The 72,089-nt window shown below is 34.1% G+C and overlaps 3 protein-coding genes across 3 annotated transcripts; 2 read left to right on the top strand and 1 right to left on the bottom strand.

The window, feature by feature from the left end:
* Positions 1–54,099: 54,099 nt before the first annotated feature.
* On the top strand, positions 54,100–56,483 carry LOC139872769 (adenylylsulfatase HINT3). The gene is made up of 7 exons (XM_071860691.1): positions 54,100–54,543; positions 55,058–55,113; positions 55,442–55,499; positions 55,623–55,689; positions 55,874–55,929; positions 56,025–56,078; positions 56,199–56,483. Exons 1-7 carry the CDS (start codon positions 54,340–54,342, stop codon positions 56,328–56,330), a joined length of 627 nt encoding a protein of 208 aa, XP_071716792.1. The 5' UTR covers positions 54,100–54,339; the 3' UTR covers positions 56,331–56,483.
* Positions 56,484–59,899: 3,416 nt separating this feature from the next.
* On the top strand, positions 59,900–63,994 carry LOC139872701 (E3 ubiquitin-protein ligase CHIP-like). The gene is made up of 8 exons (XM_071860626.1): positions 59,900–60,143; positions 60,281–60,348; positions 60,619–60,682; positions 61,696–61,767; positions 61,843–61,976; positions 62,104–62,257; positions 62,339–62,449; positions 63,493–63,994. Exons 1-8 carry the CDS (start codon positions 60,033–60,035, stop codon positions 63,616–63,618), a joined length of 840 nt encoding a protein of 279 aa, XP_071716727.1. The 5' UTR covers positions 59,900–60,032; the 3' UTR covers positions 63,619–63,994.
* A 3,639-nt stretch (positions 63,995–67,633) lies between these two features.
* On the bottom strand, positions 67,634–69,859 carry LOC139872976 (U-box domain-containing protein 9-like). The gene is made up of 2 exons (XM_071860906.1): positions 69,428–69,859; positions 67,634–68,879 (listed from the first exon to the last, which is right to left on the bottom strand). The coding sequence occupies exons 1-2, from the start codon at positions 69,797–69,799 to the stop codon at positions 67,794–67,796; spliced, it is 1,458 nt and encodes a 485-aa protein (XP_071717007.1). The 5' UTR covers positions 69,800–69,859; the 3' UTR covers positions 67,634–67,793.
* Positions 69,860–72,089: the final 2,230 nt, after the last annotated feature.

Raw genomic sequence — 72,089 nt, 5'->3', positions numbered from 1 at the left:
TATGGCGCGATTGAACCGAATGACGGAACAAGAAATCCAGGAACTCATCAATCAGCGAGTGAACGACAGAATGTTATGGGTCGAGGCTGCAAGAGGTGCTGCAGTTAACCCAAATCCTCGTGTGGGGTGCACTTACAAAACTTTTCAAGCTTGCAAGCCCTCATCATTCAGTGGAACAGAAGGACCGATCGGTTTAACTCGGTGGATAGAAAAGATGGAGACTGTGTTTAAAATCAGTGGTTGTGTTGAAAAGGACATGACCAAGTATGCATCGTGCACTTTACAAGATAGTGCACTCACGTGGTGGAAAAATTATGTGAAGGCTGTAGGAGGAGATGTAGCTTATGATACTCCATGGGAAGAATTCAAAACAATGTTAATCAACGAATATTGTCCAAGGAACGAGGTTAGGAAGTTGGAAGATGAATTACGAAGTCTGAAGGTTATTGGTACTGAAATCACCAACTACAATCAGCGATTCATGGAATTAGTTTTGCTATGTCCTGAATTGGTTCCAACCGAAGAACGGAAGATTGAAATGTACAAAGATGGTTTGCCCAAAAAGGTCAAAGCAAATGTTACAGCATCGAAACCTAAGACAATTCATGAAGCTATAACCATGGCAAACGAGCTAATGGATCAGGTCATCATGGATAAGAAAGTATTCAATACTGATGTGAAGGTATCAGGTAACAAAAGAAAGTGGAATGGAAATTATGATCGAGGTAACCAACAACAATCTTTTAAGAAACAAGAAATCACGCAAGGTGCGGGTAGTGATTTAAGCTTTGGTTATAAAGGAAAAAATCCTTTATGCAACCGATGCCACAAACATCACTCTGGTTACTGTAATGTGGTATGCAACAAATGTAATCAAAAGGGTCATCTTACTGAAGATTGTAGGGCTCTCGTTACAAATACAAATGGTACCAAGACTCCTGCCACCAATGCAAATAGAACTGCTTTGGCTACCATTACTTGTTTTGGGTGTGGAAAACAAGGTCACTATAAGAGCCAGTGCCCGAATCCAGAGAAGAATATCGGACCTGCACGTGGGAGAGCATTTGTTATTAATGCTAGAGAGGCATGTGAAGACCCGGAGCATGTTACGGGTACGTTTACCATTAATAACTTATCCGCATCTATTATATTTGATACTGGTGCTGATAGAAGTTACGTGTGTAGAGACTTTCACGCTAAATTGAATTGTTCATCATTACCTCTAGATGCTAAGTACATGATTGAGTTAGCTAATGGTAAACTAATTAAAGCCGATAAAATTTGCCGTGATTGTAAAATAAATTTAGCCGGAGAAACATTTAAGATTGATTTGATACCCGTAGAATTAGGAAGTTTTGATGTAATAATCGGCATGGACTGGATGTCCAAAATAGGAGCTAAAGTTGTGTGCGCCAAGAAGGCAATTCGCATTCCTCGTAAGGATAAAACGCCAGTAATGATTTATGGAGAGAAGGGTAACTCAAAGCTAAAACTCATTAGTTATTTGAAAGCTCAAAAGTGCTTGAAGAAAGGGTGCTATGCTATCTTAGCACATGTTAATAAAGTCGAAAATAAAGAAAAAGAGAAGTGCATCAATGACATGCCTGTGGCAAGAGATTTTCCTGAAGTATTTCCGGAAGAGTTGCCGGGATTACCTCCATTTAGATCTGTAGAATTTCAAATAGATCTTGTACCAGGAGCTGCACCGGTTGCCCGTGCTCCATATAGACTTGCACCGTCCGAGTTAAAAGAACTTCAGAGTCAGTTAAAAGAATTACTGGATCGTGGATTCATACGACCAAGTACTTCACCGTGGGGAGCTCCAATTTTATTCGTCAAGAAGAAAGACGGATCTTTCCGAATGTGTATAGATTATCGTGAATTAAATAAGTTAACTATCAAGAATCGGTATCCACTACCGAGAATTGATGACTTATTTGATCAACTCCAAGGATCATGTGTGTACTCAAAAATTGACCTAAGATCGGGCTATCATCAATTACGTGTCAAAGAAGAAGATATACCGAAAACTGCTTTTCGGACACGCTACGGTCATTACGAATTTTTGGTCATGCCGTTTGGATTGACGAATGCGCCAGCTGTATTCATGGACCTCATGAATCGAGTTTGTAGTCCGTATTTAGATAAGTTTGTTATCGTTTTCATTGATGATATTCTTATCTATTCCAAGAATGAGCAAGAGCATGAGCAGCATTTAAGGTTGATATTAGAGTTGTTAAGAAAAGAACAGCTATATGCTAAATTTTCTAAATGTGCTTTTTGGTTGAAAGAAGTGCAATTTCTTGGCCACGTTGTTAGTAGCAAAGGAATTCAGGTTGATCCAGCAAAAATTGAAGCCATTGAAAAATGGGAGACTCCTAAGACACCAATGCAGATACGCCAATTTTTGGGTTTAGCCGGTTATTATAGAAGGTTTATTCAAGATTTTTCCCGAATAGCTAAGCCGTTGACAGCGTTAACGCAAAAAGGGAAGAAATATGAATGGACTTCTGAGCAGGAGAGTGCATTTCAATTACTGAAAAAGAAGTTAACTACGGCGCCTATCTTATCGTTACCTGAAGGGAACGATGATTTTGAAATATATTGTGATGCTTCGCGACAAGGTTTTGGTTGTGTTCTTATGCAACGAAAGAAAGTTATTGCATACGCATCCAAACAATTAAAGATTCACGAGCGGAATTATACGACGAATGATCTAGAACTGGGAGCAGTCGTGTTTGCATTGAAGATATGGAGACACTACTTGTATGGGGTTAAATGCACTGTGTTTACTGATCATAAAAGCCTTCAACATATTTTTGATCAGAAACAGCTGAACATGAGGCAACGTAGGTGGGTCGAGTTAATAAACGACTATGACTGTGAAATTCGTTATCATCCCGGGAAAGCGAATGTGGTGGCTGACGCTTTAAGCAGAAAGGAACGAGAACCAATTCGAGTACGAGCAATGAACATAAAAATTCGCATGAATCTCAACTCACAAATCAAATAGGCTCAACGAGAAGCACTTACTAAAGAAAATATAGGAAATGAAATAATGAAGAAGTATGAGAAGCAACTCGTTATACGGGAAGATGGAACTCGATATTTTGCAAATCGTATTTGGGTACCGAAGTTGGGTGGATTAAGGAAGTTGATATTGAACGAGGCACATAAGACAAGATACTCGATACATCCTGGAGTTGGAAAGATGTATCAAGATCTTAAGACACATTATTGGTGGCCTAATTTAAAGACAGACGTTGCAACATATGTTGGGGAATGTTTAACTTGTTCCAAAGTCAAAGCAGAACACCAGAAGCCGTCAGGGTTACTTCAACAACCAGAAATTCCAGAATGGAAATGGGATGGTATTACCATGGATTTCATCACGAAGTTACCAAAGACTGCCTAGGGATACGACACCATTTGGGTGATTGTTGATCGTCTCACCAAGTCTGCACATTTCTTGCCTATAAAGGAAACGGATAGAATGGAGAAACTATTACGATTGTATATAAAGGAAGTTGTTTCAAGGCATGGAATACCTATTTCCATTATATCCGATCGTGATAGTAGATTTACATCAAAGTTCTGGCAATCACTACAGGAGGCCCTAGGAACTCGTTTGGATATGAGTACCGCGTATCATCCGCAAACCGACGGGCAGAGTGAAAGAACGATTCAGACTCTTAAAGACATGCTCAGGGCATGTGTGATCGATTTTGGAAACGGATGGGATAAATATCTACCATTAGCAGAATTCTCGTATAATAATAGTTATCATGCGAGCATTAAAGCTGCGCCATTCGAAGCATTGTACGGAAGGAAGTGTAGATCTCCTATTTGTTGGAATGAAGTAGGAGATCGACAATTAACTGGTCCCGAGATCATACACGAAACAACTGAGAAGATAGTACAAATCAAGGAGAGATTGAAAACAGCCCGTAGTCGCCAAAAGAGCTACGCTGATGTTCGAAGGAAACCATTAGAGTTTCAGATCGGTGACATGGTTATGTTAAAGGTGTCACCGTGGAAAGGTGTAATACGCTTCGGAAAAAGGGGTAAACTGAACCCAAGATATGTAGGTCCGTTCAAGATTATCGAACGCATTGGACCGGTAGCTTATCGACTCGAGTTACCACAACAACTCGCCGGAGTACATAATACATTTCACGTCTCAAACCTTAAGAAGTGTCTTGCAAAGGAACACCTCACCATTCCTCTTGAAGAAATCCATGTCGACGAGAAACTACAATTCATCGAAGAACCAATCGAAATCATGGATCGTGAAGTTAAACGGCTCAAGCAGAGCAACATACCGATCGTTAAGGTTCGTTGGAATGCTCGAAGGGGTCCCGAGTTTACTTGGGAACGAGAGGATCAAATGAAACAAAAATATTCACACTTGTTTTCCGATGACGCAAAATAGGTACAATTTTAAAATTTCGGGACGAAATTTATTTAACGGGTAGGTACTGTAATGACCCGCACTTTTTCGATCGTTCTATACTTATAAGATTAATATTTATATAAATTAAACCTTACCAACATGATAAGCAATCCAAATTGTTGAGATTTATGTTTCCGAAAAGAGTTTTACACAACGTTTGACCGTCTAGTTTGACCGATGATATCACGAACTATACAATATATGATAATTATACGTTTGTGTATATATACATATTTAACATGATTAATGAATGTTTTAATATCTCATTTTGTATTAATAACAATAAGTTATAAGTATATTTTGAAACTACTAACTTAATTTTTCAAAACGATAACCATACGTAACGTTATTTGACATAAATACTTATAACCTATAATGTTTATACATATATCGTATATGTAATGTATTTAATCACTTTTAAGGACTTAAATACATAAAATCATATAAGTGTATTCACAAAAGATAGCTATATTTGAATCCTCATTCTATTTTTCACAAGATTTCTATACGTATATCTAGAGTATATGTACTCGTATCATACCTAACTTCTATACGTATTTACTATTGGTATATACACATCAAATCACCACCTAACTAGCCCTTGTTACTGCCCTAAGGTAGAGGTAATTGCTTTTGTATGATTGTTTGACAAATACACAAGATTACAAGCTTAAAATTTTGTCCTTGCCCCCCCCCCCCCATATCACGTTTTAAAGGGTCTTCATGGATCCTCATTTTGATTCATTTTAACTTCAATTATCTTAGCTAATACACACACTCTTTCTTAACCTTTAAACTCCATAATCATCCAGCAAGTTACCAAGAAGATCTAGCCATAAAAACCTTACTTAATCACCATAAGAAAACTCTTACAACAACACTTCAAGAAATCCTTCCAAGAACACAAACTTACTTCCAATCTTTCATCCAATTCCATCACCCTTTTGGTTCTAGGTTCTTACTCCTCTTTTACAGCAACCTTGTCCAAGGAACTTGAGGTAGTAACTATGTTCATAACCTTATTCGATTCATATATATATAGCTATCTTATTTTGTGGTATAAAATTTTAACAACAAGAACATAGTTTGAATGTTTTCAAACTTGTTTGCAAACTAAATAGATCCTTCTAACTTAACTTTTAAAATACTTCAAGACCTGTAATATATCTTAAATATATGCTAATTTAACAAGGTTTAACTTGGTTTTTCAAAAAAACACCTTAAAAACTGTTTTTACGACGTCGGAGTGTAACCGGGGGCTGTTTTGGGTTGGATAATTAAAAACCATCTTAAACTTTGAATTGGAGGTTTATTTTCTGGAAAAATGATTTTTACTATGAATATGTTAACGCATAAAAATTTTATGATTTAACTCAAAGTATAAGTATTTTTAGAAAAATAATCATTTAAGGTTGTTTACATGATGGAAAATGATTAACTTCATAAGTTTCACCAAAGTTTGACCTATGACCTGTGATTTCGAATATAAACTAAGGTATTTACAGTTCATATTCTTAAAGAGGGACTCGATCCAAGGAAGTGGCAAGTTGAACCAACGAAAACGGAGTTGTAACGAAGAAACTATGACCAAAACGAAATCGGATATCCAAGACTAGTTTAGCTACGTGATTAATTGGAAAAAAATTAAATAAACCACATCCTTCTAAAATAACATGATATTTTATATATATGTACTCATAATTTAATTTTATATGGTTCAGGATCACCCGTAAACAATACGAGAAGATTAATCATAAGATCCCATGATTGTACGCAACACGTCATTTGACAACACCGGTACTTTATGTACGCAACACGTCATTTGACAACACCGGTACCGTGGGTCAAGATTAATCTCGACCAATACATATACGATGGGGGTTTTATTTATTTCATTGGGGGTTTATTAAACACCTAAAAATGAACCATTAAAATTGAATTACTAACATCGGACTGCTAACTACGGACTAAGGAATTATTAAAAGTATTATAAGTATATATATGTGACGATTGTTTAAAAAGAAAAGGTATTGATATATTATATGGATAGGTTCGTGATATCAATCGGAGACCAAGTCAAAATTTCATATCTTCAAGACGAAAGTGAGTATATAGTCCCACTTTTAAACTCTAAATATTTCGGGATGAGAATACATGTATTTTATGTTTTACGATATGGACACAAGTAACTGAAAAATATATTCTACGTTGAGTTGTACCACTGGCATACTTCCCTGTAGCTTGGTAACTGTTATTTACAGCGGTATTGTAAACGCGAATCCTGTTGATAGATCTATCGGGCCTGACAACCCCAACCGGACTGGACGACCAGTATTCAACGGTTGCACAGTACTTCGTTTCGTGACTACACTTGGTACGGTGTAGTAAGATTTCATAATAAAGGGAATATGCGACGTGATTAAATGTTAAGTATGGTTACCAAGTGCTCAACCACTTAGAATATTTTATTAAAACGTTTATATATGAAATCTTGTGGTCTATATATATATTGCTACCGGCATTAAACCTATATCTCACCAACTTTATGTTGACGTTTTAAACATGTCTATTCTCAGGTGATAATTAGAAGCTTCCGCTGCAACATGTTGAATTTAAACAAGATCTTGAGTATGCATATTTGTGTCAAAAATAAAACTGCATATCGGAGGATTTGTAATGTAAAATATGCTAGAAATCGTATTGTTATCATCACATGTAAAGTTTGTAAGTCTAAGATTATCGCTAAACGATAATCATCTTTTTATTGTCTAAAGCTTGTATTAAAATAAGAGTTATGGTTTGTAATGTAAAATAAATGCAGTTGTTCTTTTAAAAATGTCGCATATAGAGGTCAATACCTCGCAATGAAATCATACGTTATCTAACTCGTTCTTATGGTTAAGGACGGGTTATGACAATATCAATGTCTTTTCATGTAGTGATGTCGCATCCTTGGTAGAATATTTGTACTATTTGATAAGTGTCTAAACCATGTTGCGGACATCCTCTTAACAATTTTCCAAATCTTGTCCATGCCTCATATAGAGTTTCATTTGGTTTTTGTGTGAACGTAACAATTTCTCCTTGAAGTCTTACGGCTTTAGATGCCGGAAAGAATTGTTTAAGAAATTTTTCAACTAAAACATCCCATGTATCAATCGCCCCTTCAGGTAACGATTCTAACCAATCTTTGGCTTCTCCCTTTAAAGTCCAGGGAAATAACATGAGATAGATCTGTTCATCCTCAACTTCTCTTATTTTGAATAAAGTACAGATCTTATTAAAGGTACGATGATGTTCGTTTGGATCTTCCTTCGTCGCACCACTAAATTGGCATTGATTAGTTACCATGTGTAGGATTTGTCCTTTGATTTCATAATCTGGCGCATTAATGTCTGGTTGAGTAATTGCATGACCTTGGCCAGTGCGTTTAGCTCGCATTCGGTCTTCCATACTTAGAGGTTCCAGATTTTTCATGATTGAATTTGTTGAATCTGAATCACTAGAGGATTCTGATTTAATGGTTTGTTCCTCGACAATCTCTGTTTGAATGATTGGTGGTTACGGAGGAATGATTAATGGTTCAGGATCTCTGAATTGTCCCTGAATATCTTCTGGATTCTCAATTGTGAGGTCGGGTTCAAAAAATGGATTATCGGAAATTTGAATTGGAGTACTTGGTCGACTGGATGACGATTCTAAAGAAAAATCAACGACGACAATATTGGCTAGATGTCTTGATCGAGTTACAGATGGTGAACGTATAAAAGGTGGTGAACGTTTTGCTCGGTGCATTCACTGAATATCCTATTAGTTATAAAAATAAAAATTATATAAGTTATCAAATTAATAGACTTTTCTGATTTTGCCCACGTTTCAAATAGCCAATAGATGCAGCAGGTAGCCAGGACCCTTTAAATCGGAAGCCCACAACTCGCCACTAACAAATCCAACTATTACTACGAACCAGAAAATTTTGGATGTCTATCAATTTAACCACTTAAAATAATTTTTCGTCGAAGTTTAAAGAAATTTTAGAGAAGAAATAGAAAATTCTATGTCCTAAAAACTAGAGCGTCGTGAAATAAGATAGAAAAAGAGCGCGTCGAAAAACGTCGAAAGTATTATAAAAAAATTGCGTCTAAAAGTATTGAAGCTTAAAAGGAATTCTATATCCAAAACGACAATAACTTAAAAAGTACCAAAATTTATAAAACGGCGTCGCAAAATTCTAAAGTACTTAAATCTTAGTCTAAAGAAAAAGCACTTAAGGGATTTTACGGAAAATCCTAAAAATCTAGAAATAAAAATAACTATGGCAAATACTAAATTAAAAACTAATTACGAGCGAAAAACATATAAATTACGAATTAAACTAATTAAAAAGATACAAAAATAAAAAGATATAAAAAGTGATAAAATTACAATTTTATAAAAATATTATTTTTATATTATTATTTTATAAAAGTATTAAGTTTATAAATTTAATAAAACTAAATTAAAACTAAAAATACAAAAATAATAAAACTAAAATTAATTAATTAAATAACTAACCCTAATTAGGGTTTTAATTAATAATAATAATAATTAATACTCTGTAATTATTGCTGTACCAGGTTCAGTAGGGCGTGTCAGGTTACCTCATGCGATCGCATGAGGTTTCCTTGTTAATTCCATGCGGTCGCATGGTTCGTGGATCCAGGCCAGAAATTGGGCCGCTACAGTATTGTGGCCCGATTCTTTTACTTATTTTTTTTTCTGTTTTATATTTATATAAAATAATTATATAAATTAAATAAAAACTTATATTTTTACAAACTAAAAATAGAAATAGAAATATTTATAATTTATATATTTTGAACAATTCTTAAAAATATATATATTTTGTTTTTCTTTTTATATTTTTGTATTTTTTTAATATTTAAAACGTATTTTTACAAAAGCATATTTTTACAAAAGTAAACTAAGACTTAATAAAAATCTTTTTTTATAACGTTTCGTTTCCGGCGTTTAGGCAGTCCCCGGCAGCGGCGCCAAAAATACTTGATGTGCGTAGAGGTGTATACGAAATAGTTATATATTTATTACGAAATACTATTAAATACGATACATTTTTACACAAGTTATTTATTTATTTATAGAGTGGATATACCTAAACCTTGCTACAACACTTATAGGCAGTGTACCTAATCGTACAGTAGTGTAGTTTTTAGTAAGTCCGGTTCGTTCCACGGGGAGCTAGCCAAGTTTAACGCTATATTTTTAAAAACTATATTTGTATATAAATATATATATATAAATAAGTAGTTTTATTATTATAAAAGGGGGTTTTTACCGTTTAATGACTGGTTTGTCGATTTTAAAACTTTAGTCGCAGTTAAAACCTAATGTAAAATATTAAAAATAAATATAACTTAATTTAAAGCGTAAATTAAATGACAATAATTAAAGTGCGATAAATAAAATGACAATAAATAAAAGTGCGATAATTAAAAAGTACGATAATTAAAAGTGCAATTAAATACAATAAAAATGCGATGAAATATGAAATAAAGGAATTATGCTTATTTAAACTTCCGTAATCATGATGTTTGACGTGTTGATTTTAGTTTATTGTCATGTGTTAATTGTCCTTTGTCCTGGATTATTCAATATGTCCGTCTGGTTTTAGTCCATAACAGTCCATCAGTCATAAATATAAAGTGCGAGTGTCCTCGTCAAATTATTCTTATATTCGAAGTCAAATATTCCCACTAATTGGGGACTTAAACTATAATTACACCAATTTTCCTTGTATATAATTCACCCCTGTTTTAATAAGTCCATTAACTATTAATACATTCCCGTGTCCGGTTAAATAAACGATTATTAGTACTTATAAATATCCCGCCCATCGTGTCCGATCGAGTGTATATGGTTATTTATAGGTACATCCAATTGTAAATCTTTATATTAAATTAACGAACTATCATTCAATTAAACAAATATAAAGCCCATTAATAGCCCATAGTCTAATTTTCATAAGTGTCGTTCTTTTGTCCAAACCCCAATTATGGTACAAAGCCCAATTACCCAATTTTAATATTTAGCCCAACATCACGATTACTTCAATTTAAATAAGCATAATAATAACTTAGCTATGACACGTTAATTTAAAAAGGTTGAACATAACTTACAATGATTAATAATAGCGTAGCGTTACACGGACAGAATTTCGACTTACACACTTACAACATTCGCTAACATACCCTTATTATTAAAATTAAAATTAAAATTAAAATTATAATATATATATATATATATATATATATATATATATATATATATATATATATATATATATATATATATATATATATATTACGTTGAGAGATAGAGAAGGGAAAAAGATGTGTTTATTTCGTCCGAAAATGCTGAAATTTATAGATGTGGCCAGGTTTCTGCTGCCATGCGATCGCATGGAAATTGGTCTTGCTGGCCATGCGATCGCATGGCCTGGGATTCCAGCTCACATTCGTCTGTTTTCTTGTTTGCCGACGGTTTTATATATAATATAATATATATATATAATTTTAAGAATTAATTATATATTATATTATATTCATGTGCATAGTTGACTTGTAATTTTTAGTCCGTTGCGTCGAGCGTTGAGAGTTGACTCTGGTCCCGGTTCCGGATTTTCGAACGTCCTTGCGTACTATTTAATATCTTGTACTTTGCTTTTTGCGTCTTGTACTCTTGTAATTTTGAGACGTTTCTCATCAATAAAATGAACCACTTTGATTGTACTTTGTACTTTTGAGATTTTTGGTCGTTTGCGTCTTCAATTCGTCGAATCTGTCTTTTGTCTTCACCTTTTATTATTTAAACGAATATCATTTGTAAATAGAACAATTGCAACTAAAAGCTTGTGTTTCTTGAGGGATAATGCTATGAAATATATATTCGTTGTTAGCATTATCACTCACCCTCCATTAATCTCGTTATCTTCCATCACAATTCTCCATCTCAGCTAACGCGTCAAAGTGACCCTGCGTTGCTAAGAGTCTTAAATAAATTATCGTAGTGAGCAACCATTTGTTTCAATCATTACGTAATTTGAGAAACAACCTTATAGTACTCTTGGTTTGAGTGTTAAAGACACCAAACGATATCAAGAGGAAATCAAGGTACAAGTTGTTTGTGTAAACACCAATGTATATGTTGAGAAACAAGTTGCAAGTGTCTCAATAGATTTGCATGGTTTGTACAATACAAAAAAGATGTCTTTCATTCCTACATATGGATGCCGATGAAATATGAAGGTGTGGCTGATATATAAATTTGATTCCTATCTTTCATCGATTTGTGAAAGTATTTGTCGGCAATTTACATACAAAATTGTGGTCCTGTTGCTTTTTAGGGAAAATTTTCCTGTTCATTTTTTCTTTTACCACCGTTTACTTTTACGAAGTTTTTATATGCCTGAATTAAAGGGTAATTAATATCTTATAAATTCTACGGCATGTGAACATAAAAACATATAATGTTGATTTTTTTCATTACATCAACATATAATGTTGATGTGTGAATAAATTAAATATCGTTATATTTTTCATTCACCACTCCCCACGGTCTTTGCTAGGTCAGCGTTTACGGCGTTACATTTACGGTGCATCCTGGACGTTGAATTGGACTCTTTTATCTAATCCTACTATTTTCTTCTTGCTATACATATATTTTTTGGCGACCTAACTCATGGGCTCTAAACTAACTCATGGGTTCTAAACTAGAAAACTGAATGACTATTTCACTAAATCACCGTTAGGGTTCTACATAACCTTGAGTTTAATGGTGGAGCCAAGTTTTAAAAATTAGGGGTTCAGTGTCATGGACTTCTCTCGATAATCTCCTCGCTCGACACTTAGTCGCTACTATGTCAACTTTACTCCGATCATCCAACGATTTAATTAAGCAAACCTCAAATCCGAAACCCCAAACCTAAAACCCTAAACCTTGAATTTAATCATGTTATTAGTGGCAAAAATGTTGTAAAACTACAACTACGATTTTACTTGCTTTCCAAGTGTGTTAGGTTTATGTATATTGTATACAGATTATGAATCTAAATGTTGGTTCTCTCATATGATCATATATATTGTACCTGTAATCGTTAGTTTCGATCGAATTTACTGGCAAAAATTGTTGGTTGAATGTTGGTTAATGAACTAAATGACAAACTTAAGTATGATTAACCAAAGAATATTTTTTGATGATGACACATACATATGTATAAGTAATGACCGACATCTTAACATAAAACATCCAAGGTCACTAATCCATACTTTATCTTGCAAATAACCAAGTCAAACATAGCTTAAAGAATAGAATTAAAGTTCAGCTAAATACACGGTCTTCAAGTTCTAAGTGTTCTTCATAAATTCCAAAAGTTCTAGTTTCATAAAATCAAGAATACTTCTAAGATTGCAAGTTTACTTCCAAGTTTTCTAAATCCATTCCAAGTAATCATCCAAGATCAAGAAACCTTTGTTACTTACAGTAGGTTATCTTTCTAATACAAGGTAATAATCATATTCAAACTTTAATTCAATTTCTATAACTATAACAATCTTATTTCGAGTGGAAATCTTACTTGAAATTGTTTTCGTGTCATGATTCTGCTTCAAGAACTTTCAAGCCATCCAAGGATCCTTTGAAGCTAGATCTATTTTTCTCATTTCCAGTAGGTTTATCCAAGGAACTTGAGGTAGTAATGATGTTCATAACATCATTCAATTCATACATATAAAGCTATCTTATTCGAAGGTTTAAACTTGTAATCACTAGAACATAGTTTAGTTAATTCTAAACTTGTTCGCAAATAAAAGTTAATCCTTCTAACTTGACTTTTAAAATCAACTAAACACATGTTCTATATCTATATGATATGCTAACTTAATGATTTAAAACCTGGAAACACGAAAAACACCGTAAAATCGGATTTACGCCATCGTAGTAACACCGCGGGCTGTTTTGGGTTAGTTAATTAAAAACTATGATAAACTTTGATTTAAAAGTTGTTATTCTGGGAAAATGATTTTTATTATGAACATGAAACTATATCCAAAAATTATGGTTAAACTCAAAGTGGAAGTATGTTTTCTAAAATGGTCATCTAGACGTCGTTCTTTCGACTGAAATGACTACCTTTATAAAAACGACTTGTAACTTATTTTTCCGACTATAAACCTATATTTTTTCTGTTTATATTCATAAAATAGAGTTCAATATGAAACCATAGCAATTTGATTCACTCAAAACGGATTTAAAATGAAGAAGTTATGGGTAAAACAAGATTGGATAATTTTTCTCATTTTAGCTACGTGAAAATTGGTAACAAATCTATTCCAACCATAACTTAATCAACTTGTATTGTATATTATGTAATCTTGAGATACCATAGACACGTATACAATGTTTCGACCTATCATGTCGACACATCTATATATATTTCGGAACAACCATAGACACTCTATATGTGAATGTTGGAGTTAGCTATACAGGGTTGAGGTTGATTCCAAAATATATATAGTTTGAGTTGTGATCAATACTGAGATACGTATACACTGGGTCGTGGATTGATTCAAGATAATATTTATCGATTTATTTCTGTACATCTAACTGTGGACAACTAGTTGTAGGTTACTAACGAGGACAGCTGACTTAATAAACTTAAAACATCAAAATATATTAAAAGTGTTGCAAATATATTTTGAATATACTTTGATATATATGTATATATTGTTATAGGTTCGTGAATCAACCAGTGGCCAAGTCTTACTTCCCGACGAAGTAAAAAATCTGTGAAAGGGAGTTATAGTCCCACTTTTAAAATCTAATATTTTTGGGATGAGAATACATGCAGGTTTTATAAATGATTTACAAAATAGACACAAGTACGTGAAACTACATTCTATGGTTGAATTAAAGAAATCGAATATGCCCCTTTTTATTAAGTCTGGTAATCTAAGAATTAGGGAACAGACACCCTAATTGACGCGAATCCTAAAGATAGATCTATTGGGCCTAACAAACCCCATCCAAAGTACCGGATGCTTTAGTACTTCGAAATTTATATCATATCCGAAGGGTGTCTCGGAATAATGGGGATATTCTTATATATGCATCTTGTTAATGTCGGTTACCAGGTGTTCACCATATGAATGATTTTTATCTCTATGTATGGGATGTGTATTGAAATATGAAATCTTGTGGTCTATTGTTACGATTTGATATATATAGGTTAAACCTATAACTCACCAACATTTTTGTTGACGTTTAAAGCATGTTTATTCTCAGGTGAATACTAAGAGCTTCCGCTGTTGCATACTAAAATAAGGACAAAAATTTGGAGTCCATATTTGTATGATATTGTGTAAAAACTGCATTCAAGAAACTGATTTCGATGTAACATATTTGTATTGTAAACCATTATGTAATGGTCGTGTGTAAACAGGATATTTTAGATTATCATTATTTGATAATCTACGTAAAGCTTTTTAAACCTTTATTTATGAAATAAAGGTTATGGTTTGTTTTAAAAATGAATGCAGTCTTTGAAAAACGTCTCATATAGAGGTCAAAACCTCGCAACGAAATCAATTAATATGGAACGTTTTTAATCAATAAGAACGGGACATTTCAGTTGGTATCCGAGCGTTGGTCTTAGAGAACCAGAAAATTTACATTAGTGTGTCTTATCGAGTTTGTTAGGATGCATTAGTGAGTCTGGACTTCGACCGTGTTTTCTTTAAAAATGATTGCTTAACATTTTTGTTGGAAACTCTATATTATTAACATGTATATATTATGTGATATATTAATCTCTTAACATATTTGATATTGTGTGATAGATGTCTACCTCTAGCACAAATCCCATTGACTCACCTAATAATAACGAAGAGTCGAATATATATTGGACTGATTCACAAGTTCCCGAAGAAGAACCGGAAGAAGAATCAGAACCGGAAGAAGAATCAGAACCGGAAGAAGAATTAGAACTGGAAGAAGAATCAGAACCGGAAGAGGAGGAACTGGAGGAGGAAATAGAACCGGTGGGGGAAATAATAAAACGGTTAAGTAAAAGAAAATCCTCAACCAACCGACCAAGGTTAATTATGGTCAATGGTGTTTCCGCCAAGGAAGCAAAATATTGGGAGGATTACCAATTCTCCGATGAATCGGATTCCGATGATGTTATAGAAATTACCCCAACTGAATTTAAAAAGGCAAAAGAAAATAATAAGGGAAAGGGCATAAAAATAGAGAAATCTAATTCCAACCCCGATGAACTTTATATGTATCGTCAACCCCCGAAGCCCTTAAGTTGTAACAATGACCCGGGAACCTCTAAACCACCAGGTTTTTCTAAACCGTTGTGGAAAACGACAGCTCGTATTAGGGGAACATCATATATCCCTAGAAACTTGGCAAAACGAACCAAAACCGAAGAAGAAGAAGAAGAAACGAGCGAGTCAAAATAAGATAGTTGTATTCGTGTGGTGTAATATATGTAATATAGTGTGCTTATGCTTTATGATATATGTAAAAATTGCTTGTATTAATAAGTATTTTTTTTTATGAATCTAACTCTTGTCTATTTTACAGTATAAAAACACAAAATGGATAGAAAACCTAATATTTGAAGAGACCTACCCGGAGACATGATTGATGAAATCTTGTCTAGAGTCGGTCAGAATTCTTCGGCACAACTATTTACGGCGAAATCAGTTTGTAAGACATTCGAAGAACGTTCCAAGAATGTCTTGGTTTATAAGAGACTTTCGTTTGAAAGATAGGGGATATCACATTGGGAAACCCATAAGTTACGATGTGTTTACTTTGACGCATATTTTGCGGGGAACCCAAATGCTATTTTACGCAACGGGTTAAGAAATTATTTTGACTCAATGTATCCGAATATAGGACTTCATGATTTAGAAAAAGCGGCTAACATGCAACATAAAGAAGCATGCTATGCTTACGGGTTAGTAATGTTCGCTTCTCACCAAAGTGAGAAAAAGAACATCGGGCTACAACTATTAAACAAAACGTTCCCACAAGTGACGGAGTCGGTAATTGGGGTAAGAAATGAGGTTTTTAGGTTATTACGAGACTGTTGGTCATTACGTAACCCTCGTCCCTTTGACAACGTTACAACACGCTGTCTTATCAACGGCCATAACGGTTATGTTCCACAAGACCAAGGATGGGAAGTAGTCCTAGTAACATCAGAATGCATGACTTGTTTCTGGACGTATGAATTACGTGTCTTTATTGCCTTTGTTGAACGACTTGTGTACTAGCTAGAATTATCTTCACAACTATCTTGTATCAAAGTTATTGTGTGCTATATTTCATGCTTTATGTAAAATAAGCGGTATTGTAAGTTTGTAAAATATTGTATAAAAGTTTGAACGCAAAATATTATTATAATCAGTTTTTCATATAGAATTGTAGTAGTTGAATTGTATATTAGCTACTAAGTATGAACTTAACGGGTAGGACCTACCTGAATTTAAACTTATAAAACGCTAATATGAAGAAAAAGCTTTTATAAATGAGTTCATATTATGCTACGAAATACTATTAACTACTCTTAATATTCTGTATGATTAACTTGTTCCATTTGACTATTTTGAAGGAAATGGCACCGACTACTCGACACACTGTGAATATGAATGAAGAGGAATTCCGTACTTTTCTAGCTTCAAACATAGCCGCAGTACAGGCTGCGCTACATACCAACAATAACCTTGGATCTAGCAGTACAGGAAATCGTGCAGGATGCACCTACAAAGAATTCACTGCCTGCAAACCCTTCGAATTTGATGGAACTGAAGGACCGATCGGATTGAAACAGTGGACCGAGAAGGTCGAATCGGTGTTTGCCATAAGTAAGTGTACTGAAGAGGACAAAGTGAAGTACGCTACGCATACCTTCACAGGTTCTGCGTTAACATGGTGGAATACCTATCTAGAGCAAGTGGGACAAGATGATGCGTACGCACTACCGTGGTCAGCATTCAAGCACTTGATGAACAAGAAGTACCGTCCCAGAACCGAGGTCAATAAGCTCAAGACAGAACTTAGAGGGTTACGAACCCAAGGATTTGATATTACCACGTACGAAAGACGATTCACGGAATTGTGCCTATTGTGTCCGGGAGCGTTCGAAGATGAGGAAGAGAAGATCGACGCGTTTGTGAAAGGATTACCGGAAAGAATCCAAGAAGATATAAGTTCACACGAGCCCACCTCCATACAACAGGCATGTAGAATGGCTCACAAACTAGTGAACCAGATTGAGGAAAGAATTAAAGAACAGACGGCTGAAGAAGCCAATGTGAAGCAAGTCAAAAGAAAGTGGGAGGAAAACGGTGATAAGAATCACCAATACAACAACAACAGCAATTACAATAATAATCACAACAATTATCCCAATAATCGCAACATCAATCGCAACTACAACAAACGGCCCAACAACAACAACAACAACAGCAACTACAACAATCATCCCAACAACAATAACAACCGCAACAACAACAACAATCAGAAGCAGCTATGCCAAAGGTGTGAAAAGTATCACTAGGGGTTCTGCACCAAATTTTGCAACAAGTGTAAAAGAAATGGTCATAGCGCGGCAAAGTGTGAGGTCTACGGACCAGGGGTTAACAGAACGAAAGGAACAAATGGTGTCGGAACGAGTAATGGCGGAGCAAGTAGTGTCGGAGCAAGTTATGCCAATGTAGTTTGTTATAAATGTGGAAAACTGAGCCACATTATTAGAAATTGCCCGAACCAGGAGAACACGAATGGACAAGGCCGCGGAAGAGTTTTCAATATTAATGCGGCAGAGACACAGGAAGACCCGGAGCTTGTTACGGGTACGTTTCTTATTGACAATAAATCTGCTTACGTTTTATTTGATTCGAGTGCGGATAGAAGCTATATGAATAGAGATTTTTGTGCTAAATTAATTTGTCCATTGACGCCGTTGGATAGTAAATTTTTACTCGAATTAGGAAACGGTAAATTAATTTCAGCAGATAATATATGCCGGAATCGAGAAATTAAACTGGGTAGCGAAATATTTAAGATTGATTTGATACCAGTAGAGTTAGGGAGTTTTGATGTAATAGTTGGCATGGACTGGCTGAAGAAGGTGAAAGCAGAGATCGTATGTTATAAAAATGCAATTCTCATTGTACGAGAAGAAGGAGAACCCTTAATGGTGTACGGAGAAAAGGGCAACATGAAGCTACATCTTATTAGTAATTTGAAGGCACAAAAACTAATAAGAAAAGGTTGCTATGCTGTTCTAGCACACGTCGAGAAAGTACAAACTGAAGAAAAGAGCATCAATGATGTTCCCGTCGCAAAAGAATTTCCCGATGTATTTCCGAAAGAATTACCGGGACTACCTCCACATCGATCTGTTGAATTTCAAATAGATCTTATACCAGGAGCTGCACCAATAGCTCGTGCTCCTTATAGACTCGCACCTAGTGAGATGAAAGAACTGCAAAGCCAACTGCATGAACTATTAGAACGTGGTTTCATTCGACCAAGCACATCACCATGGGGAGCTCCTGTTTTGTTTGTCAAGAAGAAGGATGGTACATTTAGGTTGTGTATTGACTACAGAGAGTTGAACAAACTTACCATCAAAAACCGTTATCCACTGCCGAGAATTGACGACTTATTTGATCAACTACAAGGCTCGTCGGTTTATTCGAAGATCGATTTACGTTCTGGATATCATCAAATGCGAGTAAAGGAGGATGATATTCCAAAAACTGCTTTTAGGACGCGTTATGGTCATTACGAGTTTATGGTTATGCCGTTTGGATTGACTAACGTACCAGCTGTGTTCATGGACCTTATGAACCGAGTGTGTGGGCCATATCTTGACAAGTTTGTCATTGTTTTCATCGATGACATACTTATTTACTCAAAGAATGATCAAGAACACGAAGAACATTTGAGAAAAGTGCTAGAAGTATTGAGGAAAGAAAAACTGTACGCTAAGTTTTCAAAGTGTGCATTTTGGTTGGAAGAAGTTCAATTCCTCGGTCACATAGTGAACAAAGAAGGTATCCAGGTGGACCCGGTAAAGATCGAAACAGTTGAAAAGTGGGAAAGCCCAAAAACTCCGAAGCATATACGTCAATTTTTAGGATTGGCTGGTTACTACAGAAGATTCATCCAAGATTTCTCCAAAATAGCAAAACCCTTGACTGCATTAACGCATAAAGGGAAGAAATTTGAATGGAATGATGAACAAGAGAAGGCGTTTCAATTATTGAAGAAAAAGCTAACTACGGCACCTATATTGTCATTGCCTGAAGGGAATGATGAATTTGTGATTTATTGTGACGCATCAAAGCAAGGTCTCGATTGTGTATTAATGCAACGGACGAAGGTGATTGCTTATGCGTCTAGACAATTGAAGATTCATGAGCAAAATTATACGACGCATGATTTGGAATTAGGCGCGGTTATTTTTGCACTAATGACTTGGAGGCACTACTTATATGGGGTCAAAAGTATTATATATACCGACCACAAAAGTCTTCAACATATATTTAATCAGAAACAACTGAATATGAGGCAGCGTAGGTGGATTGAATTGTTGAATGATTACGACTTTGAGATTCGTTACCACCCGGGAAAGGCAAATGTGGTAGCCGACACCTTGAGCAGAAAGGACAGAGAACCCATTCGAGTAAAATCTATGAATATAATGATTCACACTAACCTTACTACTCAAATAAAGGAGGCGCAACAAGGAGTTTTAAAAGAGGGAAATTTAAAGGATGAAATACCCAAAGGATCGGAGAAGCATCTTAATATTCGGATAGACGGAACCCGGTATAGGGCTGAAAGAATTTGGGTACCAAAATTTGGAGATATGAGAGAAATGGTACTTAGAGAAGCTCATAAAACCAGATACTCAATACATCCTGGAACGGGGAAGATGTACAAGGATCTTAAGAAACATTTTTGGTGGCCAGGTATGAAAGCCGATATTGCTAAATATGTAGGAGAATGTTTGATGTGTTCTAAGGTCAAAGCTGAACATCAGAAACCATCAGGTCTACTACAACAACCTGAAATCCCGGAATGGAAATGTGAAAACATTACCATGGATTTCATTACTAAATTGCCAAGGACTGCAAGTGGTTATGATACTATTTGGGTAATAGTTGATCGTCTCACCAAGTCAGCACACTTCCTGCCAATAAGAGAAGATGACAAGATGGAGAAGTTAGTACGACTGTATTTGAAGGAAGTCGTCTCCAGACATGGAATACCAATCTCTATTATCTCTGATAGGGATGGCAGATTTATTTCAAGATTCTGGCAGACATTACAGCAAGCATTGGGAACTCGTCTAGATATGAGTACTGCCTATCATCCACAAACTGATGGGCAGAGCGAAAGAACGATACAAATGCTTGAAGAAATGCTACGAGCTTGTGTTATTGATTTCGGAAACAGTTGGGATCGACATCTACCGTTAGCAGAATTTTCCTACAACAACAGCTACCATTCAAGCATTGAGATGGCGCCGTTTGAAGCACTTTATGGTAGAAAGTGCAGGTCTCCGATTTGTTGGAGTGAAGTGGGGGATAGACAGATTACGGGTCCGGAGATAATACAAGAAACTACCGAGAAAATCATCCAAATTCAACAAAGATTGAAAACCGCCCAGAGTCGACAAAAGAGCTACGTGGACAGTAAAAGAAAATATATAGAGTTTGAAATTGGAGAAATGGTCATGCATAAGGTTTCACCTTGGAAAGGCGTTGTTCGATTTGGTAAACGGGGGAAACTAAATCCAAGGTATATTGGACCATTCAAGATTATAAATTGTGTCGGACCAGTAGCTTACCAACTGGAGCTACCTAAACAACTCGCGGCTGTACATAACACTTTCCACGTCTCAAATTTGAAGAAATGTTTTGCTAAAGAAGATCTCACTATTCCGTTGAACGAAATCCAAATCAATGAAAAACTTCAATTCATTGAAGAACCCGTCGAAATAATGGATCGTGAGGTTAAGAGACTTAAACAGAACAAGATACCGATTGTTAAGGTTCGATGGAATGCTCGTAGAGGACCCGAGTTCACCTGGGAGCGTGAAGATCAGATGAAGAAGAAATACCCGCATTTATTTCCAGAAGATACGTCAACACCTCCAACTGCTTAAAATTTCGGGACGAAATTTATTTAACGGGTAGGTACTGTAGTGACCCGAACTTTTCCATGTTTATATATATATTAAATGAAATTGTTATTTACATGATTAAGTGTTTCCAACATGTTAAGCAATCAAACTTGTTAAGACTTGATTAATTGAAATAGGTTTCATATAGACAATTGACCACCCAAGTTGACCGGTGATTCACGAACGTTAAAACATGTAAAAACTATACGATGACATATATATGGTTATATATATATATATATATATATATATATATATATATATATATATATATATATATATATATATATATATATATATATATATATATATATATATATATATATATATATATATAGTTAACATGATTTTATTATAAGTATGTATCTCATTAGGTATTTTAACAATGAGTTATATACATAAAAATAAGACTATTAATTTAAGAAACTCGAAAACGATATATATAACGATTATCGTTATAACAACGTCTTACTAGGTACATATGAATCATATTAAGATATTGATACACTTGGTTAATTATGTTAAATGATAAGTAAATATATTATTAAGTGTATTAACAATGAAATACATATGTAAAAATAAGACTACTAACTTAATGATTTCGAAACGAGACATATATGTAACGATTATCGTTGTAACGACATTTAACTGTATATATATATCATACTAAGATATATTATATATCATAATATCATGATAATATAACAATTTAACATCTCATTTGTTATAATAAACAATGGGTTAACAACATTCAACAAGATCGTTAACCTAAAGGTTTCAAAACAACATTTACATGTAACGACTAACGATGACTTAACGACTCAGTTAAAATGTATATACATGTAGTGTTTTAATATGTATTCATACACTTTTGAAAGACTTCAAGACACTTATCAAAATATTTCTATTTAACAAAAATGCTTACAATTACATCCTCGTTCAGTTTCATCAACAATTCTACTCGTATGCACCCGTATTCGTACTCGTACAATACACAGCTTTTAGATGTATGTACTATTGGTATATACACTCCAATGATCAGCTCTTAGCAGCCCATGTGAGTCACCTAACACATGTGGGAACCATCATTTGGAAACTAGCATGAAATATCTCATAAAATTACAAAAATATGAGTAATCATTCATGACTTATTTACATGAAAACAAAATTACATATCCTTTATATCTAATCCATACACCAACGACCAAAAACACCTACAAACACTTTCATTCTTCAATTTTCTTCATCTAATTGATCTCTCTCAAATTCTATCTTCAAGTTCTAAGTGTTCTTCATAAATTCCAAAAGTTCTAGTTTCATAAAATCAAGAATACTTCCAAGATTGCAAGTTTACTTCCAAGTTTTCTAAATCCATTCCAAGTAATCATCCAAGATCAAGAAATCTTTGTTACTTACAGTAGGTTATCTTTCTAATACAAGGTAATAATCATATTCAAACTTTAATTCAATTTCTATAACTATAACAATCTTATTTCGAGTGGAAATCTTACTTGAAATTGTTTTCGTGTCATGATTCTGCTTCAAGAACTTTCAAGCCATCCAAGGATCCTTTGAAGCTAGATCTATTTTTCTCATTTCCAGTAGGTTTATCCAAGGAACTTGAGGTAGTAATGATGTTCATAACATCATTCGATTCATACATATAAAGCTATCTTATTCGAAGGTTTAAACTTGTAATCACTAGAACATAGTTTAGTTAATTCTAAACTTGTTCGCAAATAAAAGTTAATCCTTCTAACTTGACTTTTAAAATCAACTAAACACATGTTCTATATCAATATGATATGCTAACTTAATGATTTAAAACCTGGAAACACGAAAAACACCGTAAAATCGGATTTACGCCGTCATAGTAACACCGCGGGCTGTTTTGGGTTAGTTAATTAAAAACTATGATAAACTTTGATTTAAAAGTTTTTATTCTGGGAAAATGATTTTTATAATGAACATGAAACTATATCCAAAAATTATGGTTAAACTCAAAGTGAAAGTATGTTTTCTAAAATGGTCATCTAGACGTCGTTCTTTCGACTGAAATGACTACCTTTACAAAAACGACTTGTAACTTATTTTTCCGACTATAAACCTATATTTTTTCTGTTTAGATTCATAAAATAGAGTTCAATATGAAACCATAGCAGTTTTATTCACTCAAAACGGATTTAAAATGAAGAAGTTATGGGTAAAACAAGATTGGATAATTTTTCTCATTTTAGCTACGTGAAAATTGGTAACAAATCTATTCCAACCATAACTTAATCAACTTGTATTGTATATTATGTAATCTTGAGATACTATAGACACGTATACAATGTTTCGACCTATCATGTCGACACATCTATATATATTTCAGAACAACCATAGACACTCTATATGTGAATGTTGGAGTTAGCTATACAGGGTTGAGGTTGATTCCAAAATATATATAGTTTGAGTTGTGATCAATACTGAGATACGTATACACTGGGTCGTGGATTGATTCAAGATAATATTTATCGATTTATTTCTGTACATCTAACTGTGGATAACTAGTTGTAGGTTACTAACGAGGACAGCTGACTTAATAAACTTAAAACATCAAAATATATTAAAAGTGTTGTAAATATATTTTGAATATACTTTGATATATATGTATATATTGTTATAGGTTCGTGAATCAACCAGTGGCCAAGTCTTACTTCCCGACGAAGTAAAAAATCTGTGAAAATGAGTTATAGTCCCACTTTTAAAATCTAATATTTTTGGGATGAGAATACATGCAGGTTTTATAAATGATTTACAAAATAGACACAAGTACGTGAAACTACATTCTATGGTTGAATTATCAAAATCGAATTTGCCCCTTTTTATTAAGTCTGGTAATCTAAGAATTAGGGAACAGACACCCTAATTGATGCGAATCCTAAAGATAGATCTATTGGGCCTAACAAACCCCATCCAAAGTACCGGATGCTTTAGTACTTCGAAATTTATATCATATCCGAAGGGTGTCTCGGAATGATGGGGATATTCTTATATATGCATCTTGTTAATGTCGGTTACCAGGTGTTCACCATATGAATGATTTTTATCTCTATGTATGGGATGTGTATTGAAATATGAAATCTTGTGGTCTATTGTTATGATTTGATATATATAGGTTAAACCTATAACTCACCAACATTTTTGTTGACGTTTAAAGCATGTTTATTCTCAGGTGAATACTAAGAGCTTCCGCTGTTGCATACTAAAATAAGGACAAGATTTGGAGTCCATGTTTGTATGATATTGTGTAAAAACTGCATTCAAGAAACTGATTTCGATGTAACATATTTGTATTGTAAACCATTATGTAATGGTCGTGTGTAAACAGGATATTTTAGATTATCATTATTTGATAATCTACGTAAAGCTTTTTAAACCTTTATTTATAAAATAAAGGTTATGGTTTGTTTTAAAAATGAATGCAGTCTTTGAAAAACGTCTCATATAGAGGTCAAAACCTCGCAACGAAATCAATTAATATGGAACGTTTTTAATCAATAAGAACGGGACATTTCAGTAAACACTATTTGCTACAGTAAACACTATTTGCTACAGTGAATACTATTTGATGTCGATGAACTAGCAAACAAAAACGGATAAGGCGGTCATGCGATCGCATGGCAAAAACACTGAAAACTCATGCGATCGCATGAGCTACAGTAAATGGAAATATGCCTATAAAAGGCCAGTTTGCTCAACGAAGTAATACACATTTCAATCTCTCTGATTCTTTCTTATATTTATATTATATTTATAATTTTAAATTTAAGTTTAATAATAATAAAGTATATACGAGGGTGTTTTAATTCGGATTTCAAACCGCTTTAAGCTAAGAAAATATTGGGTATTGTTCGGGGTATTGCTCTTGAATCTAAGGCCAACCATACAGTCGTCTACCATCATTACGTCTACGCAAATTGCCTACAATATTGAGTCTCAATATTGAACTGTGAGTTTATAGTCTCCCTTTTTAAATACTTTAAATATTTTTGGGCTGAGAATACATGCAATTTATTTTAAACGCAATAAGACACAAGTACATACTAAATTCTACACTGAGTTAAACCGAAAATCCCTTAGCTTTGGTAACTAGTAGCTGCCAGTACATAGGATATGGACTGGTGGGCGCGAATAATTGTATATGGATCCATAGGGCTTAACATCCCCGTCCGAGCTAGAGCGCTAGCCTTTTAACGGACGTATGTTATTTGAGTTTAAGACACATTGGTTTGCGTGTATTAAAACGAATGGGGTAATTATCACTATAGCGTTAATTTTAGTTACCAGGGTGCTCTGTTACGTAGAATCTATTGATAAACTTTTGATGAAATCTTGTGGTCTATCTTTATATATATTTATGACTCGAACAATTAAACCTATATCTCACCAACATTCGTGTTGACTTTTTAGCATGTTTTATTCTCAGGTCCTTAGACTGCTTCCGCTGTGATGTGCTTGTTGCCTGCATGGAGTCTCTCATGCTTTGTACAAAGTTTATTGCATTCAAAATAAAATTGCATTGTGTAATAAATAATTGGACTGTGATGTCAACCTGTAAATTAAAGACATATGTATTTTGAGGTTTTGCTTATACCTAAGCACTCGCCCACATGTTTATAACTTTCTATGTTTAGAAAGTCACTTATTTTAATGAATGCAATATTTTATCAAAACGTATCATATAGAGGTCAAAACCTCACTGTGGAATCAATGATTAACGTGTCGCGTCAATAGCGATTTTGACGGGTCGTTACAGTTGGTATCAGAGCTTGAGGTTATAGGGAACCAGAATTTGCATTAATGTGGTTAACTGGTAATTGTTAGGATACATTAGTGAGTCTGGACTATGACCATATCTGTTTTTACCGATTTTTGCTTATCATCTTGTCAAAAACATTATATGTGATATATTTATATACTAACGTAATTGTTGTTTCAATTATGTGATAGATGACTTCTTCTAATCCTATCATTTTGTATGACTCGGAATCAAACACTGAATCTATTCTATCCACAACTGAAAAGGGCGTTCCAATACCTATTAAAGAAGAAATTGTGTTAGCTGGGGAATCTCAACTTCAGGTTAACCCAGAGGAGGTCCCAGCTCCACCCAGCTTTAGTTTTTCGGAGCCACAGTATCATTGGCATGGACCCATGATCCCTGGAGTAAACGAGGATCGTTCATTTCTAAATGAACATGGACATTGGGCCAGATACACCACCGACGGGCGGGTTGTGCCGATTACGCCTGGCAGATTTCGGTTCATGACCACCGGTACATATTCTCGTACACATGATTCAGACAGTTCGTCATCATATTCTCCTACACATGACTCGGACAGTTTGTCATCAGACGAGATCAGTGAGGAAGAGGATTTCGCTAATGAAATAAAAGAAGTCACTAAGGAGAAATTCCAATTTGCTATAGATAACAAAAACAACCACAATAATAAAAAGTCCTTAATTATTATAAAGGAATAGGACCATTCGATCCGTAACCACCCTTATTGTATTAAACTCATTGAGGCAACGGGTACCTCAAAACCCCAACCAAAAATTAAATACACTGCAAGAATGTCTGTCGAACCTTGCACACACAAACAATTGGCAGAGAGAACCAAATGGGAAGAAGTTTCTGATAGTTCTGAATAAACGACCTCGCAACCATAAATCTTCCATGCCCTATTCTATTGCTTATGTGTGCTACTCTATCTTGTTATGTAGAATAAGCATATGTAAAATATCGGTATTGTATGGTATTGTATTATTTTGGTTTATTAATAATAAATGCATGGAATGATTATTTGTATTATTACTACTTCTTATTATTATTATTATTATTACATAATAACGTAGTAACTCGCTATAATTTTTCATAGTGGAATATTATTAGGATTTTAGTAGTTAATTCCTTGTACTAGCTATTATGTATGAACTTAACGGGTAGGTAATACCCTAGAAATAATTATAATATGCTAATAAGAAGAAAAGTCTTTTATAATAATTGGTTCATATTATTAATATGCTATGATTAACTATTGACAACTCATTTTACCTATAATATTCTATATGATTAAATTATATCTGTTGTGTTTATTGAAGAAACGTGTCTCAAATGTCGGATGCTGAGTTTGAGGAACTAGTCGAGAAACGTGTGAATGAAAGAATTGCTGCAGCTGAGGCAGTCGAAGCAGCAGCCGAAGCAGCAGCCGAAGCAGCAGCCAAAGCAGCAGCCGTAAACACAAACTCATGAAACGGATGCTCATACAAAACTTTTCAAGGATGCAAACCACAGATGTTTAGTGGAACCGAGGGACCAGTCGGTCTAACCCGATGGTTTGAAAAGATGGAGTCCATTTTCAAAATCAGTAATTGTGCGAACGGAGACAAGTCAAAGTATGCTTCGTGCACGTTGCAAGATGGTGCACTTACTTGGTGGAACAATTATGCTAAAGCAGAAGGAATAGATACGGCATATGATATCTCTTAGGAAGAACTGAAAAAGATGCTAATCGAGGAGTACTGTCCTCGAAACGAGATCAGAAAAATGGAATCTGAGTTACGTAATCTGAAGGTTTTCGGCGCGAATCTCAATAACTATGAAAAGCGTTTCATGGAACTAGCCTTGTTGTGTCCCGAATTGGTGCCAAACGAGAAACGAAGGGTAGAAATGTATATTGACGGTTTATCGATCAATATCAAAGGAAATGTTACATCGTCCAAACCGAATATGATGCAGGAAGCCATGACAATGGCACACCAACTCATGGACCAGATCACAGAGAGTTCAATTAAGGCACCAATTACTGAAGTCAGGACAACTGAAGGAAAGAGGAAATGGGAAGACTATAAGGGCAAAAGTACTCACCTGAAGAAGCAAGAAACTTTTAAAGGTAAACAAGATGGGGCAACTACTAGTCCAAACTATAAGGGACCCCATCCATTCTGTAAAAGATGTTACACACATCATGCAGGTTATTGCCAAGTGGTCTGTGATAAGTGCAACAAGAAAGGACATGTGGCGAAAGATTGTTATGCCACCGTTTCTGAAGTAAAGACAAAACCGACCGATGTCAAGAAATGTTTTGGATGCGGGAAGTCTGGTCACTTTATAAATCAATGCCCTGATAAGGAGAAGAATAAAGAACCTGCACGTGGGAGGGCATTTAATGTTAGTACCAGTGAAGCACGTGAGGATCCTAATCTTATCACGGGTACGTTTACCGTTAATAATCAACTAGCTTCTATTATGTTTGATACGGGTGCTGATAGAAGTTATATGTGTAAAGACTTTAGTTCTAAACTAAAATATGCATCATTACCTCTAGACGGTAAATATACTATTGAATTAGCTAATGGTAAACTGATAAAAGCCGATAAAATTTGTCATGGTTGCGAAATAAATCTCGTTGGTGAAACCTTCAAAATCGATTTGATACCCGTTGAATTAGGAAGTTTTGACGTAATCGTTGGCATGGACTGGATGTCCAAAACAAGAGCGGAAGTTGTTTGCGCTGAGAAAGCAATCCGCATCCCTCGTAAGGATGAAATGTCATTAATGATTTATGGGGAGAATAGCAACTCGAAGCTGAACCTTATCAGCTGTATGAAGGCTCAGAAACTTATAAGAAAAGGTTGTTATGCTATTCTGGCACACGTAAAGAAGATCGATACTGAAGAAAGAAGCATTGATGACATGCCGGTTGTAAGAGAATATCCCGGAGTATTTCCAGAAGAATTACCAGGGCTACCTCCACACAGATGTGTAGAATTCCAGATTGATCTCGTACCAGGAGCCGCACCTGTAGCCCGATCCCCATATAGACTTGCACCTTCAGAAATGCAAGAATTACAAAATCAGTTGCAAGAATTATCGAACCGTGGATTTATTCGTCCCAGCTTTTCACCTTAGGGTGCTCCTATTCTGTTCGTCAAGAAGAAGGATGGATCTATGAGAATGTGCATAGATTACCAAGAATTAAACAAATTAACGATCAAGAATCGGTACCCATTACCGAGGATTGATGATTTGTTTGATCAATTGCAAGGATCAAGTGTTTATTTTAAGATTGATCTACGCTCCGGATATCATCAGCTGAGAGTGAAGGAAGAAGATGTTCCTAAAACCGCGTTCAGAACCCGTTACGGTCACTATGAGTTTCTAGTCATGCCTTTTGGATTGACTAATGCTCCAGCAGTATTCATGGATCTAATGAATCGCATCTGTAGACCGTATTTAGACAAATTTGTCATTGTTTTTATCGACGATATATTGATTTACTCGAAGAACAAGGAAGAACATGAGCAACACTTAAGACTGGTACTGGAGGTACTCAAGAAAGAAGAACTGTACGCAAAATTTTCGAAGTGTGATTTCTGGTTACAAGAAGTACAATTTTTGGTCCATGTTGTCAGTAAACATGGAATTAAAGTTGACCCTGCCAAGATCGAAGCCATTAGTAAATGGGAAACACCGAAGACTCCAACACAAATCCGCCAATTCTTAGGTCTTGCTGGTTACTACCAAAGATTCATTTAAGATTTCTCTAGAATCGCCAAACCCTTAACTGCATTGACTCAAAAGGGAAAGAAGTATGATTGGTCCACGGAACAGGAATACTCATTCCAGTTAATAAAGAAGAAGTTAACGTCTGCACCCATTTTGTCATTACCGGAAGGAAATGATGATTTCGTGATCTATTGTGATGCTTCGCGCCAAGGTTTAGGATGTGTATTAATGCAACGGACAAAAGTTATCACATATACCTCACGACAACTAAAAATTCATGAAAAGAACAATACGACGCACTATTTGGAACTTGGAGCAGTAGTTTTTGCACTCAAAATATGGAGACACTATCTATATGGCACCAAGTGTACAGTGTACACCGACCATAAGAGTCTTCAGCATATTTTTGATCAAAAACAACTCAATATGAGACAACGTCGCTGGGTAGAGTTGTTAAACGATTACGATTGTGAAATCCGTTACCACCCCGGAAAGGCTAATGTTGTAGCTGATGCCCTAAGTCGGAAAGAAAGAGTAAAACCTCTTAGGGTCCGAGCTTTGAACACTACAATTCGTACCGATCTCACAAAGCAAATTCAAGCAGCACAGTTAGAAGCTTTAAAAGAAGAAAATGAAAAAGGTGAAATGAGCAAAGGATTAGAAAAACAACTTGAAGTAAAAGCCGATGGAACCCTGTATTTTGCTGGTAGGATATGGGTGCCAAAACATTGTAACCTAAGGCAACTAGTACTGGATGAAGCACATAAAACGAGGTACTCAATTCATCCAGGAAACGGGAAAATGTACCACGTTCTCAAGAAGTTCTATTGGTGGCCTAATATGAAGACAGAAATTGCTACTTATGTAAGCAAATGTTTGACGTGTGCAAAGGTCAAAGCTGAACACCAAAAGCCGTCAGGATTACTGCAACAACCAGAAATTCCGCAGTGGAAATGGGAAAGAATAACCATGGATTTCATTACGAAATTTCCAATGACTGCAAGTAGTAATGATACTATTTAGGTGATAGTTGATCGTCTAACTAAATCAGCTCACTTCCTACCAATAAAGGAGACAGACAGTATGGAAAAATTAGCACGCCTATATTTGAAGGAAGTAGTTTCCAGGCATGGTGTACCTATCTCCATCATATCTGATCACGACACCCGATTCACATCACGTTTCTGGCAGTCATTACAAAAAGCATTGGGAACTCGATTAGATATGAGCACCGCTTATCACCCACAGACAGATGGTCAAAGTGAAAGAACAATACAAACATTGGAAGACATGTTACGGGCATGCGTGATTGACTTTGGAACTAGTTGGGATCGACACTTACCGTTGGCAGAATTTTCATACAATAACAGCTATCATACGAGCATCAACGCAGCGCCATTTGAAGCACTTTACGGTAGAAAGTGCAGATCTCCTATCTGTTGGAGTGAAGTAGGAGAAAGACAACTTACTGGACCAGAAATTATTCATGAAACCACCGAAAAGATCATTCAAATACAACAGCGATTGAAAACGGCCATGAGTCGCCAAAAGAGTTATGCTGATGTAAGAAGAAAACTGCTAGAATTTCAAGTGGGCGACAAAGTCATGTTGAAAGTGTCACCCTGGAAAGGCGTTGTACGATTCAGTAAACGAGGAAAGCTAAGTCCTAGGTACGTAGGACCCTTTGAAATCACCGAAAAAATTGGAGCAGTTGCTTATCGATTAAAGCTACCGCAAGAACTTAGTAGTATTCACGACACATTTCACGTGTCAAATTTGAAGAAATGTTTAGCTGAAGAGGATGTCGTAATTCCTTTTGACGAAATACGAATCAATGATAAACTCCATTTTGTCGAAGAACCTGTTGAAATCATGGACCGTGAGGTCAAACAATTAAATCAAAGCAAAATACCGATAGTTAGGGTTCGTTGGAACGCTAGATGAGGACCCGAGTTTACTTGGGAACATGAGGATCAAATGAAGCAAAAGTATCCACATTTGTTCACTGATATCGCTCATAAAACAGGTACTACTCAAAATTTCGGGACGAAATTTTCTTTAACGGGGAGGTACTGTAATGACCCGGAAAATTTCGACTTATTTAAACCAATTCTCTATGCGATTTATTATTTTGACACGTTAAACAAAGTCTGTTAGATTGAGTCTCAAAAATTTTAGAACTGTTTCATATATACAATTACCTTTGACTACTCTCGACGATTCATGAACAATTATATGTATGTATATATATATATATATATATATATATATATATATATATATATATATATATATATATATATATATATATATATATTATAAGATGTACAAGTAAAAACGACTTTCCTACAGTAAAAACGACTTTGCTACAGTAAAACACTATTTGCTACAGTAAACACTATTTGCTACAGTGAAACCGTACTTTGCTACATTGGACACTATTTGCTACAGTAAACACTATTTGCTACAGTAAACACTATTTGCTGCAGTAAACACTATTTGTTACAGTGAATACTATTTGATATCGACGAACTAGCAAACAAAAATGGATAAGGCGGCCATGCGATCGCATGGCAAAAACACTGAAAACTCATGCGATCGCATGAGCTACAGTAAATGGAAATATGCCTATAAAAGGCCAGTTTGCTCGATGAAGTAATACACATTTCAATCTCTCCGATTCTTTCTTATATTTATATTATAATTATAATTTTAAATTTAAGTTTAATAATAATAAAGTATATACGAGGGTGTTTTAATTCGGGTTTCAAACCGCTTTAAGCTAAGGAAATATTGGGTATTGTTTGGGGTATTGTTCTTGAATCCAAGGCTAACCATACAGTCGTCTACCATCATTACGTCTACGCAAATTACCTACAATATTGAGTCTCAATATTGAACTGTGAGTTTATAGTCTCCCTTTTTAAATACTTTAAATATTTTTGGGCTGAGAATACATGCAATTTATTTTAAACGCAATAAGACACAAGTACATACTAAATTCTACACTGAGTTAAACCGAAAATCCCTTAGTTTTGGTAACTAGTAGCTGCCAGTACATAGGATATGGACTGGTGGGCGCGAATAATTGTATATGGATCCATAGGGCTTGACATCCCCGTCCGAGCTAGAGCGCTAGCCTTTTAACGGACGTATGTTATTTGAGTTTAAGACACGTTGGTTTGTGTGTATTAAAACGAATGGGGTAATTATCACTATAGCGTTAAGTTTAGTTACCAGGGTGCTCTGTTACGTAGAATCTATTGATAAACTTTTGATGAAATCTTGTGGCCTATCTTTATATATATTTATGACTCGAGCAATTAAACCTATATCTCACCTACATTCGTGTTGACTTTTTAGCATGTTTTATTCTCAGGTCCTTAGACTGCTTCCGCTGTGATGTGCTTGTTGTCTGCATGGAGTCTCTCATGCTTTGTACAAAGTTTATTGCATTCAAAATAAAACTACGTTGTGTAATAAATAATTGGACTGTGATGTCAACTTGTAAATTAAAGACATATGTATTTTGGGGTTTTGCTTATACCTAAGCACTTGCCCACATGTTTATAACTTTCTATGTTTAGAAAGTCACTTATTTTAATGAATGCAATATTTTATCAAAACGTATCATATAGAGGTCAAAACCTCACTGTGGAATCAATGATTAACGTGCCGCGTCAATAGCGATTTTGACGGGTCGTTACAGTCGCCACCACGGTCAACCGCAGTGCGACCGCAGTTTTCTCTGTTACCAATTTTGACCAAATAAAGTTTGACAAGTTATCAACATCTATAATTCATGAAACCTTTCTCAACACACTTAGAATAGATGCCTTCTCCATACTCAATTGAGTTTTGATCATAAAAACACTAATTGTGGTTAATTACGCCTAATGACATCTTAATGACAAATTAATCAAGATTAGGTATAACACATAAGTGTTAATCAGCGTGATCTTAATTCTTATCTAGACATCCTTAGTATGATCATCAAGTACCAACACACTTAAGCCAATGTCACTAGAACAATAATTGTTATTAAAAATGACTTAGTGATTAATTAAGGCTAAATGAGGAACAATGCTCTCAAGTGTAACTAGTAAAGACTTGTAATCCTAAAATACACTTAGATACATTTAGGATGGTCACCAAGTCCTAACTAGAGATTGATCTTCCCTTGTGCATGTGTTGGACATTAATGTGTGCTTACACATTAATCAAGCAATATGTTATAATGTAATTAAACTTGTTAAAAGCTTGAATTATAAGTTGTGCAAATATCTATATGATTGATCCTAGAATAACTATCTCTTGCTATGTGTGAGTATTACTTGCTACTTGCCAATATGCTTAATACTCATAAATTTGTCAACTTGATTAATATATTTGCTATGTGCTTACTAGTTAGGATTCAAGTAACTAACCTACTCCAATAAATTAAGTGTAAAATGGTTCACAATGAAATTATAGTCAATTGTCTATTTGGTCTAAGTAACTAAGTGTGATTGCTTATTCAAGAATGACTTAACTTTGATGTCTCTACATACTTCATGATTATCTTATAAAGACATCATTCAATTAATCTCTACCTAAACTCAAATGGAACATGATTTGTGATTAATTGAAACTAGAAAGGTAATGACATAGTGACTAGTCTTTAGAATTGAACCAAAGGCATTAATGTGACTAACTAAATCTTGACCAAACTGAGATTTCTCAAAATATCAATCAAGACACTTATCCAAGAATGTGGAGTTTACCACTTTTGGAATGTTAAGTCACTTTCATGCAATAAGACCAAATCTCACACACTTAATGCATATAGTACTTGTATAGGATGTTTGGTTTCTTTTGCAGGTGCTAGAAGGAGTAAAGGTGCCAAAATGTGGTGTTCAAATTTGAGTCAAACGGCTAGACAACGGATACTAAATTTGGACTGGAGCATGCACGGTCGAACCACGGTCGACCGTGTAGGCAACCGTGTGTCAACGGCTATTTTTTGAATTCCACTATAAAAGGCAAACATTAAAGAGCATTTGAAGCTGACCCTCTTGCATATTTTAAAGGCTTATTTTCAGAGATCACAAGGGCTCTAACTACTACTCAAATGTGATCAAGCAAGAGAAGATTCTATGATCTTATAGATATAGAATTTGGTTGTTGTAAACTTACTAATCAAAATCATTAATCTTGTGAGTTTAATTAGTGTAATGTATGTCCTAGTATTGTCTTAGGATTATCATTACAAAGTATATAAGTCTTGTAACTTCAATTAGTAGAAGCATATGCTAGCTTAGTGATCTACTTCCTTAAAGGGACTTAGGAAGTTGATTAATCTTATTTGGAGATTAATACTTGTCCAAGGTGAAGACAAGTTGATCTATGTTAGAGTTGATCCTTCAAAGGGATAGAAAGATTAGGTTTGTTGTCTACCAAAGAAGTTGAAGACTTGTAAATCGGATCTCCACCGGGTTTGGAGAAATGTGCTTAGTGAAGCAACAAATCCCGATTAGTGTAATCGGGGAGTGGATTAAGGTGGATTGGTTAACATCCACCCGAACCACTATAAATCCTTGTGTCTATGTTCTTTACATTACTTCATTTATCATTTTGAACATATACACTACACACATCAAGTTTGAGTTGAATTGGTTGATCAAAGTTAATCGAATTTGGTGATCAATCGAAAAAGTGTTAAAAACGTATCAAGTAACTATTCACCCCCCTCTAGTTACTTACAAAAATGTTGTACAAGTACAGCTTCAATTTTACTTAATTTTAGAGCGCGTTAGGTTTATGTATATTGTATACATATTATGAATTTGAATGTTGAACGAATGTATAAACTATTTTCGGATGATGATTTTCTTATATGATCATATATACTCTATATGTAACTGTTAAGTTCTTATGATTATATTGTATTACATATGTATATGTTGAATTAATGGATCTTAGGTCGCTTATGATCGTAACTAGAGGCGGAATTCACTAGAAACGAGTTAAACCGAGATATGGGTCGTGTCGGGATCGATTGGGTCGAACCTAGGGTTGAATCTAGATTAGATCGATGCCTAGACGTGTTATTTCAGTGGTATTTGGTATTAGGGATTGAAAGGAATGAAAACCAATCGATTAGGGTTGTAGGGATGTGTAACCTCAATAAAGAGGTTTAACCCGTATATATACTGCAGCTGAGACACACTCGGTCGACTGTGTCACTAAGTCGACCGACTGTGTATGCAGTTTAACTTATTGATTTGTTTAAATGATCAATCACACACAAACACATGTATAATCAATAGTCAACAATCTACGTTATTACATGACCAAATATATTAAACGATAAAACATCTATGGCTGGGGATTACATGCACCAACAAACTTCCCCCTAAGACCTAGCCGATAGATATGGAAAATTCAGCCATTAATCAATGTAAGGATTAGTCACCCAGTTCTTGAGATAACAGAGCTTGACCACTCTGTAATACTGTTCAGCTTGTACACGGTTCTCTGGGCGATACAACATCCTGTTATAGTACACGGTAAACATGTCTTCTTCACAGCAGTTTCTAAGACAGACTGGATCTAGCACCCTGATACTCTCATTTTCATCGCTTCCATCCTTATCCAATACAATGAGCGCTTACACTGAGTGTTCATCATAATATCACCAACGAAAGCATAGGCTGAAGTTCTGCGGCATTTTCCTCACTGAACCTTTAGCATATACTTAACTGGTTCATATTTGACTTTCTTTCTCCGAAAGCCCGTTTTCTTGTTCGTCCTGTAATAGATCTTTGGAAATTGGGGTCAAAAACCTTCAAAATTAGGTGACCTAAATGATCGTCTTATCTTACGAACCAATACATCAGGAATACCAGCAAAATCCTGATACAACATCTTGATGTATTTATAGTGTAGATATCGAATTCCTTAATGTATGCCCAAGCCAAGATCCTTCCTTTAGCACGCAAACTCGCACTATGCTCAATAAACTTCAAAAACTGTGGTTCAACCTCCGGCTTCTTCAAATACTTACGAATGCGCATGGAGATCTTCCACTCTTCCTCCAAAACTTCCACTTTTTCTTTATTAATTTTCACCGACAAAAACCCTTCTGGCATAACTTCTTCCTTTTCAATCTGTTCTTTCTCTTGACACTTTCTGTTCAAAACCTCGTCATTCATCTTAAAGGAATCAGCAAAAGTTGGAAGGTCATCATCCTCTACACCTTCATATCTAGAATAAGGTTCAGTTGGCTCATCTTCAATAATAACCTCATCAAAACTGTTATCGCTTTCATCAACTGCTTCAGACTCACTCATATCATCATCAAATTTATTTACCCCTGACGAATGCGCATGGAATAAGTGTCCGTATTTTTCCTTTTCACTAGTTATACCTAATTAGGGCCTAATTGCAGATACTAGTAGTCCATAAGTCCAAAATAAATCAAAGAAGGCCATCCCCTTGAATAATTCGACCAAGGGCTGAAAAGAAGAGTCATTGGGCTCTCAAATGTTGCTATACAAGTTTCCTAAGTGTACCCATTAAGTGTCGTTAGCCGAAAACACAAACCGTATCGATAAACGTTAATTTCTCGCGTTATTAATCTATAAAAATTTCAATAAATTGAAAGTATTTTTAGAACATAATAATCATATCAAATAATTATTAAAAGTGAATTATATTATGTTTTGGCTTGCTTGTTCACAAAGTGTGGTTCGTTTCTAGTTGCCGTTAACCGAAACCGAATTCCTGTAACGTTAACCGATCGTTAAAACGCATCCCACCGAGTTTAATTCATTAAATATATAATAAATTTAATATGTTTTTCTTAATTATAATAATTATTAAAAATAATTATTTTATTAAAAATCGATCGTTTCGTAGTCTCGAATTGCAGTTTTCAAAACTGTATCGCTTTCTTTGTATTTCAAAAAATGAAATGAGTTTTCTTGATTAATATATTCAAATATTAATTATAGTAGTTCTCCAAGAACCAAGTATGCACTTAATTAGATTAAATACATAAAATTCAAGTAAGTTCCGTTAAATAACTTAACGGACAGTTAACGAAGCTTAACAGGAATAGCAGGGTTGTTACAGAGCTAAACCAATAAATAATTTTTTCGTATATAATCTATAACATTTGGTTAATTTTGCACACATATGCATTTATTATGAACTAGCTTGTCGATAATACGTAAATAGTTATGATTAGTTAACTATTCCTATACCTTACAATAAAATATTTTGAGAAAAATCTTATCTTTTGTGTTAATAGTTGAACGTGTTTATACTTCTTAAAAGTAAAAGTAATTACAGTAAATATATCGCCAATTTTCATTTCAATATAAAGAATCAAACATATTTTAAGAGTAACATAAAATGATAACACTCCATTAATAGCAACAATTTTCATTAGAAAAAATATATCTAAAATTAAATTAAAAAAGTTGTTTATAATTAAGACTGTTTATCTTATTTAATACAAAAAAAATATATTACACGGAATGAAATTTTTCAAAAGAAGAAAAATTAAAATAAAAAATTATAATCAAATTGACTAATTGCATATTTGGAGAGAAGTTTTATTGTTCCGTAAATTAATGGTAAAACGTAAAAGGAAATTAAAATTCAATGTATAATGAGTCGGTAAATTCGATATAAGTGACGTATAATATGCTTGTTTACTCAATATGCTAGTATTTGTTTAGCTAAGATATATTTGTGCAAAACTCAACGTATAATAGGACTTTTTGTATAGTTAGAGTAAGTAGAATATTAAATACGTAGTATATAATAAGAGATATTGGAGGAGGAATAGCACCACCATATGTTTGGATTGTTTATCATGATTAGATATACTCGTATGAAGCATTTTGTTCTATATATTAGAACGTCTGAATATATAAAAAACGGTTGAAGTAAAAAAAATTAGTGAATTTGTATTTTTCTCATTAAATCAAAACAAACAACACCTTATTCTCCAAACTTTTTACTTTTTATTCCGTATAACATATCTGATAAATACTCAATTAGATAACATTATTTAAAAATGAGAAGATACAATTCTAAGTATATAATACAACCTCAATTCCACATAATTACACATAATTAAGAAGGTCATCATCACCAAACAAGGCCTTTTAAGAATCTACCTATCTTGATCTATGTTGACGTGGTGGAGGAGGATATGATTGAATTTTGGTGAATAAAAGATAACCAATTAGATTCCATCTTCAAATAGTTTAATGGACCATGGCATAGGGGTGTGCACCATTTGGTTAGAAACCATTTAAACCTAATATCGAATCGAAACCAAATCTAAAAAAACCAAACCGAATTTGAAAAATGTTTTTCGGATCGAGAAAAACCGAAACCGAATTTTAATTCGGTTTTTCGGTTTGGTTTTCGGTTTTGAAATTTTTTAATTTGGTTAACCGAAAACCGAATATAAAACCGAATTCAATTTATACAATATTATATAAATATTTTAAGTTATTTATATTATTGTATACATGTACGAGAAACGATTTTGAATAGATATTTTAACTCTTCAAGTCAAATTCGGTTTACTTGGATTGAAATCCTATTTTAATCTTTAATTTCATAATTTTCCTTTTAACTCCACATTTTTGAAACTGTAATCATTTCAAGTCAATTTGCTATTCAGTTCAATTTATGTGTGTGTGCACGTTGAATCAATCAAATTTATATGCATTGCTTTACAACAATTTATTATTAGAAAGTATACACTATGACTAAAGCAGAGAAAGTTTTAGTTTTGTTATTGGTATTGGTTTTGTATATTTTTTTGATATAAATGTATTGTATTATGATATTATATAAGCTTATTTTATTTTCTAAAATTTGTATATATATTCGATTATATATATTATTTTAGTATGATACTTACAAAGTTAATAATGTAATGTTTATTTATATCGTGAGAAAAAAAAATCGATGTGGAAGTTAATTTGCCTTTAACCGAAACTGAACCGAATTCAAATTTGGTTTGCGGTTCGGTTTTGATTTTGGTTTTGATATTTGAATTTGGTTTAGGTTTGATTTTTGGTTTTAACTTTTAGAATTTCAAAACCGAAAAAACCGAACCAAATAAACCGAAAAACCGAAAACCTAACCGATGAACACCCCTACAGGCATGGCATACACTAATTATTGGTAGATTTCAATAACTTGTTCCCAAAAATAGTGGAAGATGATCCATCTTCCATATAAACATAATGGATAAAGAGTTATTATTTTTTCACTAATATTTCTAATAAATGAAAAATGATAAACGTAACATTTCGGACTACATTAAAGCATATTAAAACAATTTTATTTCATATTTATAACTCCATAAGTAAATAAGTAATATTAATATCAAAATTAGATAAGAAAGTAGATACTAAAAAAATATATTTATATTTTATAATTAATTCCACAAAATACATAAATTTAAATATGGTATGCTTAAACATAGCCCTAAAGGCTACGTTTAGCAAAACCCTTAATAAATTTATCATTTTATCACTATTTTATATAAAGTTATGTAACTTGTAATAACTTGTAAATATATAATAGATGACAAATGATAATTTTTTTTAAAATCATATCACTAGCCATAAATAAAAACATTGTGTTATAATTTAAGAGTTTATAACTACCTTTAGTGATCTGACTCTTGGTTATGGACTACTGATATTAAAGAGAAAGGAGAGAGTAATAAATCATATTGAAGTGAATTGTGTAAAAACTCGCTACATTCGATCCTATATTTATACTATAAATTTTACTGTGCAGTTAGGTAAAATAATAATACACCCGTGATCATGAACATAGTTTATCATCCACTTTATGTCTTTATCATAACACTCCCCCTTGAATGACAAATTATTAAAGAGCAACTTAGTACTACCTCGTTAAAAACCTTGCTAAAGAAAAACCCAGTGGGATAAAAACTTTAGCCAAGGGAAAAAGAGTGCAGCATAGAGTTGACTCCCCCTCAAGTAGACATCGTTGAGTCATCACATGTTTTGAACATGCCTCATGCCAATATTGTGAACATGCGTTCTGAAAATAGCAGTTGGAAGTGCTTTGGTGAAAAGATCAGCAGAGTTTTTGCTAGATTGAACATGTCTCATTTCAATCTGGTTGTCTTTGATGATATCTTGAGTGTAAGAGAAGAATCTAGGAGGTATGTGTTTCGTTCGGTCACTTTTGATATACCCTTCTTTCATCTGTGCTATGCAAGCTACATTATCTTCATAGATAGTTGTTGGGATTTTATCGCGTTATAGTCTACAAGAATCAGTAATGAGTTGTGTCATTGATCTCAACCAAAAACATTCACGAGTAGCTTCATGTAATGCAATCACTTCAGCATGATTTGATGATGTTGCAACAAGTGTTTGTTTTTGAGAACGTCATGATATTGCGGTACCGCCATTTAGGAATACATATCCAGTTTGAGATTTGGCTTTATGTGGATCAAATAAATAACCTGCATCTGCATAACCAACTAAATTTTGTTTTGAATTGTTAGAATAAAATAATCCTAAATCAGTAGTTCCTCGAAGGTATCGAAATATGTGTTTGATCTCATTCCAGTGTCTTTTGGTAGGAGCTGAGCTGAATCTTGCCAGCAAATTAACTGCAAAAGAAATGTCAGGTCTTGTACAATTTGTAAGATACATAAGAGCTCCAATTGCACTAAGATATGGTACTTCTGGTCCCAGGATATCTTCATGATCTTCACAGGGACGAAATGGATCAGTGTCAACATTAAGTGATCTAACAACCATAGGAGTACTTAATGGTTTTGCCTTGTCCATATTAAAACGTTTTAAAATCTTTTCAGTATATGTTGTTTGATGTACAAGTAAACCATTAGGCATATGTTCAATTTGTAAACCAAGGCAATACTTGGTTTTTCCGAGATCTTTCATTTCAAATTCTTTCTTTAGAAGTTGAATGGCTTCATGGATCTCTTTATTTGTACCTATGATATTAAGATCATCAACATAAACAGCTATGATCACATATCCGGATGTAGTTTTCTTAATGAAAACACATGGGCAAATAAGATTATTAGTATACCCTTTGCTTATCAAGTAATCACTTAATCGTTTATACCACATGCGACCCGATTGTTTCAACCCATATAAAGACCTTTGTAACTTAATTGAGTACATTTCTTTGGGTTTTGCATTGGTTGCTTCTGATACTTTAAATCCTCCAGGTATCTTCATATATATATCACTATCAAGTGATCCATAAAGATAAGCAGTCATAACATCCATGAGATGCATTTCTAAATTTTTAGAAACTGCCAGGCTGATTAAGAATCTAAAAGTAATTGCATCCATAACAGGAGAATAAGTTTCCTCATAATCAATTCCTGGTCTTTGAGAAAAACCTTGAGCTACAAGTCTAGCTTTATACCTTGTAACTTCATTTTTCTCATTTCTTTTTCGCACAAAAACCCATCTATATCTCACAGGTTTCACATCTTTAGGTGTGAGAATGATAGATCCGAAAACTTTTCTTTTATTTAGCGATTCAAATTCAGCTCGTATTGCTCCTTTCCAATGATCCCAATCATGTCTATTTTGACATTCCATGACAGATTTTGGTTCTGGATCATCATCATCATTCATGATATCATATGCAACATTATATGAAAATATCTCATCAAGATTTTTCATTTCATTTCGATTCCATAATATTTTTTAATGTGCATAATTGATTGAAAATTCCGTATTGACATCATCAATCTCCTCTGCAGAAGGAGTATTGATTTGTAGTTCTTCTTGAACACTTTCTTTTACCTCATTATCAGCTGATTTTCTTTTTCGAGGATTTTTGTCTTTAGAACCAATTGGTCTCCAACGTTTCTGGCGTGGCAAAGACTCAAGAATGACATTATTGCCAGTTTTTAGAATTTCAATTCGAGCTGGAGCATTTGCTGCTGGTATATATGATTTAGTCACCCTTTTTGTATCTGTAAATGCATCGGGCAATTTATTCGCAAGTTCTTGCATATGCATTATTTTTTGAACTTCGATCTCGCATTCTTTTGTGCGAGGATCAAGATACATTAATTGAGGTTCACACCATGAAACATCATTTTCTTTATTTTTTATTTCTCTCCCTAATCTATGGAATAATGTTTCATTAAAGTGACAATCAGCAAAACGTGCTGTAAAAACATCACCCGTCATGGGTTCAATATATCTTATTATTAAAGATGTTTCATATCCAACATATATTCCCATCCTTCTTTGAGGACCATTTTAGTACGTTGTGGTGGTGCGATAGGGACATAAACCGCACAACCAAATGTTCTAAGGTGGGAAATATTTGGCTGATGGCCAAAAGCAAGTTGCAAGGGAGAATATGTATGACTTGCGCTTGGTCTAATGCGAATCAATGATGCAGCATGCAAAATTGCATGGCCCCATACAGATATTGGGAGTTTTGTTCGCATTATCAATGGTCTAGCTATTAGCTGCAATCGTTTAATTAATGATTCAGCTAAACCATTTTGTGTATGCACATGGGCAACGGGATGTTCAACAATAATCCCAATAGACATGCAAAAATTATTAAATGCTTGAGACGTAAACTCACCGGCATTATCTAGTCTCACCCTTTTAATAGTATAATCAGGGAAATGTGCTCTCAATTTAATAATTTGAGCAAGAAATTTTGCAAATGCCATATTTCGACTTGATAATAGACAAACATGAGACCATCTACTAGATGCGTCTATTAGAACCATAAAATATCTAAATGGTCCACATGGTGGATGAATTGGTCCACATATATCACCTTGAATTCTTTCAAGAAACATTGGTGATTCTTTTTCAACCTTAAGAGGTGATGGTCTTATTATCAACTTTCCAAGTGAGCATGATGTACATGGGATAAGTGCATCATGAGGGATCCTTTGATCCGCCAATGGATGTCCATGTGTATTTTGTATTATTCTTTTTATCATTGTTGATCCTGGGTGGCCTAATCTCTCATGCCACAAACTGATAATTACAGGATCACATGATTTTTCTTTAACTACCACATTTACTTCAGGTACATTTATATGTGTATAATGTAAATCAGAATGAAGTCTTGGTAGTTTTTCAATTACACGATTCTTATCAGTGATACTTAAATATTTTTCATTTTCTGTTGTCACTGACTGATAATCATATCCATTTTGGTATATGTCAGAGAAACTTAACAAATTTCTCTTTGACATGGGAGAAAATAAGGCATTATTTATCATAAAATTCATACCATTTTGTAACATGAATTTTGCCTTTCCCATTCCTTTTATTAAGTCCACAGGACCTGATATAGTATGTATAGTTCCTTCCGTTGCTTTCAAGTCTGTGAAATATTTTTTAGATTTGAGTATGGTGTGAGTAGCACCACTGTCTGCAATACAAATATCTCCACCATTTGACTGATTTCTTACTCCGGCAGTATACATCGTGAACTTCAAAAAAATAATATGAGAAACAAATAATGAGTACATAATTCATCAATATATTACATTCAAAACATGTTACAAACGATAGCACATAATAAGGAAATATGTAGTAAACTAGATATGGTGTAGATTGAAAATCTACAACCATTTATTTAACGAGAACAAATAATAGGATATCTATATATATAGATATTAGAAATTTATTCATTAAAGTAGTCACAAGTTGGTTCAGTGATTTTTGTATCAAGGTCATCTACAAGATTTGCTTCTTTTCCTTTTCCCTTTAGGGATTCTTGATACCGATTAACAGAATGTTGATTTGTTCGGCAGTTTTTAGACCAGTGGCCAATTTTACCACATCGGTAACAAGAATCTTCAACATTCTTTGAAGAGCCTTCTTCAACATTGTGATTTGTGGGATTGTATAGTGTTTGGATTTTATAATTTTGTGGATTATTATTTCTTTGTCCACGACCACGACCACCACGACCACGACCACCACCACGACCATTACCATAAGGGTGATTTCGAACATAGTTATGATTTTTATTATTGTTATGGTAATTTCCATGATGATGGTTTTGGCCAATATGGCTACGACCTTGTCCACGCCCTCGTCCATGTGTATTTCTTCTTTTATTATTATTATTGTTAATAGCATTAGCTTCAGGAAATGCTAGCGCACCGGTAGGACGAGATTCTTGATTTTTCATCAGTAATTCTTTATTAACTTCTGCAACTAAGAGATAAGTTTGAAGTTTGGAAAAAGTTTTATAATTCTGCAATCTTAAATTTTCTTGCACAGTTATGTTTGCAGAATGCATTGTGGAGAAAGTTTTCTCCATTATATCAGCATCACTTATTTCTTGACCACAGAATTGAAGCTTTGAACGGATCTTGAACATGGCCGAGCTGTATTCACTTACCCTTTTGAAATCTTGGAACCTTAGATTTCTCCATTCTTCCCTCGCAGCTGGGAGTAATATTTCCTTTTGATTATCGAATCTACTCTTGATACTTTTCCATAAAACATGTGGATCTTTGATAGTGAGAAACATATGTTTTAAGGTGGTATCAATATGTTTGCGAATAAAAGCAATTGATTTTAATTTATCTTGATTGGAACAAGTATTGTTTTCTTTTAAAGTTTCTAGAATACCCAATGATCCAAGATTTATTTCTACGTCCATAACCCATGATGTGTAGTTTGTTCCCGATACGTCTAAGGCATCAAACTCAAGCTTTGATAAGTTTGACATTTTCTATTTTCAGAAAGATGAACAACATAAATCATAATCATAATCAATTTTTTTCATAGACAAATAACAACATGAAATTAGAATTAGTTTAGATTCATAAGTAGCAAACAAAGGAATAATGGTATGATTACAAATAATAAAATCATAAGGGAAGGATAAAATATAGGTTCATATAGTGGTGTACAAGCAACAAGGATGATAGCTATTATGACCAATACAGTAGGAAAAATCATCCTTGTACAAGCAACGCGTATGAGTAATATAAAGGACAAGATTTTTTTTTATATCATACGTAAAGAAAAAAAAAAGACAAAATCTTTCAAAAAGATACGGAGTATATATATGAGATCAATTTATCAACTTGTTGATTTTGAAAATCTTATGTATTTAAAAAGTCGTATTTTTCAAATACTTTAGGGGTATGTTATGTAACTTATAATTAATAATTTCTATCATGTCACTTTCATGTGAATAGTAAATTAATTAATTTCGTTTCATTTACTATTTATATGAATAGTAAATGAATTAATTTCGATTTACTATTTTGTTACTTGAGTAATATATATACATCATATATATATTTTATTTGACGTCTCGGTGTATATGTGTGTGACCCCGAAGGCTCAAATAAAAATAAACATTAGTATGCATGAAATAAATAATGATTAATTGCATAAGTAATCATAAATGTTAGATAACATAAATATAAATGTTAGTGAAGTTAATAAGAGTTAGATTACAGAAATATAATTCAGGCGGTATAACCGACCATATATAACATAAATATAAATGTTAGTGAACATAACTGTAAATGTTAGTATACATAAATAAATGTTAGATAACATAAATGTAAATGTTAGTATACATAAATAAATGTTAGATAACATAAATGTAAATTAGGCGACAGTGTCGACCATATATCATTTAGGTGGTATAACCGACCATATATTAGTTAGGTGACAGAGCCAACCATATTTAGTATAAATGTTGAGATAATCATGCTGATAACGTGTTATAATTTAAGAGTTTATAACTACCTTTAGTGATCTGACTCTTGGTTATGGACTACTGATATTAAAGAGAAAGGAGAGAGTAATAAATCATATTGAAGTGAATGGTGCAAAAACTCACTACATTCGATCCTATATTTATACTATAAATTTTACTGTGCAGTTAGGTAAAATAATAATACACCCGTGATCATGAACATAGTTTGTCATCCACTTTATGTCTTTATCATAACACATTGTATTTTATCTTAATTGTTTAGAACGGCGATATCGACATTACGCAGAAGGACTTAATCACATTCACAATCATATGCCACTCACACACACGTCAGGAGGAAACCTAATTTACGACGATGTTGGTGATATCATCCAAGGTTGAGAAAACCCCCGAGACCTTTCCAATTCGCATTATTGTTGACAATACCATCAAAGGTTGAAAACTCCCGCTTGGAGTGGAATCGAACCCGGATTGACAGTACCCAAGTTGGACCCCACATACTACTCAAACTAAGAGTATTTTTTTTGTTTTTTTTTTTTTTTTACGATTTTTTTTTTGGGTTCACTACAATCATCCCAACAAAGTTTATGTTATTTGGGTTCACTACAATCATCCCAACAAAGTAGGTTTTCCCACCTTTACTTCATCAATCTTGTTAATATTTAGTATTTAGTATTAGTATATTATGGATAGAATAGAAATAGAAATAGACAGTAGATACATAGATAGATAAAAAGGTAATCTTAATGGGCAATAAGCCCAATTTATAACAACACAGGTCCAGTAGTTCGAACACCTTGCATAAATCATTAGCCCATTAACAGAATCTATATTTAATGAAACCCTAAATCATATTCGTCTTCCGCACAGGGTTCTTCATTGCAGTCTTTTTGCCTCTCAATTTACAGGTTTGTAGCTCTCGGTTCTCTTTAATTTGAATCGATTACACACAATTATACAAACATTTGTGTGTTTGATTATGTAATTTACGGTTCGTGTATATTGGCGTTAAACGTCTGATAGTTGGGGTTTATGAGTGTATGTTCATTTATGTTTTATTTATTGTAATGAAATAGGTTTACTTGTTATTTATTCACCAGCTGTTGTTTTAGCTTATTCTGTTAGTTGTAAAATGTTGAATCTTCATGTTGCTTGGTGATTGATTTCCCCTTTTTAAATTTCATGATGTAAATTTATAAATACAGAAAGAGGGCTTTTCTAGTATTTCATAAATATTTTTCTTTCCTTGCTTTAAACTTGTAGTATATTAAGTCATTATTTTGAATGGTTTTAGCATTCTTTTGAAATTTTTATATGTATGCCTTCATAGTGATACTTGAAGTCTGTTTTGATGGTTTCATTTATGTTGTTAAACTTTAAGTTCTAGAATGGTTTTTCAAATAATATAATATATTTATATATTTATTTTTATTCAGAATATATTATGAACTAGTTATTTTTCTGAAGAATCTTGTGGCAGTCTTAAAGTATACTGAACAATTAGATTAACACATGAATTTTTTTGTTTTTTTGTCGGATACCTGTATATGTTCTTTAAAACTCTTAATTAAGTTTTGGTGAATATTTGGATTTTGGTTCTTCTGCAGTAATCGATGGCAGTCCCTAAGCTTGATAAGAAGATCATCAAAAAGCGGGTCAAGAAGTTCAAGAGACCCCAAAGCGACTGGAAAATATGCGTCAAGGTAGCTTCTTGTTTTTGTCTTTCTTTTGTTTTATCGTTGTATAATTAGGTAGTAGTCCTTTCGTTTTGTCAGTTAACTGCATAGCAATAGCAATCTAATAGCAGTACACATGTTCTTACATTTTGGTTCATTAAATTATTGACAACCAAAACCGTGCCTTTTTGTAAAAACTAGTTGAACAATAGAGAAGATAAATTACTCTGTTTTTAGACAAGTTAAATGTCATATCATTGAGTGTATTCTTTGTAAGGTATTTTATTGTGTGATATCAAAAGTATAAATCAACTACGTCTAGTACAGGATTTGATCCACCATGGATTGTAATTATATGTTATCTGGTTATAATGGCTGTTTTGCAATTGTGAAAATATTTGGATAAGAGTGGGTTACAATGCTAACATTTGTGTTTCTATTACAGGAAAACTGGCGCAGGCCAAAGGGTATTGATTCACGTGTTAGGAGAAAGTTTAAAGGTGTCACTCTTATGCCCAACATCGGTTACGGGTCAGACAAGAAGACCCGCCACTTTCTCCCAAATGGTTTCAAGAAGTTTGTTGTGCACAATGCCAAAGAATTGGAAGTTCTCATGATGCACAACAGGTATAGTATTATTTAATTTTTAGTTTTTTTTTTTTCATATAATTTTTTATGTTAGCACTAAGTTGTACTTAAAAAATAATTCAGGACATACTGTGCTGAGATTGCACACAATGTTTCTACTCGCAAAAGGAAGGATATTGTTGAGCGTGCAGCACAATTGGATGTGGTTGTTACCAACAAGTTAGCCAGGCTCCGCAGCCAGGAAGACGAATAGGCTTGAACCCCTCCAACCACAGTTTGTTTTTCGACTGTTATCATACATTCACATCTGTTTAGTTTTGTTATCAGAAGCTTTGTTTGATTGTGTTGCCTATGAAATGGTTTTATTGATGATTTTACATAAGCGTAATGGCTGCCTATCCTGTCTACGTGTGGTGATATTTTCATATTGCTCGCTAGAGCGAATCATTGTTTGTAGAATCAACGGAGCTTTGATACCTGTGTTTCTTGTGCTTCAAGATTCTTTGTTGGCTTGTATTGATGATCATTCAAATTCAATACTTTTGTGTCTCTTTAGCAAAAGATGCATGCTGCAAGTTTCATGGTGCATTTGCTACATCCTTAAATCTACCTTTTTAGCAGGATTCTTACCTCTAATGATCTCTTTAATGCAATTTTTAATCTCCATTGTTTCTCGCTTAACTCTCAACCAAACCGTGAAGAATTCACATGACGAATTGTTTTCCCCTCGCATTCTGCAACCCTCTGAATCATGTCTGCAACTTCCATCGAGATGCAAAATGTTTCGAAGGTTGGTTGATTTGTTGATTCCAACTCCACAAATCTTTCTGTTTTTTTGCAACTTGTCTTCATTGTCCATAATAGATTTCATCAAAATGATACTCCTATTCTGTAGACGTTTGACACATGGGCTTGTGTTCTCATTCAACACCCCCAAATTGCCATTGATGTGTTCTTGAAGTTCTTTATAAAACCCCATTGGGACTTCGTGATAAACTTGCTTAAAAACTCTATATTATAGATCATGACATAATGTTGTAAGTTCTTGAATTCATGTATATCAGAATGGGTTGAACCGATGAAGGATGATATCCACCATGACCATACACATTACAGATAAGTCCAATGGAAACCTCGGTTAATACATAAATTTAGGCTGCGTTTTATCCTGCAACGTATTTACTCGTAATTAGAGTTCGAGTTAAAATATTTCAATTAAGGGTTTAGGTCTTTTTCAATTTTTTCCCTACAAATTTTTGTTGGGGGGCACTTGTCCACCTTTTGGATTAGTGGATCCTCGTAAGACTTGAACATATGCTTAACTTTTTTTTAATGACAACTTACACGCCAACGCTTTTTAACGACAACTTGCACACTCAATGCCTATTAATTTACCAATATGTTCATGGAGCTTGAACTTTCAATTTCGTTGGTTGAAAAGCTCCTCGAATGCCTTTAGGCTACAAGCCCGTTGGTTTAACATGAGCTTAAATTATAGCATATTTATCATTAATGATAGTCCACTCGTCAAATAATAACTATCTCATTTGACGCGTTCTTAATTAAAGATTATATAAGATACACCAAAAATATTAACTGCCGTAGGGAGTATATATTAACGATTATTTTTATATTTTTTTTTTTTTTTTGAAAGATCAATTTTATTACCACAAAAATAATTACAATGAGAATGGCTTTAAGCCTTATACAAACCCGAGACTATGATACTATGGATAGAACAATATACAGGTGAAAATTAACATAACGAAAACTCAAAACACTAGTCAACTATTGTAGAGAGGCTCGGCTATTAGGAAAACACCCGAACCCAATCATTTTTACCAAGAAGGAGACGTGACTTGAAACGCAAGCTGAGATGCCAACGTGAAACAGTGCTGATCAAAGCAGCGACAAAGCACCCGGGACATCCCATTTTATCTCCCACTAGGCGAAAAATCAAGGACCGGGCAAAAAACCTGAGGTTAACCGATTCCATCTCTTTCAGTCGGGTTAACATCATATGCCATTGGGTTGTTCATCCGCTTTAACCATTCGATATTTAATTTCTTTCCTCGAGAGTTTAACCATTCAAAGCTTTTCTCTTGTATGTCGGAGATGATTTTCGGGCAACTCGCATTTGATTTACCAAAAGTGATTTCATTCCTGTTTTTCCAAATAAAGTAACACGTGATCCAAACTATTGTTTGCCAAATACAGGAACCCGTGGAGGTAGAAAAAGGAGGGATTGTGCGCTTTTGCAATTTCTGAAATATTATTAAAAATGATTTGGTCAAGTTTCCACCATTTGCGGATCCTTTCCCAAATGTCTTTCGCGGTATTGCAATTTAATAGAAGGTGATGAAGTGTTTCAATGTCATTATCACATACCGGGTATCTAGTCGAATGAAGATCAATGCCCCGGGCGTCTAGTTTCGTTCTCACGGGAGTTTGTTTTGGGATGCTCGCCAAACGAAAATACCAATTTTTTGAGGAAGGTACTTGTTTGTTTCGGTTGGAGAAACTGAGGAGTTGTTGGCTCTATCAAGTTCTGTTAGGAGATTGACTAGTGATTTGGAGGAGTATTTGTTGCTATTGCAATATCTTCATATCCATTCATCACTTTCTTTTCCGGAGCATGATGTATTATTCACGAGCATTATAAGCGACTTTAGATCAGATTCTGCACGCCATTTAGGAACAGAGGACCAGGCCCAGCTGCAAAGGGCCGTCGGTTTTGGAGCAGGATGAGTTGCTCTGACGTCAGCAACAGAAACAACACAGGTGACGTCAGCAGAGGTGACATCAGCAGAGGTGACATCAGCAGTAGAATTGTTCCAGTGAACACGTTCGGCAACGATTATTTTTATAGTAGTAGTACTAAGTACTATTACTCTTTAAAGATTAATTATAAGTTAAAATAATTAGTTATGATATTTGTTTGCTAATTGATTTTTTTTTTTTTTAAAAAAAACTAAAAACCTATTTTGAAATGGGCCATTCACCAAAAGTGAAAGAACTCTTCAAAACGAAGATACAACATAGGGATTATCACCAAAATGCTCAAATATTTTTCACCCCTTGCACCAGAGCCCAAAAAAAAAATTGACAAAATGCCCTCGCAAGACGCAAGGTACCTTGCGACCTTGCGTCTTTGCGTCTTTTTCTAAAAAAAAATACGGTTAAATGACATTTTTAAACCTGTCACTCCACACTTTCATCCGACTTCGCAAACACGCAAATAAACACTTACACATGCGATCCGCAAAAACGCAAGCACAAACGCAAACCCTCTTCATCGCTTCCATTACTACTACCAGATTCTCCTCCTTCATCATCTCCACCACCACCTAACCCCTCTTGCCACCACCGTGACTTCTTATACTAGCCTACAAGGGTTTTCACGAAGTATTAGGGTTTTCACTCAAAAGAAATCGGGTTTTCACGAAGTAATCAAGCAAATAATCAAGGAATCAACCTTGCAACGATGGCGAGCACCCAGGTTAGTGATTACTTTGTTGTTTATGTGTGTTTTATCTGTTTATTTTGGCTTCGATGCGAATTGTATAAATGTGCACACCAACTGCTCGATGAAATGTCTGTTCGAGGTGTATTTGTGTTTAATGAAGTACAACCGTTGTTTTATGACATGCAACTGTATTTTGGGTTATATGTTCGAGTGAAACATACATTAACTGCTCGTAAAATTATGGAAATTGACCAGACGCAAGACCTAGTTTGCGTGCTTGCGTACGCAAAGCTAGTGGACGCAAGGTTGTCTTTGCGTCCTTGCGTGTTCCCAGAAGCTTGTCTTTGCGTCCTTGCGATGGTCAATTAAACGGACGCAAGTTTTATCTTGCGTTCTTGCGTCCTGATACTTTCTGCTGATTTTATTGTTACTTATGCAGGGATTTGTGGAAGGAAAGTTAACGATGAAGAATAAGTTGAGCGTTATAGGGGATGTGAAGAAGGTCATGACTGAGAATCAAATTAAAAAGTTTAAAGAAACGTGTTTCGGTCCAAGGCTGCTTGCGTACTTGCGCCGGTTTGTACGCAAGGTACCTTGTCATTTTTTTTTTTTTGGGCTCTGGTGCAAGGGGTGAAAAATATTTGGGCATTTTGGTGATAATCCCTACAACATAACTCGAAACCGCCTGCATCTAGAGAGCAAACTAAACAAAACTAAACCTAACCAACACTAACAAGTAATCCATAAGCGAACCAGATCGCATAAAGGCCAACAAAATTACAAATTATCGAATCCAAACACTTACCAACACAAGACGACTAAACAAGAAAAACAAGAAACTACGCAAACCACACTGACATGTAGTAGGTCAAACCCCGAGATTGTCCGTCGTAAAAAAAGGTTTTTTGCCGGACAAGGACGACATTAGAAGAACCCGAACCTTGAGCAACCCGAACCTTGAGCAACTAAAGTGACCGGACATGATTACGAAAGCCCCACACTATCCAACGATTCAAAGACAATATCATCACTCTCATCGCGAGAAAAGGAAGAACAATCAATTTCGGATTTCTTCATCTTTTGGTGATTCCTTTTCTTGCCGTCAATACATTCGAAAGGCACTTTGTATTCATGAGCAAACCTTGATTATTTTTCCTACCACATTACCCGTTCTTGATTATTTTTAAAATTGAATAATTATTAATTTAATTCAACTATAATTAATTACTCGTAAAAAAAGAGGTAACGAGCCCACGGGAATCAAATATGACTTGTCGTTTAAAGGATTATCCAAATCCAAATCCAATATCTATAGCCAACCAAATCAAACCCCCCTCTTTCCTTCTTCACTAAACCACCTCCCCTTGTAACTACTAGAACTGATGCTCATCACTTGCTCTATCTCTAAAACGACGCTGTTTTGCTGCTTCTTTTATACTTATCACTCTTCTTGAATTATTAATCCTATTTCAAATACTCAATCACTCAATATTTATTTATATTAATATATCTAATTTAATTCAATTTATCAATTCTTAAGAATAATAAAAATAAATGGAAGACGCACAACGACGTCGTTTATCCATAATCGCTTCTCATCTTCGCCCAATTCAACAAATTACAACAACTTCCGAAAATAACAATTCATCATCATCATTAATTGTATCGCCTTCCAATTGTAATTCAGATTGTCAGAATGATGATGCTGCTGATTGTGTTTTCTGTAAAATCATTCGAGGCGAATCACCTGCTTTGAAGGTATGGTAATTAATTAGGGTTTCACATTCATGCATTATGTACGCTTAATTCAGCTTATATTCTACTTTTTTCATTCATCTTACTTGCTCCTTTGTGCTAATTTCTGCTCACTTTAATAGTTATTGCAACATCATATCCCTAGATACACAAAAAATTAATATACATGCACACATATGTGTTCATTCACACGTATTTAAGCTTTTAAGGCGGAATAATAATGGTGTTCTGTAAAAATATGATCTTAGTTAGGTCTACTACAGGAACTTTTAGGGATAACAAGACAATGTCTTGCAGATTTAGGGTTATCACATGGATCACACTAAAAGCATGTTCATAAATACTAGATTTGGTAATTATAATTATGTTTGACTAGATATTGTTTCATTTTTTTTTCTGCTTATGTAGTTCACTTTATCAATTTGTGATATTTTTTCGGAAATACTCTGCGTTTCTTGATTAACATGCAAACTTGATGTCACTATTCTGATTTTTATTGAATTCTATCTGCTTACAGCTATACGAAGATGATTCTTGTTTATGCTTTTTGGATACCAATCCTGTAAGCCCTGGGTAAGGTTCATATGTAAAATTTATGATTTAACATTTATATACATTCTATTGTATACATTCGTGTTTGAGAATTTGGTTTCATGGTAGTCGGTAACGATGTTTAACCTTGATAAATGAATCTGAAATGTATTATGTAGTTAATATGCAACATCATGGTCTAGTAGTTATATATTTTTGTTAATTTGTGTAACAGAACTACACAAGTTTGTATCTTTATATAAGCTATCTGTCCCAAGCAACATTTTACACCTTTAAACTGCAGTACATTTTGGATTTTCCCGTGTATTTTGCACGAATAATTTATTTATTTATTTTTCCTTTTTTTCAGGCACTGTCTTATAATTCCACGAGGCCATTTTCCATCTCTGGTTGCAACACCACCATCTGTAAGTTCATACAGTCTGCTGGTTAATAAAACTCTTGAAGGAAAATAACGATGTAAACCTTTCTAAAAACTATCTGTATTTGTGAAAATTCGAATGTAAATGATAACAACACTAATTGTGCAGGTGGTAGCTGCCATGTGCTCAAAAGTCCCGTATATTAGCAAAGCGGTCATGAAAGCCACTGGTTCTGGTAACACTTTTATGATCTATATGATGTTTTGATTAATGTTGCATATAAATATAAATTTGATAACCTGCTCTTTAAAGCTTCCTATGAGTATCTTCTGGGAGACTCTATGTAATAATAATTCATGAAAAGTTCAGAGGAAACTTAAATATCATTAAACCAACCTTACAAGCGTTGACTTTTTCAGATTCGTTTAATTTGTTAGTCAACAATGGAGTGGATGCGGGTCAAGTTATATTTCATGTAAGTTTCAAGAACCAGAAAAATAAGCCAAATTATATTTTATATCACCCCTGACAATGTCTAACAGTTTGATTTTCTTTTTCTTTCTGCTTCAGACACACATCCATATAATTCCACGTAAGGCACGAGACTGCCTATGGGCTTCTGAGGTATGCTATAAACTATTAACTATGGTTACGTCCATACCGAATATTATCAAAGGAAACAAAAAGGGGTACGTGTAAGTTATTTTTAATTAATAATATTTTTATGTTTGTAAATTATGACAGAGTTTGCAGAGGCATCCGCTGAAGCTAGACGAGGAAGCATTGCATCTTGTGAATAACATTAGACAACAGTTGTCATTTGTCGATGCGTTTGAAGATAGCAAAGATCATGGAACTACTCTCATTGGGAGTTAGTACAGTCCTGGAAATGGAATTTTCATCTGTAATTTTATCCAACGATATTTGTTTTCTTTATTTATACTTATTTTTCAAATCTTCTCTAAAGTTTATTAATTGTACAAATTGGAGTGAGTTGTACTATATTCAACATGGTTCCGGTTTGAGTTTTGCATTTGTTACCGCATCTTTTTTCAGCTTGTGACAGCTGTTTATATAATGTCAATTAAGCATGAGTTAAATCGAATATTGTGTATTCATGTGAACTTGTGTTATATATGTAACTAGGAAGTGGCCGGTTGGCCCACTTCGTTGGGCCGACAAATCAAAGTTTCGTAAAAGAAAAAAAAATTAAATGACAAAATAGATGACGCCAGCATTATGTCGATCAAGTTACTATTCCTTCGTGTTGGCTAATATCCTTAAATATGATAATGATAATATGTGCCCAGATTGATATGAGTTTACTTGGCTGTTGCATGTTGAAAAAGTCTCACCATCAGTACTAAGTACCAATGCATCATTTGAAATCCTTCGTTTCTTGTTTATCACACATAGGTTCTTTCATTCGTATTGAACGTTTGATGTTTTGAAGCTGTGTTTTCCCTTCTTTGAGACATGATTCCTAAACAACGTCTGTAGTTTTAGCATAGCGAAAAGAAATGTCTAATCGTCTATAACATACGTACCTTCTTTTTGCCAATTGAACCTTGAACAACTCCTGAATGCATCAATTTGATAAGTGAATGTTGCCAGGTGAATCAATCAATAGAATTTATAGCAAAAAAAAAAAAAAAAAAAAAATTGATTTTATAGCAAAGGCTCCAACTTGACTCACATTATGCAACTGTATTTCTTAAATCAACAAACACAACTGCACAAGCATTATCATTTAGCAATTAAGGGTGTTTTAAAATGGGTCAATTTGTTACATACTTCACATTGCTAAACTTACAATGGTATTAAGTTTCTTGATTTGGTCCATATATATGTGTCGGATTGATTGATACCTTCTCGAGAAATGTTACAACAACAACAACAACAACAACAATATCCAATCCTACACATGCGAGGTAGGGGGGTGAGATGTAGACAATCATTCCTCTACCCTAGAATAGAAGAGAAGTCATTCTCCACCCATGTGTAGAGAAAGCATTCTCCACTCACGAGATGAAAAATTCCTCCTGCATCTCTCTCAAGAAATGCTTCTTATGATTTAATTGTTAAATGAAATTGGCTAACGGAACTTGAACCCGACCATAGAGGGGTAAATTAGTGACATGAGGGGTAAACACTAAAAAAAAACTTATTCTTAGTAATTTTATTTTTTAGTGTATTATTTTTTTTTTTTTTCTGAAAAATACGTCAGATGGGGTGAGCTTCTGAAGTAGCTTATGTTTCACCTTGGCTAACGGCATAAGATTTCCGATTCTCTTGCACAAGATCAATTATTATCTTTGGAAGAAATGCTAGTGACTCTTTTAATATGATTATGATTGGTTTTTTATATGAAAGAGATATTTGAGTCTAGAAGGCAGTAAGCGTCGATTTATTGGCGTCTTGACTACCGCTTAGAGCCTAAATTGAATTCCAGGTAGAATTTAAAACCCATGGAAATTTGATTATACCATTTTTCATGGCGTCTCAGTTTTATTTTTACTTTTTAAATTTTTTTCCTACTTATTGGCTGGAGGTCCACTCGAAAACAATCTCTATATCCGTCGAACAGAGTGAGGGATGACTTTCTCTACTCTTGGGAGTGTTTCACTCCGGAAGGAGAGATGACTTGTCTTTATTCTATGATAGAGGAAGAATTATCTATATCTCACCTCCCATAGCCCACATATGTGAGATTGAGTATTATTGTTGTTGTTGGTGCTGCTTAGATATTTGAAAAAGTAAGAGTTAAGTTTGTGTGTGAAAATATGTTAGAAATAAGTAAGTAGTATCTATATCTATAGTGGAAAAAATATTAAATGTAAATAATTCAGCCGATGGGTCGGAAAATCTAAGAAAGAACAATTCAAAACGCGTCAAATCCAACGTCGCTAGCCGAAAACTAACATCGGTCCAGAGTAAAGGCATTGTCGGATTCCAACGTTCCGATAGTGCGACGTCGAATAAGGGCCCCATCCGGTACTCTACTCTTCGAATGTATCAATTAATCTATCTTAAAGATTAAACTCATTAAATGGACCTGCAATGAAAATCAATAATTTATATCATATTGGTATGTATAATTTAAAAAATTACGCTGATTTGGCAAATATATATCAAAATGTCATGAGATAACTCATTAGACCACGGCAATTGGATGACGTACGTATGAAAACTTCGTCTATTTAACCGTTTTATTAAATTAATTTTAAATATTAAATATTGTATCAATTAATAATTTAAGTTTTTTAATGACAACCGTTGTCATTAAGAATAAAAATATGCAAATTTCAATGGTACGTTAGAGATGCGTTTGTTTTACCTCTTAACTGAAATTGAATGGTTCAACGCTTAATGCTGAATCATTCAACATTCAGTGCGTTTGTTTCTCTGAATGATAAACGACGATTAACAAGTTAACATACAGTGCCGAATCATTCAAAGATACGTAACCATTAAGCATATAAATTTTATAAAATACTTTTTGAATTATATCAAAACACTTGTTAACAACTATACTGTAGTTTTTATTCATGTCAAAGGTTAATAAGGTAATTGTAGATTATTCACATTATTCGTTCAAAGTTATTATCAAACATGTTATTGTCATCAGAGCAACTTCATTGAGAACTTTTGAATTATTCATATTATGAACCATTCAACGTTTAGTTATTCAATTATTTTAAATGTATTAAGTTATTAAAGCATGTTCAAAATTATTAATAACAACTTTTAGGTTGTCATTAGAAATGTTATTAATGTTAGTATTAAGAAATTTGCTAATGACCGTCTTAAGGGTTGTCATTAAAATCAGGGGCGAAGGAATGAAGGGGCGGAGGGGGTGCTCGTCTTCAGTGGATTTATAATTTTTAGTGTAAAAATTTTGAATTTTTTCCTTTTGCACCCGGTGGTTTTTCTCCCCTAAAAGTCTTATATTTTGTCCTCAATGTCTTCATATTTTGTCCAAAAGCATTCAGATTTTGCTCCTAACCTAAAAGCCCATGACTCAAAAGAGTAAAAATTTCGCACCCGATTAACAAAATTTTCGCCTCCAGATTAAAAAAAAAATTCGTCCTCGGTGAAAAAAATTTCTGACTCCGCCAGATGTATAAAAAATTTGTACGTCATTTACGTTTGACTTTAATATAACACTTATTGACTTGTAAATGTACCTTAACGAGTAGTTACCAATATCCTAATATTAAAATGTGTAAACTGGATTGAAATTACAATATTCCGTATATCAATTTGTTTATGGTCTTGAGAAGAAATATATCGTTGACTACACGATTCACACCTTTTCAACACTTTTTCAAACATCCGAAGTTTCAGGGAAAAATGAACCAATCAAGTCCGTCTGTCATATAAATCATGCATTTAACTGTCACTTTATCTTCCACCACCAAGTACAACGCTCGTTTCCCTTTCAACTTCATTCACATCATAAATCATAAATTCATAAATCATAAAATCCTTTTCTTTACTGAATAGATTTTAAATTGTTAGATTTAAAAAGTTGATTAGGGTTTTGTGAGTTTTGTTAAAAGCAAAAAACTTTCGGTGATGGGGAAGGGTGTGAATTCAGCCACCATGCAAGCAGAACAACTTAAGCAAGATGGAAATCTTTATTTCAAAAAGAACAAATTAGGGGCTGCAATTGATGCTTACACAGAGGTTGCTTATTAAGATTTGATGCTTTTGAATTCGAAATTTGTCATTATCGTTATGAACATAAAGTGTTTGATGAAATGCCTGAATGCTTTTTTTTTTTTCTTTTTTCTTTTTTTTCTTTTTCTTTTATGAAATTTCAGGCAATTGCTTTGTGCCCAAAGATAGCAATTTATTGGACTAATCGTGCTGTTTGTTATCGCAAACGAAAGTATGTATGAACCGAGTTTAAATTTCTGCTAAGCATTTTGAGGCTATTTGGGATTTTAGGGTTACGTTTGTGGCTCAAGTATTAAAAACACAGATTTTTTTTTTTTTTTTTTTGTAATCAGTTATAACTATGTTGAGTTGTTAGAATTTATCTTTCTTTTTTTTTTGAAATTGGATTGTCAAAATGCACCTTTTTAAATTGATAAAATGCATTTGCAATGGACTTAATGTAGTATGTAATGTGTAATATTTTGGTTATGTTTCGATGTAGTGACTGGAGAAGAGTTGAGGAGGACTGTAGGAAGGCTATTCAGCTTGATCATCATTCTGTTAAGGTTCAAATTTTCAAATAGTATAGTATATTTTGCATATGTTTACTTTATACATGTTCGATTTGTTCTTTTTTATTATTGCAGTAGAACTTGTAACATTTTAATGAATTGAGGCTGAAAAGGTACGATCTTTGTATATAATAGAACCATTCTAGGAGAGTAGTCATTGGTTAAGCATTTATGTTATTATGTATGACTAAAGGATACAGTTGTATGTAAGAGATGTATATAATAATTTAGAAAATGAGCTGTAGGATACCAAAAATTTTATTTGCTTATTATGAGAAATAACGTCATACTTAATGGTTTTCTATTTGAGCACGTGAGAAAAAAATATGTTCGTGATCTGTGAATACGATTTATGTTTAGGCAACCCTAAAACCTTTTAAAAAATCTTGATCTAAGAAATTTGGAATCCGATCAGCCAACATTATGGACTTTGAACACCCCATGAAGCTAGCATGCTTGAGAACCGAGTAAGCCGTATGATATGAAAAAACTGATCTTTACAGTTAATATATGTGGGGATTGAAGATGCATGACTGGCAAACTTAAATACCAAACTCAAAATCGAAGTCATGACCCATTAATGGTGGACACCACATTTGTGACCCAATATTAGTGAAAAACTTCTTTTGCAGTTGTTATAAAACGAGGTTGAATAAAAGAGCAAACCAAGAAATATTCCTATTTGGCTTTTGAAGGATTAAGTTCACCGGACCCATTTGGGAAAAAAAATCTTAATACTTTAGAGTTTGAGGTATGTGAGAATAGTGAGTAAATGGTAGACATGGACTTTAGGGAAAATGAAATTGTAAGATGATTTCTGCAGAAAGTTGTCATAATTGTCAGGACTTTGTATGGTAAATAATACTTGCCAAAGTGGCATACGTATACTTGATATTTATATGGTGTCGATTGATTGTTAATAATATGATAATTGAACTTTTACACTATAAGGATTTCATTTTTAATGAATTGGATTGCTAACAAGATGAAAAGCTTGTTATCTGCAGGGTCATTTTATGCTAGGCCTTGCCCTATTACAGAGGGAGAAATATGCTGAAGGAATAAAAGATTTAGAGAGGGTATGAAGGCTGCTTTCCATTTAAAAAAATAAATAAATACTTTTTAATGATTTAAAATTTGACAAGTGTTTGTAGTCTTTGGATCTTGCTAGGGGAGAAAATCCTTATAGTTATATGGTGGAAGAAATATGGCAGGAGCTATCAAAAGCCAAGTATCAAGAATGGGAGCGCGATTCCACTAAACGATCCTGGGAGTTGCAAAATCTCAAGTAATCACTTTTATGTAATCACTTTTATATACGGATGTTAGCATTGAATGTTTGGGAAGCGTTTGATGTATATAAAGAATGTTTTTGCTTATTTTTCTTAATTGGGATTTGTTTCTTTTTTCTTTAGAGAATGTTGTGAGATAGCTCTTAAAGAAAAACATTTGTGTGCTATCACTCAATACGAAGGCTTTACTGATGAAGTTACGGGTTCGACTTCGGAGCAATTGAAAGCTTTGAATTCGGTTTTTAGCAAAGCTGCTGAATACGACACACCAACAGAGGTGAACTTTTTTTTATTAAGTTCCTCATAGTTTATTAGAACATGACCATGCGTTTTGTCTTATATATATTTGTAATTACAGGTACCTGACTATCTATGCTGCAAAATCACACTTGATATATTTCGTGATCCTGTCATTGCTCCAAGTGGTCTAACATATGAGAGGGCAACAATTCTCGAACATCTCAACAAGGTTTAGTCTACTTTTTTAATGTTATTTATACATGATATCAGTGTTGCAAAAGTCAGCTGTCGATGACTAGTCATTTTCATGACTAGTCCGTTTCTCCCAAAAACGTCTAATAACGCATTGCCTTGAGTGGTATAAGCTCTGGGTTGGATCCGGATCCTAGTTGGCGCATGTTCGAATCCAGGAGGTTTTTCTCAAGGATTTTGTTGTGGTGATAAAGGTGTATGCCCCAAGCTACTCGGTTTAATCCAAAGCACAACGGGTTCCCAATGCGGCGATGGTGCGTGAAGAGTTTCCTCCTACCGTGTGTGGGTGACAAATGAGAGCATTCGATGTCAATAATCGCCGGTAAAAAAAAAGTCGGTCAACGATAATAAGTCGGGTCAAAGTCAAGGTTGTCAAAGTTAGGTCAAAGTTTTAATATTATTTAAAATTAGATCTTGGCTCTAGTAATGTATGATATATATTATATGTGTGTGTGTGCGCACGTGCACGCTGAATATATTTTTATTATTGAAAGTCAGCGTTTGACTTGTCCCTGACTCAAGACTAGTTGTTCCAAGGTCCCGAGTGACTCGTGTCTTGCGATTTTTTTAATTTTGCATGATATGTTCTAAACATATGTTTATCCACCTTAAACATTATTTGAAATCTATAATTGATGAGAACAAATCTTGATAACTATGTCAAAAACCTTTGACTTCAATTTAGAAGACCCGTTATTCTGAAGGTCTAATTGCTTAGGAATTACAGAGTAAACCAATGTTTGTCAAATTCCAATTTGTACACACGAAATACCATATTGATGGAAGAGGGGCTCTTTTTTTTTAGTAACTTTGACTTGTCACCCTTTTTTTTACTAGTGTTCAAAAGCTGATTAACAGAATGAAAAACTAGGTTACTTGAATTGGTTATTTGAACATTGTTACTCTTCTTAAACTTAAAGTTTTGGTCTTACTTGCAGACATACTTATTTTGTGGAATTTTGAATTTATGTTTAAATCATGTGTTCTGTAACTTTGTTTATCACATTTTTCATGAAACAGGTGGGCAATTTTGATCCAGTTACACGGCAAACTCTTTATCCATGTCAGTTGGTTCAAAACTTAGCAATAAAAGAAGCAGTTCAGGCATTTTTGGAGAAGCATGGTTGGGCTTACAAGATGGATTAAAAGATGGTGGCGAAGTTTATTCTCTTTTTTTGCACTGAGCGATCTTATCATATTATGCGCGTTCATCTGCTCTTTATATGATATATCCATCTCAATTGTACAGTAATATTTATATATTTCGTGACGGTTCTTTTTGCTATATGCTAATATTGCAAAACATCCAGTTGTCATGACTGTACAGAAGTAGCGAAATTACTCTTATGGAACATCTTGCTGCTAACTTTTGATATTGTTTTAGTTATCAATCCTGGATCTTGGATTTGCTCACTGATACATGAAAAATATAAAGACTAGGGTGTGGCCTTTTGTTATTTTTTATTCTTATTGTTCATGAAGATTTTTATGTAGTCTCAAATTATTTTGCCTAGTTGGATGCAAGTGCCTTTATTCTAAGGGCATCTTATATGCTTTATCTAGATAAGAGAACTAGATGCCTTATTTTCTGTATATAAATAATATCTTTTTGGTGATATATGCACTTTATTTGATAGTAGTAGTGTTAACTAGGCAACTAACTTATCTTTGATGGTAGTCTAGGTTTGTAAACGAGCCGAGCCCGAGCTCGGCTAGGCTCGTTTAAATTTCATAGAGCTCGAGCTCGAGCTCGGCTCGGTTCGAGCCTAATAGTTTAAGCTTGAGCTCGGATTGTTTGATATTTTACAAGCTCGCGCTTTGCTCGAGCTTGACTCGTTAGTTATATACTGTAATATATTTTTTTCTTTATATTATTTAATTTTTTATATTTCAAATTAATTGTTTTTGTTATTTTTATTGACATTTAATAAAATTTACTATTATTCTTTCAACTATTATTAATATATAACTAATTATTATATAACTATATATTATATTATTGAAAAATTAATATTTTATGTATAAATATGAAAAGCTCATTTAGGCTCGCGAGTTTGTTCGAGCTCGAGATAGGAAGCTCGAGCTCGGGCTTGTTTACTAAACGAGCTTCAAATTAAGTTCAAGCTCGGGCTCGTTTATGCTCGGCTCAAATTGAGCTTTTAACGAGTCGAGCTCGAGTAGCTCGGCTCATTTACAACTCTAGTTGGTAGTAAGTCATATTTTACAAGTCCATCCAATGCATTGTGAATTGTACCATAGATCATGTTGAATACATGTATTAGGGGATTGGGTATGCTGTTTAAGTTTAAATAGATTAATATCTACCATAACCCAATGTAGATTCTTAATAATAATCCAAATTTGGGTGTTTTGATATATGGATTTTTGATAACATCTAGAGATGCTACTAAAGTAGAAACACATTCACTATCATATTACAGTTTTGTTTGGATTCTCACTACTAGTGACAATTCCACCACTTTCTTTGGATCCATGTGGACAATGATTGTTTAACTTTTTATACTACATGTCTCCCTCACCCTATTTGTTAGATAATCCTTTTCTATAGAGAATAAACAAACAAATATATACACATGTTGTGGTATCACTAGAACTTGGATCAATTGGTTAGTTATAAGTTGATCTTTGATGACAGAAAACTTATCTGTTTTATTGGTAAAGGTGTAGCATTTTTTATTATTCTAATGTGTAATATTTAAATCATATTTGTAAAATCATCTAATTCATGTCAAATGTTAAGATAACATTTTCAGAAAACTAAAGCATTTTTCAATAAAGATTATAAACATCTAAGATTTGTTGTGTTTATGTTACACTCATATGCAATCTAACCGGATTATTCTACGATCGTTTTCAGTTTTTTTTTTTTCTGGTCACCTTTGATTATGTTATTATTGAGATTTGAACATGAAACCTCTTGTAAAAGTATTTTTTTTTAACAGCGATTGGGATCACCCGAGAGGAACTAAACCACCCTTTGCGATCATCTCCTGTTTCGACTATGCCGATACAGCGATAATAACCCCGCCCCCCATCGCTGCTCGGGAGGAAACCTTGAAACCGATCCAAGGGCACGGTCAAGTAAAACCCCCATCCCCTTTACCCCCAAACGATATGGGAAAAGTGTCATGGGTGGATATTTCATGGCATGAATGAAATTGTGTTTTTAATATGTAGCCAACGAGGATCGAACTCCTGAACTCTCCTAAAGGAGTCAGAACACCAACCGCTGGACCACATCACAACTTCCTTGTAAAAGTGTTAGACCGGGAATCCTGAATGGTTTCAATAAACAATATACTCCATGGTAAGTGTGGGATATTTTTGGATGCAAGTATTGACTATGAACGGATGATGCACTAACAAAGAGGGAGACGTGGGTTAAACTAATTATTGGGACATTATATTAATTTATTTAGTTGATTAAGAGTTGTATTAAATGACGACAACTCTCCTCCAATGAAGATAAATCCACCCACAAATATCCAATAAGAATCTTCACCTCTTAGTTAAACCATTGCCATCATGCAAAAAAATACTAGTACTGTTAAACTTCTATTACTCCGTATATATTATTTATCATTGGTTCCAATTAAAAAATTTATTAAAGTGATTGGTAAATAGTAAATTCATTGGACCATCAAATATGGATGTTGAACTCTAATTAAGCAATAACTTTTCTGAACTTTAATATTTGTTATGCAAGATATTGCTTTAGTTATGATTCATGAGATTTTGGACCACTACTATCTACATTGTAAAAAGATGCCACAAAATTTCTTGTCCTGTTTGCTCATTCAAGCATCAATAGCCATCTTGCAGTCAAAACCAAGCAAAAGCTCTACTTATAAGATCATGATAGTAAAAAGGTTTGATATCAAACACTTGAGTTAGATGCTTACAAAATGACATAGTACCAACATGGCATTTAATTAACATAAGAGTTGTAAACTACAACAGTGATAAGGGGCAAATTAGTTATTTTAAAAGCAAGAATGATTTGACTATGTTATCTCATTCCAAGAATGGTATTGCATTCAACAAAGCAATAGTCCTTTTTTTTTACCATCTAAACCAATGTGTATCATTCAATAAAAGAATCTTATACAGCAGAAAAGATATTTGCTAAAACTTGTAAACAAGATTGGAATATCAAGAAACAATTACTAATGGTGGTCAAAAGGTTCATTAAATGAAGCCAAATAGAAACCTGAAAAGTGTGAAATAGTAAATGCATATTCATATATACCCATAACCATGTAATGTGGTAGTGACAGAATAAAGGGTCATGGGTTACCAACTGTTTTCAATGAAGACTTTCACAAAAAGAATGGAGAGTGATTCGTACACCACCAATTTTTAGCCATACATCACCAAATATGCATTATGGTGTTGTACTGTACAACACTGTATAACATGTTTGGTGGTGTATGGCTAAAAATTAGTGGAGTACGAATCATCAAGAATTGGTGGAATCTTGAATTAAGGGATAGATCTATCACACACACACTAAAGACACAATGCACCCCATAGATTATGGGCATATTATCCCTATTTTGATGCTCAACCATTCACCCCACTTTATTTATCAATTATTTCAATATATATTCCATGTGGTAACCAACAAATTCCCTCGGAGTATGCCTTCGGGTTAGACTCGTGCTTGCCACTCATGGGGTATTCAGTGGAGGTGTTTTACAGGCATCCGGCTATTACGGGGTTGGCTTGGTGGGTTGCTAAAGGCAACACAGGGTTAAGGTGTCCCTGCCAATCTACACTTTTTACACACAAACAAATTCTAAATAATGCTCAACATCTATCTCATCATGTATGGAAACTTGAAAGTTCAAGTCTTTATCAACTAGGTGTACATATTATACAAAAAAACCATTTTCTTGATTTTAAACAGAAACATGTGATTACTCAAGTGATGTTCTAGTTATTATCTAACATAAACCATGTGAAGAATTAGTGGACCCAAACAAATACAGCAAATATGAACTTGATTGACTTCATTGCTTGTGAAAAACTTATATGCATAAACACTATATTCATGTGCAGGTTTTGATAACAGTATTATATAGTAAGAATACAAACATAAAGATAGATAATGTATCATATACTGTATATAAAATGGTAATTATTCACAATGGCTATAAGCTCAAACTTAGGGACAAGAAATTACAAAATTGAGGTTTGAGAGAAAAACAGAGCAAAGTTAACTATGACTAAAACTTAACAAGACTGTAACATTATAAAAGGTGTCGAATTTACAGATTTTTTTGAGAACCCATTGAAGCTCATGCGGTATGGGTAAGGTTGATGGCACGATTAAGCCTATCGAGAATGCCATTAGCTTTTCGCTTAGCCCTTGAAGTACCATTTTGAGCAACTTGAGATAAGGTGCCATAAGTACTCTCTTCTTCCCTCATCTCCTTCCATTTCGTCCGATCATAATAACAAATAGTGTATAAAACCGCAATGCAATTCTCCTTATTTCGCGCACAATTAGTCTCCTTTATTAAACAAAGCAAGCAAGAAACCGCCCCAAGATCTCCCATTTCCTCAACGGCTTTTTGATTAGTCGAAAGCATCGCAAGAATCGATAATAACTCATCGACATGAACCCTATTTTTAATCTTGTGCAAAAGGGTTCTCACCGCACCATCTCTAACCGCTCTAGCTTTATTCTCGTGCGTAATACACAAATTAAAAATTGCAGACGCAACGTCTTTCATAGACAACGGATGCCCTTCATCCAAAAGATCGATAAGTGGTTTCAAGCCACCGGCTTTACCAATTAATGACTTATTAGAATCAAGAGCCGATAAGGTAAAAAGTGTTGCAGCTGCATTCGTCCTAGTTTCAATCGTCCCATATCTTAAAGCATCTAAAAGCAAAGGCATAACCATAGGTATCTCTGCAACAAGTTTCTTATTATTATCATGAATCGACAAATTCAACAGGGTTGTAATCAAATCCTCTTGAAGATCGGGATGAATATCATTATCACAATTGTTTTGACACAATGGGGTTAACAATTGAGGTATTGCTTCAAGATTTTCACCAAATAACGCTCGAAAAGAAGGCATTCTTTTAGTCAACGAACGTAAAGTTCTTGCAGCCTCTTTTTGCTCACATTGTGTAGACGACATTTTCTTTAAAAGCGATATAAACAGATCACGATCAGCTTCAGTTAACTCGTCTTGATCCGAATATTGTAAATGGGTTGGAAACTGAACACCAAGATTCTTACACCATTGTGTGATCAAATCTCTAACCAAATGATTTGGGGTTAAAATTGTGTGTGAAAGAACTTGTTGTGTATTAGGACATATTCTGTTGCCAGCTTTTAACCATTTTTGTATATATGGTCTATCATATGTCTGCAAAATATTAACATATTAATCATAACTAGGAAATGGTAAAGCAAAAAATGAAATAAAATACAGTAATAATTACTCCGTAGTAATTAATGTATTTAATATATAGAATTAAAATTTGTTTCACATGCAAAGCTTAATTAATCCTCTAACCTAACTTATTAAATTTACATTAATCAAACTTATTACACTCTTACCTAAAAATATTTGATACATCAAAATAAACAAAAGAATATATATTTTAATTGTATTAAATTTTTTTACTAAGAACTTCAATCTAAACTTGAAAGTATTCATAGCATGTATCATTCAATTTTCTTGCATGTACATAATTCAACATTTTTTAAGCATAACAAACAAGAGTCATTTTCAGATATATTTATTTCAAAATACAGAACAAAAACACATACAACAAGAAATTGACAAACTTTTTCTTATAATAACAGCAATAAAAAAGTAGTAATAATCACAAACAGTAGAAAACAAGTGAATATACACAAATACAAATAAATATAAATATAAAATATTATTAATATATATAAAAACAATACCTGACCGGTAGAGAGAATAACAGGGTCTCTCATAAGTTCTTTAGAAAGAGGGCAGCAAAATTCTGGTGGACACGAACCACAAAACGACGTCGTTGAACTTTCATTATTATTATTATTATGGTTACGACGGTTACTATTATTATCATTAATTCTCTTAGATCGCTGTTTACTATTTCCTTCTTTCAAATCTTTCAATTTTAGCAATGTTTGATTTGCTTTATCAACAATTAATTCAAATCCATTTTCATCAGCTAATGATGATGAATCTTCAACGATCAATTTAACAAGTTTCTGCAATTCTTTCTTCAATTCCATCATCACTTTAGCCACCGCTATACTCTGATCTCCTTCAAATACTTCACTTTTCGCCATTAATAACTCCTAAAAACAACCTAATTGAACATATTGTGTTTTGAGATTCTTATAAATATATATATTCTATATTTTGAAAATAAAAGAGACAGAGAATGTAAGAATGTTAGATATAGAGGTTTATAGAGTGGTAGGTTGTGTTAGAACAGATTATTATATTAAATTACTTAATTAGCCCTTCAAACTGTGAGTATGACAAATTTGATCCTTTTTAATATGTTATGTTTTCGAGGACTTTGGAAATGAAGGTGAATAAAGAATTTGACACAACTTTTTATCTTTTGATTTTTGTATAGCTAATTACAAGGATGATAACGTAGTATGTTTAGAGTTACGACAATGCACCAAAAAGTGTGATGGTAGCTACAATTTCAAATGATCATTAACGTTCTCCCAACGGTGAATTCTTCATAGCCGCCCAGCTATCCGCCCTGCATTTTGCCTTTTTCCATTTCCTTTTTAGTCATATTTGAGGACGGAACAATGGATACACAGACTTGTACATGTTGAAATATTTGTACTACATAATAATTAATTAATATAGTTCGTCTCAATTTATTTAAGGAAGTATATCATTGTTGGTAGTGTTTAGTCATGAGTTAGTCTCGGAAAGGTAGTGCTGAAGTGGCGTTGTGTAGCAGCTAGTCTTGGGGAGGAAGTATGTCACCATTGAGAGCACTCTTAGGAAGATGTGACTTTATCGTTCAATGATGTGTAGCACAGTTGGTAATGGATATAACATATTAGCCAACAAAAAGCTTAATTAGCTTAAGGTAAGAGGTTCAAGTTCTCATACCCCATAATCAAAATTGCTAAGGGTGATTAGGGTTGCCGGTTATCAACCTTACATCACTAAAAGTGTGACTTCATAGTAGTGTGGTTATATGGCTCGTGTCATGAGAAACAAGGTATAAACATTCATATACCATGTGAATTTTAACGTTACTTAGTCAATGGTAAACGTGCTAATACAGAAAAAGAAATAGAACAATGGGATGAATACATAATTTGAACATGTTTGAATTGATTAAAAGGGTCGATTTAATTAAGATTATGATAGGTGTTCGTGTATCGACCATTGTTAGCGAATTGGGGTGTGTTACAATATCTAGTGAACCGTATTTGTGGCAATGGTTGACCGACGAGGAGATGGAATTTGCTGTATGTAAAACGAGGTTGCATATTGACAAGAGTATTATACCAACTGCCGAGTCTGGTACTAGGTGGAAGAAATGTGTACCGGGTAAATTAATATTCTTTCTTGAAGATTGGTTTTGAATAGGTTATCGACGTTTTTAAATTTATATCGAAGAGGTTTAGAAATCGAGGAGATTGGATGTGCGTCGTGTAGTGGCGGCATTGAAACGTTCCAACATGTGTTTTTTGAATGTCATGTAGCACTCGAGTTATGGCGTAGGATTCGAATATGGTTGGACATGTCGTTGCCGAATTTTACTGATTTGTCCAACGTGATGTCTTGGTTCGATGATTGGCGTACAAGTGAAGTCTCGAAGGATAAAGTGCACGTGATTTTGTAAGACCCGAATATTTATTTTGTATACTTGTTTATTAAAGGCATATGAGATCGGGCTTCGTTGAATATTTATATATATTAAAATTGGAAAAGAGCTGAATCTGTCAATCTGCGCGCCGCGCAAAGCGGCCGCGCGCCGCGCAAACGCGCTGACAGAACCTATCTTGTTTTATTTATTTTAAATGAAGGGTATTTGGGTAATTTCACATGGGGCCGGATTTGTGGGCATTATCAGTTGGTTTAGATCCAACTTTGGATCATTTCACATCCATTCATCATCCTCATCCATTCTTAGAGAGAGAGAGAGGTCTAGAGAGAGATTTGAGGTTTTGGGGAAGAAGAAGCTCGAATCGATCAAAGTCTCGGGTTTTAAAGTTGTTCCTTTCGTTCTCGGCTACGCGGTGATAGTATTGGTAAGCTCAAACTCCGAATTTCATTTATTTAATTTGATATTCAAGTTAGGGTTTTGAGTTAATTTGTTGTAATACCCTTTTAGGTGATGAAATGGGTTTAGTGATGCTAGTAATCGGGTTTATTGTTAATTGTTGGTGGATTTTGGGTTGGTGAACAATTGGCCATGTTTAGAACTTGAAATTTAGTTTAATCACTTTAGTTAGCGATTATGGAAGTATTGGAACCCATTGGAGGTTGTTTGGTTGACTAACTTTGACTTTGGGTCAAATTAGGGTTTGGTGGTGACTATGACCCGATTGGCGATTTAATGAGGTTTATAAACTTAAAATGGATTAAGTTGAA

This window comes from Rutidosis leptorrhynchoides, chromosome 10 (assembly GCF_046630445.1).
Source record: "Rutidosis leptorrhynchoides isolate AG116_Rl617_1_P2 chromosome 10, CSIRO_AGI_Rlap_v1, whole genome shotgun sequence".
Taxonomy (NCBI): domain Eukaryota; kingdom Viridiplantae; phylum Streptophyta; class Magnoliopsida; order Asterales; family Asteraceae; genus Rutidosis; species Rutidosis leptorrhynchoides.
The sequence above is the reverse complement of the archived record's forward strand: the minus strand, read 5'-3'. Positions and strand labels throughout refer to the sequence as shown.

Excerpts from the sequence above, each read along its gene's own strand:
- LOC139872769 (XM_071860691.1), top strand. The coding sequence starts at position 54,340 with ATGGAAGACGCACAACGACGTCGTTTATCCATAATCGCTTCTCATCTT. Across the intron at positions 55,500-55,622 it reads TGGTTGCAACACCACCATCT|GTGGTAGCTGCCATGTGCTC; the intron begins GTAAGTTCATAC and ends CTAATTGTGCAG. Across the intron at positions 56,079-56,198 it reads ACTGCCTATGGGCTTCTGAG|AGTTTGCAGAGGCATCCGCT; the intron begins GTATGCTATAAA and ends AAATTATGACAG.
- LOC139872701 (XM_071860626.1), top strand. The coding sequence starts at position 60,033 with ATGGGGAAGGGTGTGAATTCAGCCACCATGCAAGCAGAACAACTTAAG. Across the intron at positions 61,977-62,103 it reads TGGGAGTTGCAAAATCTCAA|AGAATGTTGTGAGATAGCTC; the intron begins GTAATCACTTTT and ends TTTTTTCTTTAG. Across the intron at positions 62,258-62,338 it reads AATACGACACACCAACAGAG|GTACCTGACTATCTATGCTG; the intron begins GTGAACTTTTTT and ends TTGTAATTACAG.
- LOC139872976 (XM_071860906.1), bottom strand. The coding sequence starts at position 69,799 with ATGGCGAAAAGTGAAGTATTTGAAGGAGATCAGAGTATAGCGGTGGCT. Across the intron at positions 68,880-69,427 it reads TTATTCTCTCTACCGGTCAG|ACATATGATAGACCATATAT; the intron begins GTATTGTTTTTA and ends AATATTTTGCAG.